The 61,671-nt window shown below is 42.7% G+C and overlaps 1 pseudogene; it reads right to left on the minus strand.

Moving 5' to 3' along the window:
- Nucleotides 1-16,764: 16,764 nt before the first annotated feature.
- On the minus strand, nt 16,765-17,071 carry LOC127491186 (tubulin-specific chaperone A pseudogene; annotated as a pseudogene).
- Between the last annotated feature and the right edge of the window lie 44,600 nt (nt 17,072-61,671).

Raw genomic sequence — 61,671 nt, forward strand, 5'->3', positions numbered from 1 at the left:
ATATTCAAGACCCTCAAGAAAGGGGAAAGAGAAATTACATTTATCAAGCACGTACTGTGTACCAGTAATTATAGTGGGCACTTTATATTTTATTAAATCCAATCCTTAGAGCTGCAATCAGCCACAGAGAAGATGGTTACCACCTATTTTGCTAATGAGGGAAAGTGACTCCCTTGGAGATCGAGTAAGGGGTTCAAGGTCACAGAGACAGTAACTGGCATCTAGAGCCCCTGCCCCTCACAACATGACAGGGCATCCAAGTCTGCAAACCCTCCAGAGAGCACGCGTCCTTTCCTTCATGTGTTCTTCAGCCCAGGAATGTGAGCACTGAGTGTCAGTTATGTACTAGATGCAGTGCTAGGTTCTGGTGGAGATAAATGGAAAAAAAACTGTCCATGATTTCAACTAAATAAGGATGCCAGGCACGACTAACAGCAGCTTCTGGGGCTCAGGAAATGCCACCAAAATTCGGTGCCAGGGGAGCATCTCTGGGCACTTGGAGGATGAAGCAGGTGAGCCAGAGGATGGCTGAAGAGAGTTTATAACCTTGTTGGTAAATAGGGACAATGATCGCCTCTATGTCATATGGTTCTTCTGAGGATTAAACGAGTCAGTGTAGGTGCATTGCATCGTGTACAGCACACAGGAAGCTCCCAGTGTACTCTAGAGACTGATACTATTCATTTCCCTTGGATAAGACCATAGTTTGGTAAAAGCCATCACAGAACCATGCAGAAGAAAGTAGTGATGAGAACAGGGTTCTGGAGCACGTCAGGGCAGAGTCCTGAATGCTGACCTCTGTACTTGACATCTCTCCTACTTGAGCAAGTACTCTAACCCTCCAGCCTCAGGTTTCTCCCCTCTCCATTCACAGGGCTGTTGTAATGGCTGAGATAAAGCAGGTCAAGTGCTTAGATCAGCACTTGGCAAAGAGTAAGCGCCAGATGTTTGCTGGACCGTGGTTGAGCCCTTGGTGCCGTGGAAGCACCTAGAAGGGGAACATGGACCAGACTCTGCTGGAGGAAGCTCCTCCCAGGAGGCAGAGTTCACTCTGTGAAGGAGTCACCCAACACGGGGCAGGAGGACTGCTGATGCTGAGCAAGGGGGTGGCCCAGTGAGACCCGAGAAGTGGAAGGCTGGTGCGTGGCGAGTTCCAGGAGGTCTGGGGAACAATGCAGGAGCTTGGACTCTGCGTTGGTAACTGCCTGGCCCTGCACCTCCAGCTGCTCTCAACTTCGTCCCCATGCAAAACTCACAGATCATTGTCCGTATGCTGTTGTTTGCCAGCGTAGTCCATTGATTCCAAGGTGAACATGAGGTTTTCTCCTCTAGTTCCAAGTCTTTGAGATCTGGGTGCATTTTCTAGTTGAAGTCAGGACAATTCTTGCCCACCTGGACTGAAGGTGGAGTCTTCCAGAGAGGCTTTGGCTTTGCTTCAGTCAATCATCAAGACTCCACCAACACAGAATTCCTTTACATCTCTGGCTAAGGATTTTGGGGCTACAAGGGTGGAGTAAATCCCAATAATAAAGATTCAAGAGCAAGAGCAGCTGGTAGTTCGAATTCTCTGGAGGGGTTTCCCCCACCCCTGTTGGCAATGTTCTGATGTGCACATTTTCTTGCTATCACCTCCTGTAAGGTGTGTTCACTTCTTTTGTTTATATTTGGCCTTGAAATATGTTTCATATCCCAGCTTCTGTTGAGGTTTTGAGAGGTTCCCTATTAAACTACCCACTTGGGGCATTTTTTCTTTCTTAATATTTCCTCTATGATTTATAATCAAGCATCTCAGAGTCATTGGAAAACAGCACTTGATTTCATCTGTGGATGGTCCCCTTAATATCTTTTGATTTCCAAAGGAAAGCAAAGGCTGCAGTGATGTTAAACGTGTGCTCACCTCTCCGTCTTTACCCATGTGACAGAGGGAGTAATCTTGAAAGTACAACACACTCTATGTCTTCTAGAGTTTAATGTTGAATTCAAGGTTTCCACTGAAGTGTTGGGGATGCAGAGATGGAAGAGGGTGCATCTGGAGGTCAAGATTGTTGGCCATGAGGATATCAGTCAGGAGCCCCTAAGTAGGTGGCTCTCGAAATCTTGCCTGGAAACTGCTGCCATCCTCAAGCCTTTTAGAGAAGCTTCATGAACTGCCTGCATCTGCTAAGACAAATCAGGTGTCCTCAAGAGTTTTCTGGAAGCCACTGGGGAGCTCCCTCTGTCCACCCTACCCCACATTTGTCTACAACCACGTCTTCAAGACAATAGTGGCTTCTGCTCCACTGTTGCATTCCAAATCTCCACAAGCTCCTTTCTCAGGCAGAACCTAACCTGGACCCAGGCTGGGAAAGTTCATGGAATGTGGCCACCTGTCTTCAGGTGGTGGTGATGCTGAATTGATAACAGCTCACCCAGCACACAGGGTTATTCTCTTTCTGAGAAAAATTTGGTGCTGCAATCTTAGAAAAGGCTGCTAGTGAAGAGGAATGGGGGACATGTGGCTTTTGAAGACCCTACCATACCCCATAGTTCCCATTTCTATTTTCGGTTTTTCAATTATCAACATTAGTTCATAGAGATCCATTGGGGCTGATTTGATGCTAATTGAACTGTGGATATATCTGCTTCTTGCTATACAAGCAAAATTCTGAAATTCTCCTGCATATACTCAAGGATTTCACTTTGGGCCTGTTTCCCAGCTGGCATGTGAGGAGGTAGGAAAAATGGGCAGGGAAGGGTGCTGGGTGCCAAGGCTCAAAAGGCCCCTGAGTGAACAGCTGGTAGAGGCCAGCATTGCCTTGGGCAGCTCCTTTCAAGCAGCGTTAATAGAGCAGCCTGTATGTAGACAGTTCTCTGTTACTTTCTTAAGGGACAAAGGAAAGAAATCTACAATATGACCTTGACTTTCAAAGACATGAAAATTGTGTTGGGCTGATATGGCCATGGGAGCCCACTCACAGGCCTGTGCACGTGCTGCTGATGCTATGTGGAAACGTTCTGATGCCCAAGGGAGGCTGGTACACCAGCTGGGGACACGCCAGCCAGAGCCCAGTGTGAATTGGCAAGTCTCTCCCGACCCTGGCAGGAAAATCTGCTATTACAAGTGTCACAGCAGCCCCCAAAATGTTAATCAAACTGCATATGTAACAAGAAAGAGGAGGGAAGAGCATGAGTGACAAGAACACCTTTTTGGTTGTTGTTTTTGTTTGTTTTAGACAGATACTATGTCTTCTTGCAAAATCAGCCTGGTCTCTGAAATTTTCAAGTCATTCTAAGACTGCTAAGCCCCATTTATTATTTCTGTCAGTTTGATTTATTTTTAAAAATTACTCTTAATTTGAGTATTCATGAACAGGGGACCAAAGAAGGGAACAATAAATTGCTTAAAATAATTATTTTATTGTTTAGAATTTGTGGTTAACATGTAATACTTACATATTTTATGGGGTACAATGTAAAGTTTCAGTACTTACTCACTATCAGTATCTGTTAGGTAAATTCAAATCAAAAGCCCAATGAGATTACCACATTCTGGCTAGAATGGTTATTATCCAAAAGGTGACCAAAAAAAAAAAAAAAAAAAAACCACTAAAATGCTGGTGAGGCTGTGGAGGAGGGAACCCCCTATACACTGTTGGTGGGAATGTAAATTGGTATAGCTATTGTGGAGAACAGTATGGAGGTTTCTGAAAAGCTAAAAATAGATCCACAGCAAGACTCAGCTATCCCATTCCTGGAGATACACACACACACACACACACACACACTCATGGCTGCAAGAAATGAAAACAATGCTCTTTTCTATCTACTTGTTTTCCTATTTATTTGCAGAAAAAAATAACGGCAGACTGGGGTAGGAGTTCTGCAAGCAAATCCTTTGGCCAAATCTGGCTTTCCACTTGTTGTGCCAGTTAACTGTTGTTAGGACAAGCCATATTTGTTTGTTTACAATATAAATATTTTCACACTGAGCTGACTAGTCGTGAGAGATGCATGTGTGGCCCATAAAGTATTTACTATCTGGCTTTTTACAGCAAAATATGTGGGCCAATTCCTATTGATTAGGAATATGATTTCTTAATAAATAACTTAATTCCAATTAAAATCAAACCTTTCCTTTTATAGGTTACCTTCCTGGCCCCTCACTGGTTTTTGGGGGAAAAATCTTTTACCATTGATTTTTGCCAGACATGGGTTCCAATCTCAATCTTTCACAGAACATCTGACAACAGCTGGATAGAATTAAAAATAAACTATTCTTTATAGATGTCACAGTGTCATTTCCCCAGCATGTGAAGGCTATTGTAAGTTTTTTGTTTTTTTTTTTTTTTTTTTTTTTTGACAGGCAGAGTGGACAGTGAGAGAGAGAGAGACAGAGAGAAAGGTCTTCCTTTTGCCATTGGTTCACCCTCCAATGGCCGCCACGGCTGGCGCGCTGCGGCCTGTGCACCGCGCTGATCCGATGGCAGGAGCCAGGTGCTTCCTCCTGGTCTCCCATGTGGGTGCAGGGCCCAAGCACTTGGGCCATCCTCCACTGCCTTCCTGGGCCACAGCAGAGAGCTGGCCTGGAAGAGGGGCAACTGGGACAGAATCCGGCGCCCCGACCAGGACTAGAACCCGGTGTGCCGGCGCCACAAGGCGGAGGATTAGCCTAGTGAGCCGGGGCGCCGGCCGCTATTGTAAGTTAAACACTGAGCTTTTAACAGGAACCCACAAGGAGCGGAATCAGGTGATTCTAAACCAAAATCTCAAAAACAATACCACATGTAAGTTTCATACACATAACATAGTCAGGACAGCAAGAATTTGTCTCATGAGTTGTAATTAAGCTAATTGATCATTTCAAATGTTTAGTCTTCTCTGCTTGGTAAAAATAATAATGGGAGAGATTATCTAGTAGACATGGACGTTAATCATAAACTTCTGGTTTTCCATTTTCTGAGTATCCTAAGTGGCTTCCTGGTTGAATACAGCAGTGCTGTGTGATTCCAGTCTGCAGTTCAGTTTTGTTGTGTGGATCTGTTCTGAGAAGAGAGTGCCTAGGATGCCTTCCTGGTTGAAAGTAGTCCAAGTTGTCTAATGGATGCTAGCCCCAACAGGTGTTTTGTGTGAGGATGGCAGGTGGATGGCATTCCCACAGGGTCCCTACTGTACAAATATAGCTTAAAGTGTTCTGGGAGGAGTGGGCATTTGGCATGGCAGTTAAGATACCTGTTGGAACACCCCTATTCCATATTAGAGTTTCTGGTTTCGAGTCCAAGCCCCACTCTTGACTGATTCCAGCTTCCTGCTAATGTGCATCCTGGGAGGCAGCAGGTGGTGGCTCAAAATCACCTGATTTGAGTTTCTGGCTCCCAGATTCAGCCTGGCCCAGTCCTGGTCATTGGGAAGTGAAGGGCCAGATTGGAGTTCTCTCTATTTGTTTATCACCATCTTTCTCTGCCTCTTAAATAATAAATAAATAAATAAATAGTAAATATTTTTCAAGTTCATAGAAAGCGGAATTAAAAGAGGTTTGTTTTGGTGTAATTTTTTTAAATCCCTGTATACTTTTCCAGCCCACATATTTTCCATGAACTTTCTGAAGGTCCCTTATTTCATATTTCAAAGTATTTTTGCACCATAATAAACTAATCCTCTAATTCTACTTTCCATGAACATTTTGAAGTGGTTTCTTATCTGTGGCCTCATTTCTCATCTCTGTCTCTGGGCTCAGCCAGGTGTACTGCTCTCCATGGTGGCCCACAAGCATACTCAGTGTGGCCATGTCTTTGCACCTGTGCTTCTACATCTGCTGGACTCTAACCAAACAGGAAGCCTTCCCTAACCACAGCCCATAAAGGAACACCCTGTCTTCTCTCCACTAGTCTCTATCCTCCTTAAATCCTCATAGCATTCATTGCCACCTGGGACCTCATATGGCTGAATTTATTCATTTCTCTTGTACTGCCTGTTCCCTCCCTGAAGGGCAGACACTCACTTTGACACTTAGATTTACACCTTGATAGATCACCAGCTTCTAGAACTCACATAGAGTGGCATATAGTAATCGCTCAGTGAAATTTTTGAATGAATGAATGTGTGTTTGTGTGTTGTGAAACTTACTTTTCCTTTCCAGGCAGGGACTCCCAAGAAGTATCTTGTCTTCTGTTTACTAAGTTTCCAAACATAACTTACATCTTCATTTTATTAACAACAGGCCAATGAAGATATTAAGAACACATATTTGATTCACAAACAAACCTGGGTTCAGATCTCCACTCTGTAATGTAGTAACTGAATATCACTTAACCTCTCCAACCCTTAATTTTGTCTTTTATAAAATGGTATAGCAATAGTACTTATTACCTAGATTTGTTGGGATTAGATGAGATAGTGAATGTAAGGCATTTGTTTTGATATATGAGATATATTTTAAAATACTATCTTTAATATACTGTACATGTTTCAATGACACATTTCTCAGTTCAAGGTGACTGTCACCAGATTTTGCTGTGATTTCAGAAAAAAACAATTGTAATTAATTGATGGATTAAAAATGACATCCTTATAAGGTCAGGATAAAACTGGAAATGAGTTCAGTTGGGGATTTATGTGTTTGCTATTTTTACTCTACAAAGAAATTGAAAAATGTATTTGGTCCAACTAATCAGTCTTTTCCCTTACAGCTTTTGAATCCCCTATCATTCTTGAAAAAATTTTCCCACCTCAAGATCACAAGCTTATTAATATATTATTTTATTTTATATTTCTCATGAAATTTTTAACATTAAAATTGTATATGTCTGAAATTAATTTTTTAATATTTTCTTAAAGATTTTACTTATTTATTTGAGAAGCAGAGTTACAGAGAGAGGGAGAGACAGAGCAAGGTCTTCCATCTGCTGGTTGACTCCCAAATTGGCCATAATGGCCAGAGCTGAGCCTATACTAAGCCAGGAGCCAGGAGCTTCTTCTGAGTCTCCCACGTGGGTGCAGGGGTCCAAGCACCTGGACCATCTTCCACTGCTTTCCCAGGCCATAAGCAGAGAGCTGTGTTGGAAGAAGAGCAGCCAGGACTCAAACTGGCATCCATATTGAATGATGGTGCTGCAGGTGGAGGCTTAGCCTGCTATGCCACAGTGCTGGCCCCTAGAATTAATTTTGACAAATGAATTTTTGGAAATAGTATCTCTGTAACCTTCATTAAATATCCTGTAATCTATTCTTCTAGTACTGCAGTGTTCATAATTTAGAGCATCATTAATACACTCGAATTTGTTATAGCATTAATGTCCGTCTTTGTTTTACTCCTTTTCAGAAATTTCATGACTTTTCTTACGTGTTAATTCCAGTTAGGAATAAGCCTTTTTATGGTTTAATCATTATCACATTAGTTTATATACACAACTTTTACCTTAAAAATATTGAATTTTTCCGCCTGTTGGAGCAAGATATCTAGTTTCCCCGCGCCCTATTTTGGCTACTTTTATGCCCTTGGGTCAAATTTTTTAAATGCCACATTTATGTGTGTCAGTAAGTTTATCCTTACTGATTTTGTCAGTTTTTTTCAGATATTATAATAAATGAGGTGTTATCTTAGACTGTATTTTTCCTATATAGAGAAACTTGATAAATTTACTGTGCTCTTTTATTGACAGTAATGGTTCTTGCCATTTATTCTTTTGGGTTTTCTAGGGTTAGGAAAAATAATTTTTCTACATCTTTTCCATTACTGTACTGGATAATTTTCTGAAAAGGTGAAGAATATTGGCAATATCAGATATCCTACTCATGTCTACCATGTTAGTGAGAGTTGTTTCTACTGTCTCAAAATTGAGTATAAGATTTCTTTTTTTTTTTTTTTTTTTTTTTTTTTTTTTTTTTTTTTTTTTTTTTTTTCTGACAGGCAGAGTGGACAGTGAGAGAGAGAGACAGAGAGAAAGGTCTTCCTTTGCCGTTGGTTCACCCTCCAATGGCCGCCGCTGCAGCCGGCGCACCGCGCTGATCCTATGGCAGGAGCCAGGATCCAGGTGCTTTTCCTGGTCTCCCATGGGGTGCAGGGCCCAAACACCTGGGCCATCCTCCACTGCACTCCCTGGCCATAGCAGAGAGCTGGCCTGGAAGAGGGGCAACCGGGACAGAATCCGGCGCCCCAACCGGGACTAGAACCCGGTGTGCCGGCGCCGCAAGGTGGAGGATTAGCCTATTGAGCCACGGCGCCGGCCCTGAGTATAAGATTTCTTACATCAACTAAGATTTTGTATGTTAAAAAAGTCAGAAGCAAATCTTGAATCTTGTCAAAGGCTTTTTCAGTGTGTAGAGTCTTGAACTTTTTATTACTTTTCTGTGTGATAAATTATATAAACATATATATTAATATTGAGCCACTTTTTGCATTTGGAATCTTTTCCATGTGGTTATGGTACAATGCTCCTTAAGAGACTATCCAGTGATAGTGGCTAAACTTACACTTAATATTTTCATGTTATTATTCTGAGTGACTTTGGTCTTTTCCCTTGCAGGCTGCTTACCAAGGTCTACATGAAATTGGTTTGGATATTTTCTTCCTGGCTTGGTGGAGTGTTGGGAAGCCCATTAGGTCACAATTCTTCCCTGATCATTAATCCCTGTACTAGACGTTTGCTTTGGGCAAAGCAAAGTGAAGCATTTGGTATAAATGAGCCGCAGAGCTGCTACTCCCACCCCACCTCACTTCACACTAAAGCCCATGCCAGGTGAAGACCAGGCACAGGAGTGCAATGGTTAGAAGAATCTTTCAGCGCCAGTTAAAACAGCTCATATTTTCCTGTGTAGATATTCTAAGTATTGTGGATGCAATGAATTTCCCTCCCTATATTTTTTTTCCTCAGTAAGGACTTCAGAGAGTTACGTTATAGCTCTATAGTGTGCAAACCAATCTCCCAAGAATGTTGTTAAATGCAGATTAAGATTCTGTAATTTGGGGGCAGGACCAAAAGATCCGTATGTCAACTAGATTCTATGTGATCCTGCTGCTACTCATCTGACACACAAGTAGTGAGTGTGAGGCATTGTTATCAAGCATGGCTTTGGTAGACCCCAACTTGCTATCTTCTTATCATGTTCTGAACAGATTTAGAGTGAAAGTGGTGACCAGCCAGAGGCTGCCACGCTGGACCCCTGCAGCTCATCCCCCGGGGTTATGGTTCACACAACCTCTACCATGTGCCTATGCCTCCAGTAGGTTCTGCATGGCTAACTCCATAAATTCTGACTGACTTCAGATTTCAGGGACCCAGCCTATCTCCTCACCATGCAAAGATTTAGATTTTATTAATGCAAAGCTGTAAAATGAACTGAGCATTTACTACCCAGTAAACACACTGTCTTCTTGGATAGAGATGCAGCAGCCACTCAATGAACTTATTCCAAATGTAAAAGCTAAGCAGGTACCTGGAATACTCCAAGAGTAATACTTCCTGGAGAAAACAAATAAAAAAAAAGAGCTAAATTGGTATTTTATAATATGCTTTTCCCCATGATCAGCCAAACAGGGATTATGGGCAAAGGAAAGAAAAAGTAAGGAAGATGAGTTGATAAGACAGCAGGAAAAGGGAATTTTCCTTTCCGAAAAAGTGAGGCTGGAGAGGCCAGATGAGCTGTGCATCTAGAAGGGAAAAACACGCACATGCAACTGCTTTTAAATATAGGCTTAGAAAAGGAACGTCACTTGGGGCTTTATTGGATAGAGAGGGAGACTGGCAAGTAGATGGATCCAGATAAGAATTAGAGGTAGCAGTGTCTGGGTACAAAAAACAAAGGTGACCCTCAGATTGTGCTTGCATTACATGAGGTTGGAAAGGAAAGGGACCACTCGAAGAAAGAGCTGAACCACTTTTTTTTTTTTTTTTTTTTACAGGCAGAGTGGACAGTGAGAGAGAGAGACAGAGAGAAAGGTCTTCCTTTGCCGTTGGTTCACCCTCCAATGGCCGCCGCGGCTGGCACGCTGCGGCCAGCACACCGCGCTGATCCGATGGCAGAACCAGGTACTTACCTTGGTCTCCCATGGGGTGCAGGGACCAGGCACTTGGGCCATCCTCCACTGCACTCCCTGGCCACAGCAGAGAGCTGGCCTGGAAGAGGGGCAACCGGGACAGAATCCGGCGCCCCGACTGGCACTCGAACCCGGTGTGCTGGCACCACAAGGCAGAGGATTAGCCTAGTGAGCCGTGGCACCAGCCTAAGCTGAACCACTTTTATTGATTTGCTTATTTAAGATGCAGAAAACCAGAGTTCTTTCATCTGCTGGTTCACTTTCCAAATGCCTGCAACAGCTAGGGCTGGGTCAGGCCAAAGCCAAGAGCTGGAATGCAGTCTGGCTGTCCCCACCCAAAGACGAGAGCTGTTACCTGTTACCTACTGCCTGCAGGGTGTGCATTAGCAGCAAGTAGGATTTGGGAGCGGAGCTCGGACTCGAACACAGGCACCCCCATATGGAATGTGGACATACCAACCTGCATCTTACCCACCAGGCCGAAGGTTAAGCATCTAACACCTTAGTGAAAGCTTGGGGGGTGGGGAATAGGGCTACCCCAGCCAGGGGCGGGGACAGGGCGATGCAGGAAGAGCTGTGGTAGGATGACCCTCACTAGAAACCCAGAAGTTCTATGGTGTTGTGCGCACCAGGCCCACGTGACTGCCCCCCAGGGCAGAGGCTTCATCTGCTTGGACTTGCTGGAAGGGAGCAATGAGGACAGAGAGGAACGGATGCCAGATGTACAGCCCACACGATCCCCTCGCCGGAGACAGCAGCTGCTGCCCCAGCGTCGCTGACAGACCCCAGCGGCGGCTGCCGGGTTGTACTCGAGGCTGGTTCTGGGAACGCCATTTTGTTCGATTAGTTGCACCAGAGGCTGTATACTAACTTGAGCTTTTAAAAATCTGGCAGGTGTGTAGCTGGTGCTGTCGCATTTTGAGATCTTTAACCCTTTAAACAAAGCGAAAACAGCAATACGACACAAGCAATCAGGGTGGAGGGGCAATGCTTTGTAACAAATGTGACAAAAGATTAATTTCCTTAATACACAAAGATCCCAAAATACCATATAAAACTGACCAACACACACAGACAAGTAATTTAAAGAAGAAATAATATGAGAGGCTTTTAAAGTGAGTAAAAATATTCAATGCTACCCACACCTTAAATATGCAAATGAAAACAGTCATTTTTTTTCACCTGCTAGATGGGCAAGAATAAAAAAATGCGAAATGCACTCTGTCGTAGATCTGGGGATGCAGGCATCCATGTATTTGTGGCAGAGTGCAAACTGAATACTCTTCTTTAGGGAGGAAGTCATTGATATTTCTCAAAATGCTGAAAGCTCACAGCTGGAGCCAGAGATCCAACTTGCAGGGAATGTTCCTGAAGACATATCTGCACGTATGCATGAGGATATGGGGAATGGGTGGGGGTGGTTGGGTGTGTGCAGTATTGTTTATAGCCTGAGAACAGTTTCAATACCCATCAGTTAGAAACTGGCTTGATAAATTAAAGTGCATTCTTTTTTTTTTTTTTTTTTTGACAGGCAGAGTGGACAGTGAGAGAGAGAGACAGAGAGAAAGGTCTTCCTTTGCCGTTGGTTCACCCTCCAATGGCCACCACGGCCGGCGCGCTGCAGCCGGCACACTGCGCTGATCCGATGGCAGGAGCCAGATACTTCTCCTGGTCTCCCATGGGGTGCAGGGCCCAAGCACTTGGGCCATCCTCCACTGCACTCCCTGGCCACAGCCGAGAGCTAGCCTGGAAGAGGGGCAACCAGGACAGAATCCGGTGCCCCAACTGGGACTAGAACCCGGTATGCTGGTGCCACAAGGCAGAGGATTAGCCTACTGAGCCGCGGCACCAGCTACAGTGCATTCTTATAATGGAATGCTACGTAGTTATTAAAATGAGTAAGGTGCACGCTGAAATAGCACAGTCTGCAAGATCGGTTGCTAGCAGGTTAGAACAGAGCATGGAGCGCTGTGAGTAGGATGCTATGGAGTGAGGAGAAAAGAAAGGTGGCAAAGTTTTCTACACTCATGCATTTGATAGTTCTCAGACTCCCCTTCAGTACAATCAGCTCTGTCCCCTGCCCCCTAACTTCAGCCGCTGTCCTGTGGTCCATTGTTCTGCACCGGTGCCCCCTGACAGTGCCTCCCCCACAATCTGCATTGTGTACCACTTGCTTCCTGCCTGCCTTCATTAGCTAGAACCACCAGAAGGACCAAGGTTGGGCAGCTAAAGCAACACAAACTTACTTCTGAAAATTCTGGAAGCTGGCAATCCAAGATCAAGGTTCCAGTCACCTGGGTTCCTGGTGAGGACCCTGTGTGGCTGTCAGAAGTCAATCCTCTCCCTGTGTCCTCACGTGGCGAAGAGGACGAACTCCAGACTCTTCCTATAAGGACACTAACCCCCTCATGGGGGCTTCATCCTCATGACTTCATCAAAACTTCATGACTTCCAAAGACTCCACCTCCAAATATCATCACGTGAGGAATTAGGGCATTAACATATGAATTTTAGAGGGACTCAGTCATTCAGTCCATAAGGCTGTCAATGACAGGGCTTCCCTGGCATTGCAGCGACACAGAAATGCACTCAGTACTCACGCACGTGAGCATGGAGGTGCAGGGGAACTGACTGGGATGCCACTCCTCCAGGGGAGGGCAGGAGCCAATAGGTGGGTGCTTCCCATTCCATTCCCGGGAACAAGATCAGAGACACATCTTATAACCATCTTATCAGAAGAGCCTACAGTTGCTCATTCAGTGCTGGATTCCTGTACAACCTTTTTTCCTCCCTGCTTAACTCCCTCTGTTTGCCACTCCTCACTGGGATCACATACTCAAACTGTCTACAGAGAGGCTTTGTCTTAGCTCTGATTGCAGGGAAAGACAACCTAAGGAAATGCACATGAGAAGATACTTCAAAAAGTTTATGGAAAATGGAATTGAAAATATAAGTTTATTTTGGTGCAGAATTTTTTGAAATACATGCATATTTTTTTTGACAGGCAGAGTGGACAGTGAGAGAGAGAGACAGAGAGAAAGGTCTTCCTTTGCCGTTGGTTCACGCTCCAATGGCCGCCGCGGCCCACGCGCTGCGGCCAGCACACCGCACTGATCCGATGGCAGAAGCCAGGTACTTATCCTGGTCTCCCATGGGGTGCAGGGCCCAAGCACTTGGGCCATCCTCCACTGTACTCCCTGGCCACAGCAGAGAGCTGGCCTGGAAGAGGGGCAACTGGGACAGAATCCGGCGCCCCGACCGGGACTAGAACCCGGTGTGCCGGCGCCGCAAGGCAGAGGATTAGCCTAGTGAGCCATGGCGCCGGCCCATGCATTTTTTATAACATGTATTTTCCACATATTACCAAAATAGTTTGCTAATTTGGTAATAATTTCTTTGTATCAAAAAGCTTTTCACCAAAATAAATTCCTATTTTTAAATCCATCTTCCACAGATCTTTTGAAATACTTTCATATGCTAGTCTATGAGTAAAGTATTTCTGAAAATAGCAGTGGTAACCATTAAGCAGTATTTTCCTTTTTGATGAAAGACTGAGGTGTAAGAATAAAAGCTTATTTTTTAACATATATTGTATTTTTAGCCCTCAAAAATGCATACATAAATTCCTTATTAAAGAGTTTTTTAAAAGTGTGACATTTTGGATCATATCTTCCATCACAGCTTTCAGTCATTGCTGCATTATTTTGACATTGGTGATTGCTATGTTAAGATTTGATATCAGTCTTAAATATCCTTTTCCTTACCTTATATTTTGCCTCAATTTTTCAAAAATGTATTCATGGGTGGGAATGTGACCTAGTGGTTAATATGTCGGTTAGGATGCCTGCACCCATGTCAGAGTACCTGGGCTTGATACCTGGCTCTGGCTCCTCACTCCACCTTCCCGCTAATGCAGACCCTGGGAGGCAGTGGTGATGGCTAAATTGTGTTCCTGACAGTTATGTGGGAGACCTACAGCAAGTTTCCAGCTCTCGCATGGTTGTGGGGAGTTAGCCAGCATATGGGAACGCTCTCCCTCTCTCTTTCTCTCTCTCCCCTACTCAAATGAATGACTAAAAATTTTGAAATCCATTCTTGAATATATTTGATGTTCAGCTACTCTACTAGGAAATATTTCATGTCAATATTCTGTGTCCATGCTCCCCTAAACATAAGTAACTTTAGTTTGCACATTTTTCCTCTTTCTTTAAAGAAAATTTTTATTGTATTTTATCTTTGGGTTTATTTTTCCTCTGTTCATGAATCATGTTGCTATCTTTAATGAATCCAATTGTATTTTTTGTAGGAATATCACTGTCTTTCCATTCTACTGTCTTCTTATTTGCTTTACACATTTGCTTTTCCTTTGAATTCATTGTACTTATGTTGAGTTTTTGGTCAAAATTATTCATTTTGTATAATAAATAAATATTATGTATTTAATGAGTACTTAGTGTACTTATGTTTCAAGTGCAGTATTAAGTACAGAGTAATTGGATTGAGACAGCTATATTTCAATTCTATCTCCAAAGCACACCAGCTGAGTGGTCTTAAGTAAATTACACAGCTTCTCTGTGAAGAAGTTTCTATTTTTACAAGCCTTCTTGTCTTGCATAATTAGCCACATCTCTGAGTAAGAGACACTTCCAAAGCTTCTATGCCATAATTGGCAGTGGTGCAAGGTTCAGTCGGCCTCTTGAATTGGTGATGAAATGGTTTCTGGTGATTCACAGTTCTTTCCAAAGGACTGTGCTCATGCAAAGGTGTTTGATTTGGGCTCTTCCTTCAAGCCCAGGTGGGAGGTGGTATATTAGAGTGACTGCAGTGTGTGGACTTGGAACTCAGTCTGCTGAGTACAGACCATAGCTTTGGCTCTTCAGAACTCTGTGGTCTTTGGCAAGGTACTTAACCTTCCTGAACCTCAGGTTAGTCATCTGTAAAATGGGAAAACAATAATCTTTACCTAACAGAGTGTTGTGAGGATTATGTGTGTTAATGTAAAATACAGTGTGTATTACTGCACATACTAGACCCTTTAGAAGTATTCAGTCCTAACAACTTCTATATCCTCAATTTATGAGTTTTGTGAAAGAATCTTGTAAAGTTTTTTTAAGACTTATTTATTTGAAAGGCTGAGTTACAGAGAGGCAGAGGAAGAGAGAGAGAGAGAGAGAGAGAGAGAGAGAGGCCGTCCACCCACTGGTTCACTCCCCAGATGACTGAAATGGCTGGAGCTGTGCTGATCCAAAGCCAGGTGTCTGGAGCTTCTTCTGGGTCTCCCATGCAGGCGCAGGGGCCCAAGGACTTGGGCCGTCCTTTACTGCTTTCCCAGACCATAGCAGAGAGCTAGATCAGAAATGGAGCAGCCAGGACTTGAACCGCGGCTCATATGGGATGTGGGCGCTGCAGGCGGTGGCTTTACCTGTTACGCCACAGCCGTGGCCCCGTAAAGTTCTGATTTGTTAAGTTCTTCAACTGTATTTTCCATATTATAATGTTCTGTCTTTGGGGGGGTGCTATCTTTTTCATTTTTTTCTGTTTCTACTAAGACTGTCTTAGGACTGGCGCCGTGGCACAGTAGGTTAATCCTCCACCTGCAGTGCTGGCATCCCATATGGGCACCGGTTCTAGTCCCAGTTGCTCCTCTTCCAATCCAGCTCTCTGCTATGGCCTGGGAAAGCAGTAGAAGATGACCTAAGTGCTTGGGCCGCTGCACCCGCATGGGAAACCAGGAAGAATCTCCTGGCTCCTGGTTTCGGATCGGTGCAGCTCCAGCCGTAGCAGCCATTTGGGGGGGTGAACCAACGGAAGGAAGACCTTTCTGTTTCTCCCTCTCACTGTCTATAACTCTACCTCTCAAATAAATAAATAAAATCTTTTTTAAAAAAAATAAAAAAAATTGTCTTGATAGAAGATTCATAATGTTGAGTTAGGTTTTTTGTAAGAATGGCTTCTTTGTCTATGGTACATAATCTTTCTTATTTAAGCACTATAATGGTTTTGCCTCTGCTGTGCTGTCCCTTCTTTCTATTTTTCTTGAAGTCAACTTTATGTCTGTCTCTTAGGTCTGGTTTGCCAATGGAGTACATTTTGGTTCAGTTTCCTAAGGGGCAGAAAATGGATAATTTAACAGTTACAGTTGGTGATCCTGGATTCTGTCCCTCTGTCTAATTTTTCTTTGGACTCATCTACTAGGGCTCTTTCTATCTCTGTGGGTCTTGATCTTCTATTTGTGGGTTGTGTCTTTAAACTTCAGATCATTTCCCTAATTCAAGATGAGGCCTTGGAATCTCTGCTTCTGATGGAAGCCATCTGTTCTGGGTGTTCATTTTCTGGCCTCTCCGTCCTCCCTCCAGCTGTCTCTGCCAGTGGAGGGAAAAGCAAAGCAAATCTTGAGCCAGGAAAGCCTGCAGGCTTCCAGGTGTATGTCTTGGGGAACAATGACCATCAGTTGGTAAGCAACGCTCTTCTTCCCCAGTCTCCTGTTCCTAATAAGTTCTTACCTGATGTATCTTTGACTTTCTTTCTACTAAATCCACATGTATAGCCCTATGCACTTTGGATCTTCCTGCTTCTCAATCTCTCTATTTTATCTCTCTATTTGGTCCGTTAAATTAAGCAAATGCAGATATATACAACTGCATAAAAAGAATCATATGCTCAGACTATTTGAACCCATAGCAGTGGTCAAAAATAATGAATTGTAGAATGGACCCCAGGACTCATACAAAAACACTGTGTACAGAAAAGGCTTAGGCCTCCAACTCTGCTGAATCCAGCACTAAATGTGCTTCTTTGTAGGTGCTTTGAAGTCTTTTTTCACTTTCTAGTATCTGTTGAACATTGGTATGCCCAGCTTCCAACCATCGCTGGCAATCAGAGATCATCAGGTGGGAGTCCTGTAACACCTTTACCTGCTTTTTTAATGGCGTTATTTTCACCATTTTTAACTCTCAATGTTTCAATCTTTTCTTCTTGTTATTTTTCTTCTTTTTCATTGATCATCTTTTCTTTGACCAATCACTTGATTTTGATCTTCCAAATAGGAGAGTCAGCCATGGTCCCACAGCTCCAAGAGCAGAGGACCAGGGTTGAGGGGCAGAGTGGTGGGGATCATAGTGGCAGTGAGGACTCTTTTCTTCTAATTAAAAAAATATTTATTTGAGAAGCAGACACACACACACATATACACACACAGGGTGGGGAGAGAGAGACAGAGAGAGAATGAGCCCATCTGCTGGTTCAGTCTCCCCAAATTCCCACAATGGTCTGGACTGAGCCAAAGCCAGGAACCAGGAACTCAACTGGGGTCTCCCATGTGAGCCACAGGAATCTAATTACTTGAGGCATCATGGCTGTGTTCTGAAGGAAGGTGGAAGCAGGAGCCAGAGCCAGGTATTGAACCCAGGCATTCCAATGTGGGACACGAGTGTCTTAACCACTAGGCTAAGCACCTGCTTCCCTGCATCTCTTGGATTTTTTCTGCCCTTGCCCAAATTATAATGCTAAGCTCCAAGAACTGTTCCTGCCTCTGAGGAGGTATTCTGTTTGCATGGTAAGGGCTGTGGGACAGGCTACAGGGGAGAAGGGAGGGGAGTGGAGGCAGTCACCACTTTCATGTGGTTTCCTTTAGAATGAGTATATCCACCCTTCTGTTTACTTTTATCCAAATTAGTGGGTGGAGATAGGAAGGGAAGTTTAGAACCTGTGCTGTTTCCTAAAATACTACTTCCTTTCTTTATTTGGCTCCTTCTGGCTCCCTCCCCCAATATGTTATGCATTTTGCTTTGTGTTATTTGAGGGGAGAAATCGTGATTACAGAAGCTTTCTTGGGAATGCAAGTTGTAAATATGCATGATGCCCAATTTTCTACTTTATGTATATATAGGGTAGATATCCAATTTGTCCTCCGATATTTTCTATGATGACCATTCACAATCTCAGCTACAGTCAGAATATTTAATTTGGGGAAAGCAGCTCTAATTAGTAACGTTTGGATCCTCTTTAGTTTGACCTGCAGTCTGCCTTATTTTATATTTTATGAGTTGGCCTTAAGTCTGTCATGTGGAATTAAACAGAGTCACTTAAATGATGAAAGGGTTGATACACGCACATTTCCGGTTTCTCTCCTCTGAACCACTGGTTCTTTCCAATCTGTCCTCATGTAAAATAACTTCATCATTGCTTATGACTCTCCTAGACACAATCCAAATGGTAAATATCTAGCTGTAATGGCCATAATTTAATAGATCAATTCACAGCTGATCTGGGAAAGGGAAATGGCCCTCCTGGTGCTGAACTGTGTGTGTCACCAGTTGTTAATAGGCAGGACAGAACTCTCTGCTTTTAGGGTGTGTTACCTGAATGGCCAAGGTGAAGAACAGGTTCCAGTTAGGATTTTGAGGTTGAAGGCTTGAGAATCTAACTCTGGCTAATTTAATTAGAAAGAAAATATATTAGAAGCAGATTAGGAAGTTCACTAAGTTGGAAGGAAGAGCAAAGAATCAAGCTGGAAAATAAATCAGAAACCAGGACAAAACTTGCTTAAACAATTGAAGTGGCACTGCTGGAATGAATGAACTTCAGCAGTTTCTTTTGTCTGTTCAACACTGTCCCAAGAGAATGCCTGATCTTAAGACACATACTTGCCCCTGGGATGTACTGAGATAGGAAAAAGGATCTGACAGAAGGAACTTCAGGCACCTCTTTGAGAGAGAAGAGTACCAGGAATTAACCATGTTGCCCAAACCGAATACAATCCTAGAGACAATTTCCAAGGAAGAAAGAGGATTTATAAGAAATGGAAATTGTCCACTGTTAGAAGACAATGGGCATTTATAGAGATTCTGAAATATAGTTTTGTTTAAAATCATTTAATTTTAACCAACATTATTTTTATTTGAAGCAATTTATACCCGTAGAGATGTTATCAGAAAAATTCAGTGATTTGTTTCTCCTAGCTTCTTCAAAATATGAGATTACTGAAATTAGATTCCCGCCCTGCCTCATTCAATCATGCCCTAATTGCAATCTTTTCTTGGAAGAGTAGGTAACCACCAAAGACTCCAAGATAGAAAATTGGATCCATTAAAGGCATTCAGAGGGTAATCAAGGTTTGGCAACAGATAGTGAGATAGTCCACCCAGCTAATGAAATGGAGTTCAGGATTTGGTCTCCAATGCTAGAGTATGTAGGTACCAAGAAGTTATTCAACAATGCTACATTTGGTTAACAAATGCATATTGAATCCTTACCATGTGATACCATAGATTTGGAAGGAGAGGGCTAGTGATGAGATAGGCTTTTGTTTTTTCAATGAATTCAACAAGTACTTGTTGAGTAACTACTATGTGTCATACAATATTCTTGACTTAGTATGGAATCTCAATTGTAATCTTGGAAATTTTCCCAGTATTAACGTTGGTGGTATTATGAACTGAATTGTGTCCCCACCCACCCCCAAATTCATGTGTTAGACCTCTAAATTCCAATATGATGGTATTTGGAGATGGGCTTTGGGAGATAATTAGGGTTAGTTGAGGTCATGAGGATGGGACCCTCGTGATAAGATTTGTGCCCTTATAACAAAAGACACTAGAGAGCTTGCTTGTTCTCCTTGACATGTGAAGATACTACAGGAGGGCATTTTACTGCAGACCAGGAAGAGAGACCTCACTAAAACTCAGCCACACTGGCACCTCTTTTCCCCCTCCTTCTCTTCAGAGCAAACAGTTTCTTTAATGTACTGCATCTTGATCTTAGCTTTCCTGTCTGTTCATACAGATGAGGTCCAGATCTTTGCCTGAAGAAGGTACATCTCTAAAACTAGACATTTTTTTCTCATTGAAACTTATTTAAAATATTTTAAACTTTTGGTGGTAGAAATCTTAGAGAAGGGCCACTAAAGAAATTACCTTCATTCTGAATTGGCAGAGCTGGTCTGACAACTCTGGGATGATTCTTTTGACATAATTTCTCCAACTCAGTTACTTTGAAAAAGAAAATAAACATACTGATAATTAACTTAATGTAATAAACTTCAGTAGTAAATTGAGATGAGGACAAATTAGGGCTATCAGGAAGCTTGGTTATGAAGTGGCACATATAGACATAGTTGCATCAAAACTTGTTAAGACACTGAAAATAGAATATTTATTAAAGAAATGTTATATAATGTAACAGCAGGAAAAGTGAGAATGGAGAAGAATTATAATAAGCAGTTAGAGAGAAGTGTTGGTTTTGCCATAGGGCAGCTGGAAATTCAGGACACACGAAAGATGTTATCTACAGAACAGCAGTTGATTAAAGGATATAACAAGAGGAGTAAACTGCTGGAGGGAAGGTTGGGTTCATTGTCAGAAACTCACTGTCCTTCCCTGCTTGAGAATCACGTCCTATTTTGGATTTAAACTTCCTTGTCTCAGCACACAGAAGAGCCAACTTGTATTTCTTTTCGTGCTTGGTATAATATGTTTGCAGGAGGCTCAGGGCAGCATTGCTATCACCTTAACATTTCCATGATGGGAGTGATGGCCCCACTTTGATTATTTTAATACATTCTAGTCTCTTTTCATATTTTGCATTCACTGTTATTTTGGCAATATGAGGAAAGGTGTTTCTAGTTCCTGTTAGTGACTTTATTGGAAGTACTCTAATATATAATTTCTGGAGCAGTTTTATTAGGTTGTGCACTTGAATCCAGGTCCTAGTGATCACTTCCTTCTCCAATCTCTAACAAACAAGTCTCCTAGTCAGAACAATGCCCCTAGCCTCAAAGATGTACACTTCCTAATCACTAGAACCTGTGAATATGTTACATGATGAAGGGGAATTAAAGTTGCAGATGGAATTAAGGTTGCTAATTAGCTGTTGCTACAATCAGGAGATCTTCCTGGATTATCAGGATGAACCCAATGTAATCCCAAGGATTCTGAGATGTGAAAGAAAATGGCAGAAGAGTTAGTGTCAGAGAAATGGAAATGAGGACGACTGGACCTGAGGCTGCTGGCTTTGAAGATGGAAAAGGACCATGAGACAAGGAATGCGGGTGATCTCTAGAAGACCTAAGAGGCAAGGAAACTGATTTACATCTAGGCCTCCAGAAAGGAACACAACCCTGCTGACACCTTGATTTTAGCTCCAGAAGATACAGATTAGACTTCTGTAAGACAGCCAAATTTTTTGTCATTTTAAGGCTCTAAACTTGCAGCAATTTATTCCAGTAGCCATATGAAACTAGTATACCTGCTATGCATATTCTGTCTTACCCCACATAGGCACAATAGGTATTTGGTAAGAGCAGTCAAGAATTCAAGAACATGGCTAATAGTGTTTCCCAGGCTTTTTGGGGGATAATTGGGGCGATAATCATAATGCAGTACTCCTATTTATTGAACCTTTAGGTGGACCTGGCTGTCCATACAATAGGATACGCAGAACATGCAAAGTCTGCTGCAGAAGCCGCTGTCTAATCTCTGACTTTTCTGGTCTGGCCTGTTGCTGCTCGGGATTCTTTCTCTCCTTTCTCAGCTCCCCATTGGACTTTAAGCCTGAACTTTAATAATTTCCTCTTTTTGCCCACACCCTTGTTTCCCATCCCTATTCCTCATGACATTGATTGATTGATTGGGAAGCACTTCCCTGTTCTCCCTTTAGCACTTCAGAATGGCATTTCAGTATTTGCCCCATCTCTGTTTGCTCAGGTTGCTATAACAAAATGACAAAGATTTGTCATTTGATAGGTATAGCCTATTTTGGTGCCCTAAATAATACAGATTTATTTTTTTGCAGTTCTGGAATCTAGAAGTCCAGGATTAGGGTTGATTCTGGCAAGGGTCCTATTCCTGGCTTTAGATGGCTGCCATTTTACTGTGTGCTCGCATGACTTCTTTGTGCAAGTGTGAGTGTGTACGGGGGTGGGGGGAAGGAGAAAGAGAGAGAGAGAACAAATTCATTATGGGTGCCCCATCCCCAAGACCTTACCTAAATTAAATTTCTCCTCAAAATCTCCATTTCCAAACACTTTCTCAAAAGAAAGTGCTTCAACACATGAATTTGAGGTTGACCACAGTTCAGACCAGAGCAGCCTTTATGTTTGGTTGGAGGTAAAAGACTTCCACTCCATACTAGCCTCCTGCAGCTATGTCTATGCAAAACACTGGCCTTTGTCTTGCTCAAATGGTACCTTTGTCTTTGCCCACCACACTTCTGGGTAATGTGGCAGGCATACTGATGGTAGTAATGGTGTTCCCTTGACTGCAGAAGGTGACACTTTAACTCTTCCTTTTGAGTTTGGCTGTGTTAATGGTGAATGTCAGAAAATCAGGCAACTTTCTAAGGAATGAAGAGGATCTTAGGTAAGGGAGAATTTCATGGGATAGGTATAGCCTAATAGCTGTCATTCTTTGGTCACATAGTACAAAAGGTAGTCAGATCCTTTTATAGTATGACAAGCACCTTACAATAGAGAGAGTGAGCAGATTTGCAGAAGGATAGCAACAATAAAGCAACATTTGCATACCAATTTGTGTTTTATAAAGAGATTTCATTAACATTTATTTATGTGATCTTTATAAAAGCTCTGCAAAGTAGACAGGACAAGAACTTTCCTTTTCTTACAGATGGAGAAATGAGTAGGGATTCACTTGCCCCTCATTACAGAGCTACTGTATGGACAACCCAGATCTTAGGATGCATACCTCATTCCACTGGTGAAAGGGAAAAGCCACCAAATTCTTCACACCCCCACAGTGAAAGAAAACAAACAATTTACTGAAAGAGTGTGTGCATATGTATGTAAGAGTTTGTCAGTAGGCTACTAACAGCATAAAGAGACATGGCCATTAAAAACAATACCTGAATAAATACAGAGGGACCTCCCAGAGCTCCTTATTTGGAAGGAGCATATCATCTAAAAGGATAAATGGTTTCCAAAAAGCATGCTGCAGGTAATGTAATGTGAGTAATAGGGTTTTCCAATATCAATAATAGCTTTCTGGATATGAGTACAAATGACAGAGCCATTATCACAGAAACTCCAAAGCATTTAGTGTAGCACAAGAAGAATTTCTGAGAACAGGGACAGGGGTAGATCTTGAAATCTATACTTTGGTCACTGTATTGCTCTGATTTGCAAAATTTACTAAGACCTATTATTGTTACAGGGCTTTGTTTTGAGTTCCTTTTATGGCTGTACTTGTCAGTTTCTTATTTATAACTAAATATCTGAGGCTGGATAACTTTACAAAGAATAGACATTTATTTAGCTCAGAGTTCTAGAGGGTTAAGGGCAAGTGCTAGGATCAGGTCAGCTCAGTGAGAACCTCATGGTAATGGCACCACAGTGACAAGAGTACACAAGAAATGGAGAGATCATTTCTCAAGACAGGAAGTCAGGGAAAGGGGGAAGAGCCAAGGTTGCCTGTTTCATACAAATCATCTCACGAGAACTAACTAGGGGTCCCATGGGAACTACCTAATTCCTCCCAAATGTATACCCCACAGTGACCTAAGGACCTAACAGGAAAGTCCATCTCTCAACACCACCATGCTGAGAACACATGAACCCCCCACCCCAACTCAAAATTGTATAAAACCACAGCAAAGAAGCTGCCTGTGCAGAGACTATATCCCTCACCAGGTAAGGAAGCTTTCTCTCGACCCCCGAGAGTGGAAGCAAAAAGAGCCCTGTGTGAGTGCTGAGTGCCTGTAAACCTATGAAAATGTTCTGTTTATTGCTCCTTCTGAACATTTATTCAACCAGTTCATAGAGCCTGAGCATGCTTTGGAACTAGGAAGAAAGGCAAATACTTGAGGGGCTCAACTATCATTGTTTGTCAATCCCTGTTTTCTTTCCACTAAACTCAGACACACCAAGCCACTGCCATCAATGAGACCTTCTGAACTGGCATGGCAAATAACACTCTTGGCCAACTTTCTCCTAGATATTTGGTGAGGTTTGCACACCTGTTGGACATCTGTGATAGACTAAAGAATGAAGAGAGAGGACATGAAAACATATAGGAAGGGGCCGGCGCTGTGGCATAGTGGGTTAAAGCCTTTGCCTGAAGCACTTACATCCCATATGGGTGCCGGTTCTAGTCCCGGTTGTTCCTCTTCCAATCCAGCTCTCTGCTATGGCCTGGGAAAGTAGTAGAAGATGGCCCAAGTCCTTGGGCCCCTGCACCCATGTTGGAGACCCGGAAGAATCTCCCGACTCCTGGCTTCAGAATGGCACAACTCTGGCCATTGTGGTCATCTGGGGAGTAAACCAGCGGATGGAAGACCTCTCTCTCTATCTCTACCTCTCTCTGTAACTCTGTCTCTCAAATAAATAAAAAATAAATCTTAAAAGAAAAAAAAAAGAAAACATACAGGGAGTTGGTGAGCTAGGATTTCCAGGTGAATACTTTTCCACACATTACTCTAGTCCAGTGTCATAAAACACTTTAGTCTCTGGACACATGTACAGGGAGAATGAGAAAGGTAAAGTGATACATCACTCCAATATGGAACATCCCAAATGGTACAGGAATATAAGCTCTCTTGAACAAATCTGAATGGATCAGAACCAACTACTCTCAGGACAACGTACTATTACAATAAAAAAGACAGTGAGGGCCGGCGCTGTGGTTCACTAGGCTAATCCTCCGCCTACAGCGCCAGTACCCCGGGTTCTAGGCCCGGTTGAGGTGCCGGTCCTGTCCCCATAGCTCCTCTTCCAATCCGGCTCTCTGTTGTGGCTCAGGAAGGCAGGAGAGGATGGCCCAAGTGCTTGGGCCTTGCACCCGCATGGGAGACCAGGAGGAAGCACCTGGCTCCTGGCTTCGGATCGGCACAGAGCGTCGGTCGTAGAGGCCATTTTGGGGGGTGAACCAATGGAAAGGAAGACCTTTCTCTCTGTCTCTCTCTCTCTCACTAACTCTGCCTGTCAAAAAAAAAAAAAAAAAAAAAGGACAGTGAAAGAAAATAAAGAAGGAAAGGAAAAAAACACAGATCACTAACTTCTTCAAAAAAAATACCTAGTTTATACTATTTTTACGTGTCCCTAGTATATTTCTAAGACCACAAAAGAAGTTGACAATGATTTACTGACTTTAGAATATGATTTATAGCTGCTTTGTATCTCAAACTGAATCTCAATTTAGTTGTGAATTGAATTGAGTGATGGTAAAAATGAAAACTTCGATTTAGCATTGGGCTAGAGCTTAAAGTCAAAACTACCACTTATTTCTCAGTTCAATCAAATAATTGGTCAGTTTGAGGATGAAGGAAACAGTTGTTTGAGTGAATTAGTCAAAAAAAAATTCTGTAGAATCTCAGCGCAGGCCCAGCCACTGAGCCTGTGGCCTTGGCATTATGCTCCCTGCTACCACCCCTACTCCACAGACTGCTCTCTCAATGGCACCAATGTATTGTGATTATCTGATGAGACCACTAGAAACCCTGAATGGCTCAGTTGTCTCCCCGCCAGTCTCCTTTCCTCATAACTAAGGCTTATTATGTGTGAAAGACAAAAAATGCATTAAGTGGAAAAGTGATAGAATTGAAAAGACAAGGAGCAACTGAATTTAAATATTTCTTTTCAATTTAGTGCTTTATTTAAGGGTTTCAACTCAGAGCTTAAAGACATTATGTTTTCATGCGGCATTTCGGAAATCATATCTGTTACAAGAGGGTTGACTCTCTTGAGCCACTTATTTGCATGCCCATTTAGTGGAGAAGATAAAAGACTACATTAGGCTTCTCTACTTTGTCCTCAGTGGGACTCTGTCTCCATTCTCTTTAGTCATTCACACTCTTCTTTCCCCCTAATCCCAAAGACCTATTGACTTCAGAAAGGGTTATTATTCCAAGTGCAATTTGGTTACATGTACAAAAGAAAAATGCCTAAATATCAGAAACCACTATCCAAGCTAATTGTCCTTTAAGTGCAAAGTAACAAAGCAGAGAATCTATGACAAAGTTAGAACTGCTTGCAACATGACAGTTTTAGCCTTGGTTCAAGATAAAATTACTTATACTTACCCATAACTGAACATTTTTTCCCATTTCACAATTTAAACTTATATAATACATTAAACAAATAAATATCCTGAATGTATATTTTATATATTATTAGGATAGAGAATATATAAAAAAGTCCAACCTCTACCTCCAAGAATTATACCCTTCCCCCATAGGCAGCAGGAGCTTTTTTAGATTTGTTTAGTGCTTCCTCCATTGTCTTGATGATATTTATTTATTTTTACTTGGATAGCTCTCCATTCAGATATTGAAACATCTTTAATGATGTAAAGTTCACATTATAATATTCTAATGAAAAATACAGTTTTTAACTGATGCAAAAATTGTGTGTTACTTGAGGTTCCCTGTGATGTTTCTATGATTTCTTTGAGACCTATTAAGAATAGGAACACCCTTGGGAGGCTGACCGGCCCTAAGGTGAAAGTGAATGTTACAGGTTGATTACACTGTCCATGTTGAAGTATTTTAAAGTAGATTGTAGTTAACACACAAACACATTAAAGAGTCAAACTTGAGAAATACAGAAACCAAAGAGCAGAAAGCTGAAAATAGATGTACCATATCACCCAGTAGTCTCATTCCTAGGAATTTACCCAAGGGAAAGGATATCAACATCTGAAAGAGTTACCTGCACCTCCATGTTCATTGCAACTCAATCCACAATAGCTAAGATATGGAATCAACCCCGATTTCCATCAGCTGATGACTGGGTAAAGAAATTATAGTATATATACACTAGGGAGTACTCCTCAGCAGTTAAAAAAAGTGAAATTCTATCTTTTGCAACAAATGGATGCAACTGAAAACCATTATACTTAGTGAAATAAGTCAGAATCCCTTTTGTCAGATTCTTTATCTCTCTTGCTTTAAAAAATTTCCTTATCCCTTTTCATTTTTAAAATGAAGGCATTTGTTGAACATGGTACATTGGTAATGAGTTACTCTATAAAGCAAAGCCCCGGTTTTTGGTGAGCTTACATTTTAGTGGGGTAGATAGTGTATGCCACATACTTCCTTATTTTTCACTATATGCTTTCCATATCTTCTGGTCCCCCACTCCCCCTACCTTTTTCCACCTTTTTTTTTTTTTTTTTTTTTTTGAAGTACAGTATTTTCCAGCACAACAGAAAGGCAGATAACTACCAAGGCAAGCAGGATTGAGTAAGAGTTAAGTTAATATGTGGGGGAAAAAGGAGCTACATAAATTGTATCAAGATCATATATAAGGGTATTTCATTTAAAATGTTCGTAAAAAATAAAATTAGGAAATAATCATTTTGGTGCAAAAGTGTTTTAAAACCACGTGTTGATTTTTCTTCTTTCTTTCTAAAATTTTCATTTGCTTTTGGTTGACATATAATTGTACAGTCACATAATTATACATATGTACTTGCAGAGTACAGGTTGACATTTTGATATTTATATATATATGAAGTTATATATAATGTTTTATATATATACATATATATATATATATATGCCTTCTAGGATACATTAGCGGGAAGCAGGAAGCAAGGTAAGAAGTGGGAGAGCTGGAACTTAAACTGGCCCTCTGATACGGGATGTGAGCATCCCAAGGAGCAGCTTAAAACACTGCACGAAGACATACTATGCAGATGTCTTTCAACAGACTTTCTTTTACTTCAGATGTGTTCCCAGTGGTGAGATGGCTGCACATATTTTAAATTTTTAAAGGCATGCTAAAATATTTTGCATCAGCAATTTTGGCAACCTCTGTGAAATGCCCATATTTCTTCAAAAATACAAATAAAGAAACCTGATATGTAAAGAAAAAAAATTGAGTGTTGTCATGTGTGTTTAAGAAATTAAGTTCATTTTTAAAATATTACCCCAGAGATAACTGAAACTCAAATACTTTTACTGTTGAATTGTACTAAACATTTTAAGAAGAAATGATGGCACAGTAACATGCTGTTTCAGAAAACAGAGATGAATCAAATGCTTTCCATCTGTTTTCAGGATACCGACCTGTGGGTAGGATCTCAGGATGGCTCCATATAGCAGGCGCCTGGGTGGGGAGGATACAACAAGGACTGGTCTCTCTCAGGGGCAATGTAGCAATGTGGTAACCCCACGACCTCCCAGATTAGGCTCAGGGCTTGGGAGGTACTCGGGATTCAGCAGACATAAATGCCTCAGATGTCTGTGGTATCAGTGGGGGCTGCCAGGGTACTCCGGTTTACCTTTTCCCACAGGAGAAGTCCGTCTTGTTCTACAAAAGAAGGCACAGTGGGTGCTGTGTGTTTAGTTCCTTTCTTGTTGAAGTCATCATGTAAATGACAACTATAGTAATTTTAACATTTGTTTCATCTATGATATTGGCAAAACATGGTAACATGAAGATACATGGAGGCAGGTACTCATAAATTATTGACAAGAACATAATTTGGTACATTCTCTACAGATGTCGATTTGTTAATATCTGCTAGAGTTACTATTTCATTTACACTTTGATCCAGAAACTCCTCTTTATTGTTCAGAAACTTAGGTGTATAGAATCAGAAGTAGGAAGATATTCCTTGAAGCATTGTTTATTTCTGCAATCAAAATAAACAATAAGAGGGAGATGGTAAAATACATAAAATATGGCAGTAGAGTGCAATGCTAGATGTAGTTATTTTAACAAATGAGGCAGCTTAATATGTATCAACAGATATGAAACATTCCTTGCATTGGTTGTCAGTTGCCACCATAATGTCATGTAACACATCATCCAAAATTGCCTGGCATATTACAGTAATCATGTGTTTAGCCCATGTATTGTAGGTCAACGATATAGACTGTGCGGTTCTTCTGGTTTCACCTAGGTTTCTTTGAATACATCATGGATCGGCTGCATGTTGACTAAAGCTATCAAATGAATTTCCTCCTCTTCCATCATCAAATGTGCTGTCACACCTGCATTGGTATAATCCATCCTACTTTCCATCTGGTCATACAGGGTATACTGTCCTTGTTCCTGTCTGAGGTTCACTCCTCTATGAGGTTACCTATTAACTGACTTGACCCTGCAATTATTCCCCTCTCTTTAATCACCTATTTTTGCTCTCTGCTGTATAATTCTTTTAAAAGCATGCTGCACTGCTTTGCTTCTAAACAAAATCTCTTATTAACCTACTGACCCACTTCTCTTTCAGCAAAAATCCTCACCTCTTGAACCCATTACACCAAGCCATTGCTATTGGCTTTGCCAATGTCTTCAGTGATTTCATTTTGCCCTGTAAGATGGTTCCCTCTTTGTCTTCATCTTACTCAATATTTTGGTCACATTTGGCACAGCTGATTAGTCCACTATTCCTAAAACCCTTCTTCTCTCGGGTGCCAGGACACCAGTCTCCTTGTTCTCCACCAACTTCACTAACCAGTATGTCTCATTTTCCTTGACTGGATCTTTATGTTCCTGACCCAAAAATGTTAGAACCTTCCAGGGCTCAGTCCTCAACTCTCTTTTTAATCCAAAGCTGTTAGTTCATTCATTCCCATAATTTTAAATAAACTCTATGTTAACAAATCTCAAATATAGTCATCCATTTATCTTATAAAAATATTTGCTTTCTGTGGGAAAAAAACAAATATTCCTAACTATAAATCTTTCAGTAGTACTGATTTTGCTTCTTAGAGATAGTTGGGTGAAACAACTTAAATATTTTTAAATTCTATAGATGACATTAAATTATTCTTCCAGATGGCAACATGTCACATTTCCACATGAACTATAGAAGAGTACACTTTTTCATGCAAATCTTTCAATAAATAGCACTTTCATTTCTTTTTTGTGTGTATGATAGGTAGATAGTAATTGGGAGCAAACAGTGTGTCTTGTGTAATGGACTGGCTAATAGGATGAAAGGGGTGGGAATGTTATAACAAACCTCTTGCATTGTGGACCAAGTTTCCTAATGGATGAAAATAGCAGCCTGGAGATTTTTTGAAATATGATAAATGCCTACTATAGGCAACTATATTCGTTAGTATTAGATGCGATTTAAATTAACAGAGACCAATAATAATTATGGCACAACAATATCTCATGTAGAATCTGGAGGGCTAGTAAGGCTGCACTATAGTGTCAGTCTTTTCCATCCATTGTGATGATGTTTATATGTTCAATTCTCTTGTCACCTCACCTCATAGTCAAGTATGGCTGCTGGGGTTCCAGTAATTACATTTACATCAGGTGGCTGAAAAATAAACGGAAAAGGGCACTTTCCACTCTTTAAGGGTGTTGTTGGAAGCTGTGTACACCAATTTTGCATTAGCTCATTGGCAAGAACAGGAAGTACCTGATTCTGGGGAGAAATTTGAAGTTGCTGCCACAGCTGTCGTGGGGTCTCAAGTAGGAACTGTCTAAGGAAAAGTTTAACTACATAATGATGATAGGTCCCTAGGTTTTGCTTGTAACACAGAACCCAGGTATAGATTGATTTCTTGAAAAAAAAAAAATAGACATGATTGTGTTTTTCTACAAACACCCTAACTTGTGGTTCTTAGCTAAGGATGTTTGTGGCTCTCGAGCTATTTTGCAATTGGAGACGTTTTGTTTGTCTAAATAGGGGGAGAGTGGGTCCACTGGCATCAATGGATATAGTCTAAATATCCTATAATACACTGTACAGTCCTACAACAAACAGTTGTCCAATCCAAAATGTCAGCAGTGATCCACTTTGCTCTAAACAAATCACAAAACTGGTCAAATTTCAGGATCTAGGTAGTGAGCTGTGTGGATTACCAATCCTGAGTTATTAAAATAATTAAATCTCATACTGCTTTGGCTATGAAACGAACCATCATTTGAGCCATGGAATCCTCATTTGATCCACTGAGACAGAAATTAAGAAATGATTCCCTTGGGGCCAGCACTGTGGTGCAGCGGGTTAAAGCTCTGGCCTGAAGCGCCGGCATCCCATATGGGCGCCAGTTCTAGTCCCGGCTGCTCCACTTCTGATCCAGCTCTCTGCTATGGCCTGGGAAAGCAGTGAAAGATAGCCCAAGTGTTTGGGCCCCTGAACTCATGTGGGAGACCTGGAGGAGGCTCCTGGCTCCTGGCTTCAGTTTGGCACAGCTCTGCCCGTTGCGGCCATCTGGGGAGTGAAGCACTGATGGAAGACCTCTTTCTCTGTCTCTACCTCTCTCTGTAACTCTGTCTTTCAAATAAATAAAATAAATCTTTAAAAAAAAAGAAAAGAAATGATTCCCCAGAAACATAGTGGCTTAAAAATAAAAAGATAGGACTTTGTATGTTGGTATGTGATAACAAGATCTTTCATTATGACATTAGCATGACTACTTCAGAATCATTTTTAACTCTAGATTAACCTTTCTTCCTTTACTGCCCTCAGCTAGGTGGAGTTTTCCCCCTTTTCAGGTGGCCTGTGATCTGGTGGAGGATTCAGATCCTTCAACATTTGAGTTCTTAGCACACTGTACAATTATCCTACATTGAAGTGTCCATATCTTCCACTAGACCACAAGCTCCCTCAAGCCAAGGACAGATTTTACCTATCTTTATATTTCTGATACTTAATGCAGGGTATACAACTTGTCAGCTGCCCAAAACTATTTATTGATTAAACTGAGCTCTTATTTATTCTTGATCCTTCGTTCATGCCAGGCCTAGTTGAACATCTTCCAGTCTGGCAGCTACAGAAAAGATTATATCACAATTTACAGTCAGCAAAATATCTCTCATTTGGCTTACTTTGTATAGAATCTAGAGAATGGGAAAACCCAGAGAACAAGACCTGAGGTGTCGATAATTCAGTTTCTACTGTACTTTCCCTGGGTAGGCTGCCTTCACATGATTATCTTGTCCTCCATCATAGCCAGTTTTTCCATATGAATGCATACATAAAAACTCATTGAGGTGGCTTCTGTTATAACCAATAGAGTATATTTCATTTAAAATTTTTCTTGGGATAAGAATGACATAACCTGGCATGAAGATGGCAGGTTGGGTACAAGGAGGTTAAAGCAAAAAGTTGTAAGAGCCAGGAAACCTTGGGGATAAAAATGTTAGCAGGCACAGGGGCGGGGCAAGGACAGTGTGCTGCCAAGTGGCATGAGCTGTCAATTCTAAATTTTGATTTGTTGGGAAGGCTGCTTGTCAGGGGAACACTGGCCTATTTACACATCCTTCAGCAGGTTCCTACTGAAGGGTTCTTCTGCCTGGAGGCTAACGTGCTTTCTCTTTACAGTGAGAACATGCCGCATACAGCAGAATTCAGCTCATTAAGCTTTTCATTTTCTTGAGAATGACTTACATAATCTAACACCAACTGGATCTTCTCATGGCACTATGAGTAGGGCCAGCTCTTTCTGACAACTCATCCACCATCATCCCCCATATCCACCCTTTCACCTGCAACCCTCCCATCTCCCACTCCCTCTCCCATCCCATTCTTCATCAAGATTCATTTTCAATTATCTTTATATACAGAAGATCAACTTGGTATATACTAAGATTTCAACAGTTTGCATCCACACAGATACACAAAGCATAAAGTGCTGTTTGAGTACTATTTTACCATTAATTTGCATAGTACCACACATTAAGGACAGAGATCCTATATGGGGAGTAAATGCACATGACTCCTGTTGTTGATTTAACAATTGACACTCTTATTAATGATGTCAGTCATTACCTGAGGCTCTTGTCATGAGCTGCCAAGGCTAAGGAAGCCTCTTGAGTTCACAAACTCCAACCTTATTTCAGGGTCTATTAAATGAGGTCAATGGCTAGTGAATCTGGTATTTTTACAATAGCTAGTAATACAGTGTCTTCTGTTCTGCAGCGATGAGCTCTGTTGAGACTCACTGAATGGTCATGCATGTAGCCTAATTAATCAAGACCATTCTTTCATTCATGTGTTCACTCATGTATACGTCCATGTATACATGCATTTAATATTTATTCTCTACTAGACTAGCTTCTCATAGAGATTATAAAGATTCTAAAGGCAGAATGAACCCAAGTGATCCTAAACACTGTGATCATGTGGCTCCCACCATTCTGGGCTCTTCTTCCTCCCGTTGGGTGGACTTCCAATTAGACTGTAAGCTCTTTGAAGACGGAGTGCCAATGGCATTCATCTCATATCCTAGTAGGCAATTTGTGCAGAATATTTATTCAATGTATTTGTTAAACGATTCAAGAATGGATCCAAAGTTTGGATACAGTTTGCTTGCTCCCATCCAAGAAAGAGAAGGACTCATGGGCCCACTGGAACTAGGATTTCTTAGAATCAGAGTGAAACCAGAAGAGAACACTTTCTTCACACCTGGAAACCCTCCCTTTTTTTTGTTAATAGTGGGAGGGTTTGGGCTGACACTGTGGCGCAGTGGGTTAACGCCCTGGCCTGAAGCCCCAGCATGCCATATGGGTGCAGGTTCAAGTCCTGGCTGCTCCTCTTCCGATCCAGCTCTCTGCTTTGGCCTGGGAAAGCAGTAGAAGATGGCCCAAATCCTTGGGCCCCTGCACCCATGTGGGAGACCCAGAAGAAGCTCCTGGCTCCTGCTTTGGATCAGCACAACTCTGGCGATTGCGGCCATCTGTGGAGTGAACCAGTGGATGGAAGACCTCTCTCTCTGTCTCTCCCTTTCTCTCTAACTCTGTCTTTCAAATAAATAAAATAAATCTTTAAAAATAATAGTGGAAGGGTTTTGTTACTTTATTTATAATTCATTGTCTCCCTCTGGTGCTGCTCACACCTGATCAGAGAGAGCTCTTTGTTCTGGTTTGACCTGAGGCAGTGTGGACTACATATACATTTAGTTATCTGACCAATCTAGTAAGGCAGATAGGGGCAGACTTCCTACTTGGGAGGTGGCCAGGCAAATGCCAATGATTCCAAATCAGAAGTGCAATCGAGTTGAGATGGCTAAGAAATTCAAGTGTCCGATTTTGTCACTGAAAGTACTGTATAACTATTAGTTTCTTTGATTATGGTATGTGTAGAATTGCTCACATGTGTGAGTATCATACACAAAATGAAGTGTTTGTTCATTTCCCCCTGCCTTGTAAAGACAAATCAGGCCATTTGGAAGAGTTTCTAGAGTAGTGGGAAGGGCATTCAAATCAGATTCTACCTTCTCAGTGCTTTAATAGGCTTTCTTCTTCTCATCAATAGAAGATGCACTTGAGCTCTCAGATTCCTCTATTCACCAGGTTGGCAGAAAGCCATCAAACGTGGACACAGCACCACACAGGTGGCAGAAGCTCCCCCAGACTCCCCTCTGTCTCCCTGGCTTCACTGCCCAAGCCTTCTCTGTGGTGGTCTGATCTGATCTACTGTCACCAGCCTTCACCCACACATTCATCTTATTTCATCAGCCCTCACTCTGCTCCATCCTACAGCACTTAAACCATCTGATTTCCAATGGCTTTTGGTCTGGTTTTCACTAAGAATATATGTTCATTAATTTATTTCATTCCTTCCTCAATCATACATTAAGCACCAAATGTTTCCTTGGTCTTGTGCTAGGCTATGAGTCTACAAAGAAAAATTTGATTCCCCTGCACTATGAGTTCATGGCCTAATGATCATGTCTGTAGTCTGACTTTCTTGGGCCCTGGGCACTTTTGTCTTAAAGGGCGCCTTCTTCCATTAATTCATATTAAAAGTGGTATTTTATAACTGTTGATATAAAATGAATATATTAACATATAGGGATCATTATCTTGATGTGAATGGAAGGGGAGAGGGAGTGGGAAAGGGGAGGGTTGCGGGTGGGAGGGACGTTATGGGGGGGGGGGAAGCCATTGTAATCCATAAGCTGTACTTTGGAAATTTATATTCATTAAATAAAAGTTAAAAAAAAAACATACAGGGATCATCAAAAAATTCATGGAACATATTTATTATGAAAAAACTGCATGAATTTCAAAATGTTTTGCACCAAAATAAGCATATTTTGATTCCATTTTCCCATGAGCTTTCTGAAATACCCTTGTATATTAAAATATTTTCTTTAATCTCAAAGTTTTTTGTTGGTGTTGCTGTTAAGAAGCCAAATGAATAAAGGCTTTGGAGAAATAGGCTACTGTAAACGATTATATAGTAGAATTATAATTATGCATATGTCCTATGAATGACCATTGTGCTTCTAAACTTAGACCAAAGAAAATTTTTTTCTTCTGAGGAGAGAGAAGGATAGTTCATAAATAACCCTTGAAAGCTAGAAGCAGTAGATCAGACTTCGGGGAAATCCTCCTCTATTGTGCTGGTTTTGTATGACTTTGAAAGTCTTCCATTTGCCTAGTACCAGCCCACCTGGCTTATCGGTCATCATTTGGTCATTCACTTGTTGAGCATCTTGTATGTTTCAGGCACTGGTTCGAGATGCTTCAGATATACATGTAAGTAAAACAAGCAAAATTTCCTGTCCTAGCCCACCTGTTATGCAAATCTGTATATTAAGACACGGCTTTTTGAAAATTTTTATTTATTTACCTATCTTAATTATTTGAAAGGCAGAAAGAGATTCCTCATCTGTTGTTTCTCTCCTCTGATAACACACAACAGCTGGGAGTGTGCCATATTGAAACCAGAAACCAGGGATTCAATTTGGCTCTCCCAGGTAAATGGCAGGGACCCAGCTACTGGAGTTATCACCCACTGACTGCTCATAGAGCACATCAGCAGGAAGCTGGAATCAGGAGTGGAGCTGGGACTTGCAGTCAGGCACTCCAGTGCGAGATGAATGCATGCCAAGCAATGTCTTAACTGCAACCCCAAAGACAGCTTTTTGAAGTGCATTATTTCCAGCTTTGTACACTGGGGCAAGGGGCTGATGCATTTCCTGTTGGCTAGGGGGTAAATACACAGTACTCAAAGTCTCCCTGGCAATGCTTGGCAGGATATGCTCTGGGCTACCTAAAAGGTGGTACCTGAGGAGTCACTGGGATAGTCCATGTGGTTACTTTTAAGATCATCTTTGTGATGAGCTTATTTGTGGGGGTGAGGTAGGGTGGGGTGCATGGGGAGGGCCTTGAAGTTGCTCTGTTTCTGTAGGAGTTTCATATTAAATATGACTGTTTTGCCCTGGATTATGATTGCAAGATAAATATTTTTCCTTAAAATAACAATCCTGGTTCCATTTAAGTTTTTATGAAAAAAAAAAAAAAAACTAATGACCCAATTTCAGTTTCAAGGAACAGGTGAAGGCATCCAAATTTTTTACACAGGAGAAAAAAAAAAAAGAACAACAAATATTCTGGGTTTTCAGAGAAAACTCAAAGCACAGTTAATTCAGGCAATACTAATCATCAATTATTTGTCATAAGCAGGAGATACAAACAGCACTTTTGAGCTGAATTAATAATCCCATATTAGATGTGCTCCATGGTACTGATCCTCCCCATGTACCCTACCCCTTCTCACCCCCACAAATAAGATTATCACAAAGATGAATTTTGTTGTTCTTTCAAACTTCATGGTTGCTCAAAAGAATATTCAGTATTGTTTTCATATTAATTTAGACTCTAGACTTCACTGATCTCACTGTTTTTTCAAGATTATTGGCTCTCAGAGGGAAAGCAGGGCTTTGGCTGATGCCTTGATGAAGGAGCTGCACAGTCTTTCTAGATTCTTATGTTCAAAGCAATTGGATGTGGAACAATTTTCTGGGAGGCTAGCAAGGCTGGAGCTGCTGTCAGTCACCAGTCCAAGTCCTCACTATCTCTAAGTTGCCATGTCTACATGCACTGTCCTTTCTGGGTTCATTCTACTGTGTTGAGTAAACTAATCAAATTTGAGAAATAATTAGTCATCACTTTTGGACCCTTACAGGTCATTGACTGTTACAGGATAGAAAGTCATTCATTGACCAGATAAAGTACCACTTAAGCTAATCTATGTACCTCTTCATTATAGTAAGATTTTTGTGAACCAACCAAGCAGACTTTTAAATACAGAAACATCCCATTGAGGTTTGATCTTGAACTGCAGAGAGGAGGGTTTGAGTCTTATCCCATAAAATAAGAGTTTGCATAATTTACTCTAAATTATGAGTTCATTTGATGACTTCCTATTTCTCTCTGGTTTCTTATTTTTACGTAGGGCAATTAATTATAGACTGATAATGAAAGAAATACAGATGTGCAATACTCTGGCTTTTCTTCAGATCGTATAAATCTTTCGCCTTTTACAGATGTGCGAGCTCTGGACTTCAAGAAATCATTCATACGTGTAATAGCGAGCCTAAAACTGAGGGAGGTGCTTCTATTTTGGCCTTTTGTTTTGTTTCAGGTTCATGTTAGCTGGAATCTTGAGGGAAGCTGGCAAGGAAAACAGCATTGGGTTAAAACTTCCTTGGGTCTTCTTTTTCTTTTTTCTTTTCTTTTTCTTTTTTTGACAGGCAGAGTGGACAGTGAGAGAGAGAGAGAGAGAGAGAGAGACAAAGAGTAAAGTCTTCCTTTTGCCGTTGGTTCACCCCCCAAGTGGCCGCTATGGCTGGTGCGCTGTGCTGATCCGAAGCCAGGAGCCAGGTGCTTCTCCTGGTCTCCCATGGGGTGCAGGGCCCAAGCACTTGGGCCATACTCCACTGCACTCCCAGGCCACAGAAGAGAGCTGGCCTGGAAGAGGAGCAACCGGGACAGAATCTGGCGCCCCAACCAGGACTAGAACCTGGGGTGCCGGCGCCGCAGGTGAAGGATTAGCCTATTGAGCCACGGCGCCGGCCCTTTGGGTTTTCTTAATCTATTGAGTTAAGGGACAGAAAAGACAAGAAATTACCTGGACATACAGGTAAAAAGAGTCCTTTATTAAGCAATGGTTAACATGCCTCCTGGGGCACCCATACGCCTTATCAGAGTGCTTGGCTCCAATTCTGGTTATTCTGTTTCCAATCCAGCTTCCTGATAATGCATCCTGGGAGGCAGCAGGTGATGGCCCAAGTACTTGAGTCCCTGCCACCCACATGGGAGACCTGGGTTGAATGTCCAGCTTCTGGCTTCAGCCTGGTGCAGCCTTGGCTGTTGTGGGCCTTTGGAGAGGGGACCAGTGGTTGGAAAAATCAATCTCTCTCTCTCTTTCTCTCTTTCTATCTTTCAAAATAAAATTAAAATAACTGCATAAAAATCTGAAAGTACACTTTGTTGCTTTCATTTAGTTTCTATGATTTCTCCTGTTGTGGGTTTCCAGAGAGCCTTAGATGTGGGTCACGGGTCACAGGGACACACATTCTCCAGGCAAATGCAGGGAGATGGGGGCAACAGAGAACTTTAAGTGCATTTGCCTGGGGTAGGTGGTGGTGTGAAAAGAGTTTTTATGTCTGTGTAAAGGAACGAGGGAGAAAGAAAAATCCCATAGCTGTTCGCAACTCCCCCTCTGAGGAGCTCCCATGAAAGAGGCCAGCGGCTCATTTGCAATCATTAGAGGCACAGTGTCATCTGTACATGAATATTTTAGATTTCAGCCATGAAATAAGTTTGTCGTGAATATCAAGAGTGAAGGAATGGGGATGAACCAGGGCCCTGAGTGCTGACACCAAGGCAAGCTCAAACAGCAGTGCAAACGGATGTGACAAGAAGATTGACAGTGAAGTCTTCTGAAAACCACAGGAAACGAAGGAGAAAAACCTACCCAAAGTGTCATGTTTTACAAACCAGCACAGGTGATCAGAGAGAGTGAGAGACTGCATCTAATGTGGCAAAATACAACAGGAGCCTGCGTGGATGCAGAGGCCAAGCCAGGGCCGCATTCTGCAGGGCTTCATCAAGCAGAAAATGTCTGGGTTAGCCTCTCCCTCCATCGTGGCTTTCCCTGTGTTAAGGAAAAGGTAGGAGTTGTGATTCCTTCTTCTACTTCTTGCTGAGATACAACTGAATTTAACTCAAGACTCTCAATTTTATCTTCAAAGCTCTGCATAAATTAGATCCGGGCTATCTTTGCAGTGAAGAATACTAATGAAACTACTGAAGTTTTAGGGATTGTAAACTTATTTGGTACAGCTTCTCAGGCTCTGGAGAGCTGAGGTTTTGAAGATTTTGTGTCAGGACAGAGAACAACTGTGCTTGCATATAATTAAATGTGCTGGGGCCAGCGTTGTTGTGCTGTGGGTTAAAGTCCTGGCCTGAAGTGCTGGCATCCCACATTGGGCACCAGTTCTAGTCCCAGCTGCTCATCTTTCAATCCAGCTCTCTGCTATGGCCTGGGAAAGCAGTAGAAGATGGCCCAAGTCCTTGAGCCCCTGCACCCACGTGGGAGACCTGGAAGAAGCTCCTGGCTCCTGGCTTTGGATCGGTGCAGTTCTGGCCATTGCAGCCATCTGGGGAGTGAAGCAGCGGATGGAAGACCTTTCTCTCTGTCTCTACCTCTCTCCGTAACTCTGACTTTCAAGTAAATAAAATAAACCTTAGAAAATAAATGTGCTGGCCGGCGCCGCAGCTCAATAGGCTAATCCTCCGCCTGCGGCGCCGGCACCCGGGATTCTAGTCCCGGTCGGGGCGCCGGATTCTGTCCCGGTTACCCCTCTTCCAGGCCAGCTCTCTGCTGTGGCCCAGGAGTGCAGTGGAGGATGGCCCAAGTGCTTGGGCCCTGCACCCCATGGGAAACCAGGATAAGCACCTGGCTCCTGGCTTTGTTTTTTGTTTTTTGTTTTTTTTTTTTTTTTTGACAGGCAGAGTGGAGGCAGAGTGGACAGTGAGAGAGAGAGACAGAGAGAAAGATCTTCCTTGGCCGTTGGTTCACCCTCCAATGGCCGCCGCGGCCCGCGTGCTGCGGCCAGCGCACCACGCTGATCCGATGGCAGGAGCCAGGTGCTTCTCCTGGTCTCCCATGGGGTGCAGGGCCCAAGCACTTGGGCCATCCTCCACTGCACTCCCTGGCCACAGCAGAGAGCTGGCCTGGAAGAGGAGCAACCGGGACAGAATCCGGCGACCCGACTGGGACTAGAACCTGGTGTGCCGGCACTGCAAGCGGAGGATTAGCCTAGTGCGCTGCGGCGCCAGCCGGCTCCTGGCTTTGGATCAGCACGGTTCGCCGGCCGCAGCGCGCCGGCCACGACGGCCACTTTGGGGGTGAACCAATGGCAAAAGGAAGACCTTTCTCTGTCTCTCTCTCTCTTTCTCTCACTGTCCACTCTGCCTGTCAAAAAAAAATTAAATAAAAAAATAAAAAAAATTAAATGTGCTGACAAGAGCAAATGCATCATGGCTATAATTAATTGTTGCTAGCATGTTTTTTAGAGCCCTTGGTGGCACTGTTTGGACAAGTGTCACTCACTCCGCTTCAGCATAGACCTTAAAGAAAACTTTCTGACCAAAGTCCTGTGGTTATCAAACTGGAGAAAAACCTGCATTTCAGCAATAACACTTCATTATTAGGTCAAGTAAAGCTAGCATTTCAATTGATCTTTAGAGAAAGTCATTTTAAGTTGTGATAATTGCACCTTGGTTGTCTGGATAAAAATCAATAATGAGTAAATAGAACATTTGAATGCTGTGTATATCACCTTATATTATCATTTAAATGCATTATTGATTCCAATAGCAAGATCTATAAATTCTATAAGTGAGTTAAGCATCATTACATGTTCATTAATTCTCCAGAATATTCAGCCAATATTGGAAAACATGGGAAGATTTTACCCTTTACTCAATCTTACAATAAATTGAGGACACATATTTATACTTATAAATATTTATTAATACAGCAGCAATTCATTATCCAATTCCAATATCCTAGAATATCTGAAGGGGGAGGGGACTGGGCACAGCAGTTAGGACTCCACTTGGGATCTCTGCATCCTACTGTTTGTGTCCCTTACTCTCATGTGGGGGACCTAAATTGAGTTTAAGGCTCCTGTCTTTGGCCTAACCAAACGCTAGCTGTTGAGGGGCTTGGTGAGAGGACCAGCAGATAGAAATGTCTGTATGTCTAGCTATCTTTCTTTATGTCTCTGCTTTTCAAGTGGAAAAAAAAGTAAAAGGTTTCTGAAAGCTGTTATAATTGACTTGATGGCAACACTAAAATCAACTTACTTGGCAGCACAACTTGGCCTAAGTTAATATAAAAATATTTATGTTTTTAACTTCTTTGGTGGAACATTAATAAATATTTCTTTTTTAAAAGATGTTTTATTTATTTATTTGAGAGGCAGACTTACAGATGAGAGAGGGAGACAGAGAGAGAGGTCTTCCATCCTCTGGTTCACTCCCCAGATGGCTGCAATGGCCAGAACTGCACCGATCCAAAGCCAGGAGCCAGGAGCTTCTTCTGGGTCTCCCACGTGGGTGCAGGGGCTCAAGGACTTGGGCCATCTTCTACTGCTTTCCCAGGCCATAGCAGAGAGCTGGATTGGAAGAGGAGTAGCTGGGACTAGAACCAGCACCCATATGGGATGCTGGCACCCAGGCAGAGGCCTAGCCCACTGTGCTGCAGTGCCAGTCCCAATAAATATTTCTATAAAAATATCAATGTGTCTGATTACAGGGGACTATATTGGAGCTACTGTGAAATATAGAAGTCACATACTCTAAAGTCTTCTAAAATTCCAAAAAGTTCTGAGCCTCAAAGTGCACCTGGCCTTCATGGAGGGACTGTAATCCTCTTTAACCCGTGTCTTCAGCACGACACTCACTGCTCAAGCTATGCTATGCTGAAGCATTACTTTCTTGGCTTCCTTTAAAACATTTGAAACTTAGTTCCTTCAAAGCACTGAGTCATGGTTGGATACCCTCTCCTATTGGGGTAAGCTCTAAATAGAAAAGACATAGATGGCATTCACAGATGAGGAGAAAGACCAAGGAAGGGAATTTTCCTATCATATGATGGGAGTGAAGACGGAAGTAGCTCCGAACACTACTGGCACCCATCCTACACCCCCGGAGGAGCCTGCCTGAGATGAGTTAGACAGGAAGACAGGACTACTGAGGTACTCAGTTAAATCCTGGGCCCCCTGGATCAGCCAATTCTGAAGCTTAGCCTACCTCTGTCTTGCCGCTTCTGTATGTGAAGACTTGGACCTGATTGTTTAAGCCTGGTAGAGTTGGTTTTCTGTGCCTTGCAGTCAAAAGCATCCTAACTGATAGACATCTGTTCCTCTTCCTTGTCTATCTTCCTTTTCCTGATGAAGAATTAGAGACCCAGAGAGATCATGAAATGTACCCAGGTCATGAGAACATTAGTAAATTCTAGTGTATAGACCTCAGATCAGCTGTGGAGGACATTGCAAGCATGGCATCACCATAGGGGCCTAGCATATTTATAACAAGCTTTTGGATGACACTTAGAACAATGGAAAGTTTTAAACTAGAATTTACTCAGAAAGAGAATGTCAGAGAACTTGAAGCACTCAACACTCAGAGTTGAAATTCAGGAGTTCCTTATTCTCCTGCATGGTGCCTGCCACATTCAGGTACCAAGTAATATGGGCTTGGGATCTCTCTCTCTCTCTCTCTCTCTCTCTCTCTGATTGCAGAGTATTTTATTAGATGTACAACCCACAATGTGTGTAACAATTCTACGTATTCTACATAGGGTGACATTTAAGTTGCTTGGCTTTCTGTTATACACAGTGCTGCCATAAATATCCATGGAGTGGTAATGAACAGGTGTTATTATTGTCCATAGTTACTTTTCTCTTTTTTAAATTCACAAATAAAATTGCATCATTCATGGTGTACAGCACTGTGCTTTGAAGTGACAAACTCCTTCCTCTTAAAACAAATCCAGGCCTAGTAAGCCAGTTTCTTGTTGCTTTTCTTCAAGACTGGATTGTGCTTCAAGAATAGCACAGCCAGGGCTGGCACTTGACCTGGCAGCTGAGAGGCCTTTGTTGTGGTACAGTGGATTAAGCTGCACCTGCGAAGCCAACATCCCATATCAGAGCACTCTGCTTCCAATCCAGCTGGCTGGGAAAGCAGTGGAAGATGGCCCGTATACTTGGGCTCCTGCCATCCATGTGGGAGAGCCAGATGGAATTCCAGGCTCTTGGCTTTGACCTGGCTCAGTACCGGCAGTTACAGCCATCTGGAGGGTGAACCAGCAGATGGAAGATCTCCTTCTCCCTCTGTCTGTCTCTCTGTCAATCTGCCTTTAAAACAAATTAAATTAATCTTAAGGGAAAAAAATTAGGTATTGGCTGAGGCTCCTGCATCCCATCTTGGAGTGTCTGGGTTTGAGTCCTGGCTCAGTTCCCAACTCCAGCTTTCTGCTAATGTTCACCCTGGGAGGCAGCAGCTGGTGACTCAAAGAGCTGAGTCCCTGCCACCTATGTGGGAGACTCTGAGCTCCTGTATCCCGGCTTTAGCCTGGCCCAGTCCAGCCCAGTCCTGGCCATTGTGGTCCATTGGTGAGTGAAACAGAAGATGGGAGATTCTCTCTCTCTCTCAACTAACTAAATAAATGAAAATATATGAATCAAGGTGTCCACAAAGCAGAAACTAGCAGCCCAAATTGAGAAAAGTTTGGTTCATCACCACCCCCAACCCCAGAAACCCCACAAACCTCCTTGGGGTCTGTGATTTCCTTCAAAGTGTCTGTCTTCAGACCATAAAGGTCCCAGAAACCTCAAAATGCATCTTGCAGACCTAAAGCCAGTCCCCCTGTCTGGGTCAGACTGGCTCCACCTGGTTCTGCTGATCCGTCCTCCTCCTTCCCCCATGGGTCCCACAGCCTCACCCCCTCCAGCCTGTGTGAGCTGCACTGTGGCCGGGCGGGATGGGGAAAGATAAGTGATGCGCCACCCGCTTCCCAGGTGTCAGCCCCTGGGAAAGTGCTGACTGCTCTAACTCCTAACAGTTCCATTTTTGCTGTGATTCCTGTCTCTAAACTCCTCGTGTCCCCCTCCATACTCGTTATTGCTGGATCTCTCTATGAAAAAAAAAAAATGGAAGAATAGAGGCCAGTGCTGTGGTACAGTGAGCTAACCTGCCATCTGCAACGCTAGCATCTCACAGCAGTGCACCCGTTTGAGTCCCGGCTGCTTTGCTTCCGATCCGGCTCCCTGCTAATGTGCCTGGAAAAGCAACAGTAGGCAGCTCAATACTTGAGCCCCTGCCACGTACCTAAGAGGCCCGGATGGAGTTCCAGGTTCCTGCCTTTTACCTGGACCAGATCTGGTTGTGGCCATTTAGGGAGTGAACCAGTGGATGGAAGATCTCTCTTGCTCTCTTTCAAATGAATAAGTTTTTACAGGCCAGCGCTGTGGCAAAGTGGGTAAGGCCATTACCTACAGTGCCAGCATCCCATGTGGGTGCCGCTTTGTGTCCTGGCTGGTCCACTTCTGATCCAGTTCCTTGCTAATAGCCTGGGAAAGCAGCAAAAGATGGCCCTGGTGCTTGGGCCCCTGAACCCACGTGGGAGACTGGGAAGAAACTGCTGGCTCCTGGCTTCAGATCAACCCAGCTCTGGCTGTTGCAGCCATTTGGGGAATGAACCAGTGATGGAGGATCTCTCTTTCTCTCTCTCTCTCAGCCTCTAACTGTGTATGTCAAATAAATAAATAATCTTTTTTAAAAATTGTATATATTTAAATATATATATATATTTAAAAAGAAAAGGCAAAGCAAAGAAAAAGAAAAATGGGAAAACAAAGCCTATTAGCTCTCCACCCCAAACCAGTGAGCTCAGTGTCACAGTGGAATGAATGTAACATCTGGGTGCTTATGCCTGCCCTGCCACGATGTTGGCCACCCACCCTCGGGAGAAGCAGGCCTTCTTATGGACCCTTCCCCTCCCCCTTCTCGTTTGCATCTTCTTTTAACATTTTTAATGTTACTCCATGGACAATTTTAATTAAACGTAGCTCCGCGCATTCTTTCACAACTTGTGTCTTTTTTCAGTTGGGGGGGATTGTGTTACGGGAATAACTCGCAATGCACGTGCAGGGAGGGAGCATGCTCCTTTCAGGGCCACTGTACGCGCTCTTGGTTGTGCAGGCCAGCATCAAGGCAAGAAGCAGTGACTGCCCTTGTCTGTTCCCCAAGACTTTTCCTGCTAGGCCTCCAAGGAGCCACTGCTCTACGAGGGCTGCTGGCTGAAGCTGAGGCTGCTGCTCTGCTTACTGGGGAAAGCTTAGAGGTTGTTCCCCCAGCATTCACAAAATGATGTCAATGCTACTTCTTGCTTGCCTGCCTGCGTCTCTCCTGCCCTTGGGCCTTTAGCATGAGCATGGTGGAGAACAAGGCGTAGGGGTGTGTCTGGCAGCCATTGCCAGGAAATGCATTTCACTAGAGCTGTCAGTAAGAAAGGTCACCCATTTACTGAGATGGGGCTGTATGCAAGGGTGAAGAATCTGCCATGTGCAGAATAGTGCTATCTTTGGCTTTGTTTTTTTTTAAGTCAGTTATATTTAATAATTTCTCAGCAGTATAAAGAAGAAGCAAATGCCTCACAATTCTAATGTAATGTAGTCTCACTTTTTCCTCCTATGTTTTCTTTTATAAATATAATAAATGTACATGGTAAAAGCCAAATAGAAACGTAAAACAGAAAGCGGAAGTCTGCTAACATGTATTTTTTGCATTTGAAAATGCTTATACACGGGGCTAGTGCTGTGACCCAGCCAGTTAAGTTGCCACTTGTGATGCCTCTTCAAGTCCCAGCTGCTCTGCTTCTGATCCAGCTCCCTGCTAATGCCCCAAGTATTTGGGCCCCTGCCACCCATGTGGGAGCCCCAGATGGAGTTCCAGGCTCCTGGCCTCAGTTGGCCCAGCCCTAGCTGTTGTGGCCATTTGGGAGTGAACCAGCAGATGGAAGACCTCTCTCTCTCTCTCTTTTTTTTCTCTCGCTCTGCCTCTCCTTCTCTCTCTGTAACTTTGCCTTTCAAATAAATAAATAAAACTTAGGAGGAAAATGTGTATACACATATATGGCAATTCATGTATATTCATTATTTGTGTAAAATAGATAATGCAGCTTACATTTTATTCTTCCATCTGGATTTTTCACTCTGTGGAACTCTACATCAATATTTTAATTCTACTCTAAAGTTGTATTATATTTTATTGAACAAATCTCCATTGACATTGTTTGGATAAGCATTATTTCTCAATGAATGACTAAAGGACTTTAACACATTAGAATTCCAAGAATCAAAACTGAGATTACCACAATCATTATTTATTAATTTATTCGTCAATTCAACAAGTGTTTACTGAGCACCTGTTATAGTTGAGACATCTTGCTGGGTGCTAGGAGTATAAGGAGGATATTTGTCCCTAAGCCAAAAGGATCACAACCTAAATAGTGGTAGTTCAGTAAATAAAAAATGGCAATCGCTGTTGAGGTGTGGATAATGAAAGACGCTCTGGCTACAGAGATGGAATGCACAATGTAAACCACAAATTAAGGGACATCTCAGAGATGCCCCATGTGGGAAGTCTTGGAGAAGCAAAGCAGTGCAGCATACTCAGAGAGTCCCGAGTATTGATATGGGCTAGGTGGGCAGCTAGGTAGGTCTGGTGTGCTGAGGGTACCTGCAAGCTCTTGCCCCATGTGTAATTGTATTCTCCTACCTGTCAATCAAAGCACCCTCTTTCCTGGGATGTATCTGCTTCATCTGGGACCTGGAGGTGAGGTGCCATAACAATAAAGATACTGAACTGCACATGGAATTTATGAAGGTACCATAAAACTCCCAGGTGGCTTCGCTCCTGTGTAGGTATCACTCACCAACCTCGTAAAGGAGGCCAACACTGGGAGATGTGCGCTCTCTCTCTCTCTCCCCCCTCCACCTTCCTCTGCAGACCACAGTGAAGGGGAACCAGGCGCTCTCTCTCCTCTTTTCCCCCATTTCTTGCCCTCTGGGGCAAATCTTCTAGCCCACTGTTCACTCATGATATGGGTACTTTGCTGTGTGGGGCAGTCCAGGCTCGTGTGTGTGTGTTTGCTTTCTCATCTTCTGAAGAAATTATATAGGTGTCAGCACCTGTGTCTTTGTGCATGACAACGACCTGGAATAGAAATAATTCCTGCATCCTCCATTCGCTTCAGTGTTACTGACTTGAGTGGTCAGAATGCATATTTCATGAGGGGTTCCCAGAAGAACCTTAAGTCAGAGACAGAGACTGGGGTCAAAGTCATATCACAAAGGTCTTAGTCCGAACTTTATCCCCAGAGTCATGGGGTAGGCACTGAAGGCCTAAGTATTGAAGGGAAAAAGAAATTGAGGAGTGGCGTGATAAATTTTAAGAAATTTAAGAAAACAAAGTAAAAGATAAAAACACAAAAACATCTAGCTACTCTCAAGCGTTTAGCATGGAGGTGAGGGGTGATGAGAGCTAGACAAGAAAGAAAAACAGGCCTCAAACAAAAGCAAGCAGAGCAGGCTTCAGAGAGGGTCACTGAGGTATCAAATTGCCAACTGGAGTTAGGAAGGGTAATGTTGATATAGTATTCTAAGTTAAATCATTTTTAAGCATTTAATTCTTTTTGAATATATCTTCTTAGCATCCATCACGTAAGAGTACCCTTGGCAAAGGAAAACTAGGATTCCTGAGTCAGCAATGGGGCAATGGTTGGGATATTTACACCAAGGCCATGGGCCAACACACAACTCAGGTTTTGTTTTTGCTTTTGTTCCCCACCCCACCCCCCCACCAGAGTGCCTGTTGTTAAACATGTGTGAGCATATCACTGATCCCTCCCTGAGTGAAAGAAGTGGGAATCACTGAAAATGTCCACATTTAATTCCTTCCAGAGACAGCAGACTGTTCCTGTGTTCCCTCTCAGATCCCTCAATTCCTAAGGCTTTTTTTTTCAAGGTCAGGATGATCAGCATTTCAAAAAATGCACTACAAATCACATCATAAAGGAATCACAACATTTAAAAAAGGCATAAACATAAAGGCAGGTGCTGTGACCCTTCTGCCCAGCCCTGGTGCAGAGGAAGAAGCCTATGGCTGGTGCTGGTGGTGGTTCTCTGTGCAGTTCTCCGTGCTAGCAGCCTGCTCCCCTTCAGTGAGAGGGACTGCTGGGATTCTATGACTCACAGGAGAGCAGTCCACCTGGTTGGGCTAGTTCTGGGATTATGTGACTGTTGTTAATAGCTCGGCAGCACTGAGCCTCTCCTAATCATTTCTTTTTTTCCTGGAGATTCAAAGAAAGGTGTTTCTTCCACGACTGCCATTTTGGTATCATTTTCTGTCTTCTCTTTCCATAAGCTACTGTGCTACAGCCAAAGTAATAGGGCTGAATATAACCCTTCTTTCAGTTTTGTCTTTTTTTTTCTAAGTGTCCAGATCATGCTACAGATACATCAGCAGCCAATGAGTCCCAGAGCCAAAAGAAAACAACAGGCCTTTGACTAGGCTGTGTCTCCAGTGGTGCAGGAGGTCCCTGCAGCAGGAGGAGGGGTCTGGCGGCACCACCTCTTTTCATTCTCCTGGGCTGGTGGGTGGGAGGCAGCGCGTGGGTTGGAACTGAGGAATGGAGCTGACCAGCTGGTTGGGAGCCTGCAGTTCAGGGAGAGATAATTGCTTTATTGGCTCTGGTTTTAAAAGGAAAGAAGAGAGTGACCATCTTACATCATCTCAGCAGTGCTGAAGATTTCACATGATTGTGAAAGTGCATGAAATGCTAGGCAGATCTGTGATGTGAGTGAGAAGAGAGAGGAAGCATTGGAGAGCAGAGCTGCCTGGTAGCAGGTTCTAGACTCAGGGAGATCCCCACCGTCTTACCAAGAGTCCAGGAGCTACTGATGGACACTGAGAAGTACAAGAGGCCTGGCTGCACGGGTGGTGCATCCTGAATCCACCCCTGTGCTCAAATCCCTCGTTATCTCATTAACACAGCGCTAAATTCCAGTTATAAAGCCCACTCCACCCCTTCCTCTCTATGACCACTCAGCTAGAGCCCTTTTCAGAGAGCCCGCCTTTGCTTCCGGAGGGGTCACATGAACACAGTCTGGACCAATGGCAGTGCCTTACTGACTTCTTTCCTATGGAGGGGATGGTGAAAGGAGACGTCAGCACCAATCGGCTTTGTTCTAATCGGCATGGGACAGGCAGGCAGCTAGACAGGTCTGTAGAACTGGAAGTACTTGCAAACCATCCCTGCTCTGTGTAATTCTACCCTCCTACTTGTCAATCAAAATGCCCCCTCGCCTGGGATGCACCTGCCTCATCTGGGACCTAAGGAAGATGCCATGAAAATATGGAAATTGAGCTCCATGTGGAACTTGCAGAGGTGCCATTTAATTCCCAGGGGGCTTCATGCCTGGAGACACCACCCCCAACTTCATAAAAGGGACCCAAAGAGGGGCGCTCTCTTTGCCGTGGACCGCATCTGGAGGTGCTGTGTAGGAGCTCTCTCCTTCCTCCACCCCTTCTCTCCCAGCCCACTGCCCCCATGTGTTAGAAATTTCTCTGTAGGAAGCAATCAATGCTCACATACACACGTGTGTGTGTGTGTGTGTGTGTTCACTTTCTCACTTTTAAAACAAATTTTGTCACTTTGTGCACCTTGTATGTGTCAGCACTTAGAACTTGTGCTTGACAAGAACCTCAAGTGAAATGAATACACTCCCTGCCCACATCATTGTCCTCTAGCTTCATTATTACTAGGGCAACTACACGCCGATTTATCCTGGACTGAAGGAGTTCTGAGGTGCAGGACTGTTGTTGGTAACATCTGCAAAGTTCCTGACACACTGGGAAGAGTTGGTCACCCTGATTCTGGGAGTATCTGATTAGCTGCCAAGCAAGAGAGATGATAAAGGCTGCTGAAGGTCAAACCCAGCAGCGTTACAGCCACATGAAGTTTTGCGTAGTGCTCTGTACTTCACAATGACTTTTCATAAGCACTATCTCATTTTTATCTTATAACAAATTAAGGAAGGCAGGGGAGATGTTATTATCAATGCCTGCTCCAGTGTATTGTCCTTTAAAGCAGGAAAACCCCTTTGCTATGGATGATTTAATTATGATATGTAATATAAATGAGATTATCTTTATACTGGTAGAAAAATGTCTAATTTGCAATAGAAGCGGTATTTTGGTGTGTGTGGTAGAGAAAAGAGCTTTGCAATCAGGTTAAGTTCAAACCTCCATTGTGTTGACTGGTGACATCGGTTGTGACATCTCAATTTTTCATTTCTAAAGTGACAATAGTAACACACACACCTCATAGATTTGTTGTACTCCTTAAATGTAATACTGTGTGAGTGTGCCGAGTGCCAACAAAGAGCCTGGTGTGCAGCAGACATTCTTCAATGTCATTGCCAGTCACTTTTCCCTCTCATGGCAGCCATTGCTCCATACGCTGCCCTTGGTCTCCCTCTCCCCCAAGGTCTGGAGAAGGAAAAGCTATCTCCTCAGCTCTACCTGCATTGCTATCCTTGGGGACAGCACAAGCAATGGGGAGCACGCGACAGCGTCAAAGGGTTTAAACCCATGTTTTCCTGGCTACAGTACCTAATACATCTGAGTTGACTGTGGTATCATAATCATTCCACCTCTCCTACCCCAGGCGGGGTTACGCTATAGTATTTGTTTGACAGTTGTAATACTGAAACTCTGAAAGCAATGAAATGCTTAGAGTGTGGGAACACATCTCCAGCTCATCTCAGAGAAAGCTACAAGGACACTTTTTCCTTTATACACGGACACAGCTAGACACACTAAGGGGTCCATGAAAAGGCTGGCATCTCATCTCTCCTGCCTCTTCACACTGGCAGTATCAACTTAACCCACAACTGAGCATCTCCTCACGCACACGGAAGCCAGGAGGGTTTAAATGGCCTAATGGCTACAGAAGCTCCTAGATGGGCCGTGAGCTCAGAAACATGGAGTCTTGGCCAGCGCCGCGGATCGCTAGGTTAATCCTCCGCCTTGCGGCGCTGGCACACGGGGTTCTAGTTGCGGTCGGGGTGCCAGATTCTGTCCCGGTTGCCCCTCTTCCAGGCCAGCTCTCTGCTGTGGCCAGGGAGTGCAGTGGAGAATGGCCCAAGTGCTTGGGCCCTGCACCCCATGGGAGACCAGGATAAGTACCTGGCTCCTGCCATCGGATCAGCGCGGTGCGCCGGCAGCAGCGCGCCGGCCGCAGTGGCCATTGGAGGGTGAACCAACGGCAAAAGGAAGACCTTTCTCTCTGTCTCTCTCTCTCTCACTGTCTACTCTGCCTGTCAAAAAAAGTAAAAAATAAAAAATAAAAAAAAAAGAAACATGGAGTCTTCTTCCTTCAAACATTCTTTTCTGAGTTCTACAGTTATTGGGACATCTCACATTTCATATCATGCTGTTTGTCAGTCAATATGTACAGAAGAATAGATTCTTATGGGTTTAAGAGGGGGTCTTGGAAATGTGTACTATGAAAAAAAACTATGCATGAATTTCAAATTTCTTTACATTCCAATAACCTTACCTTTAATTCTATTTTTGATGAACTTTTTGAAGACCCCCTCATACATGTGTTTACAAAGGAGGCCTACATAAAAAGCTTCAGTTCTAAGTTATTAAATTATCTAAAATTCTCATTACACACGGTGACACCATTATTATTTCAGTTGTTAGGAAATTGCATGAATATTCATATAGATAAGACAAAAGTTGGATTATGTTGCTTCCAGCCATTTCTTATCAATTTTTGTGTACTAACAGTTTTAATATTAATATATTATGTTGTAATCAGTTAGGGATCTTTTCTTTGCTGGAAATGGTCATGTTTCTGTCCTCTTGATAGGCTGTAAAGTAGGAAAAATATGTAAATGAAGTTTCAGTTGCCTTTGTCATGATGAAGAGAACCTCAGAATCCTGAGATAAAATTATTCAGGGCCAGCATTGAGGCGTAGTCAGAAAAGCCATTGCCAGCAACACCATCATCCCATATGGGTGCCAGTTCATGTCCTAGCTGCTCTACTTCCCATCCAGCTCCCTGCTAATGGCCTGGGAGAAGCAGTGGAAGATGGCCCAAGTGCTTGGGCCCTTGCCAGCTGTGTGGGAGACCCAGAAAAACTCCTAGAGCACTGGCAATTGTGGCCATTTGGAGAGTGAACCAGCAGATGCAAGATTTCTCTCTTTGTGTCTCTCTCACTCTCTGTGACTCTGATTTTCAAATAAATAAACAAAAAATTCAGATTTATTTGATAATAGAAATGGCTAAAAATCTCAGAATTCTTAAGATTTTCTCTGTGTGTTCTGTTTCTCATTGCACTAAGATAAGCACTGCACGAATACATGTGTAGTCATGTGTGTATTTACATATTTTTCCACGTTGGGTATTTTTCTGATCTCTCTCAAAAAATCCATATATGATAAGATGCAATAAGTTGAAAAAGAAGCCTAAGAAATTGGGTGGACTTGGATGAAAATATGGACTCTATTTAAGATTTCAAAATAATAATTATCTAGTACAAAGTGAATTTTGTTGTTGATCAATTACACTATCATTGAAATACTGTTTCTCATAAATAAAAGAAATTGTGAGCAAGGAGCCCGTTCCAAACGTCAGCCAAGAAAAGATAAAGGACAGTGAGGCTTAGCCAATGCTAGGGCTGCAAGTTTGTGTCCTCCCAAATTAAGCTGTTGAAGGCCTAATCCCCAGTCTGGTGGCGTTCAGAAAAGGAACCTTTGGAAGGTAGAGTCAGATGAGGTCATCAGAGTAGAGCCTTTGCGTGGTATTGGGGCCCCCAGAATGACAGATGCCAGAGACTTAGCTCTCACTCTCCATCATGTAAGAACACAGAGAGAAAGCGGTCATCTCTTACCCAAGAGTGGAGCCCTCACCAGAAATCAAAGCAGGGTGCACGTGGGTCCTGGACTTCCAGCCTCTAGAGCTGCGAGCAAGTGAGCAAGTGCATTTCAGTTCTGGCGGCCTCCCAGTCTGTAGGCTTTGTTACAAGCACCTGTGCAGACTGATAATTCTACCAAAGGGAGGAGGGACTTGAATGCACACAGCACTGAACGTAAGTGTAGGGGGAAGTTCCCTGTGAAAGCTAACTTGTGCTTTTATTGGCTATTTCTTTTTGTGTTTTTTGTTTTGTTTCATTTTGGTTTTGCTTCTGGGTCAACTTTGGAGGGTAAGTCACTATTTGTAGGAAGATGACTCCATCCCCTCAAAGAGGATAGGAGTGTAGTTTCTCTGGGAACAATCAAGGCCTCGTGTCAGGGAAAGGACAATGCCATGTAAGGAGACTTCTACTGCAAGGGTCTGCAGCCTACAGGGGTGATAAAGGCCTGTTGGGGACGAGGGTTTGAAAATGTGTAGCTTTGGAGGGAGGTAAAAGGGTGGTGGCTGCAGGACCTCATAGTGGGCTGTTAGGCTACTTGTGACACAGCGCTCTTGAGAAAGCTGCTCCTTTGAAAGCTGTTTTAAAACCAAACTGTGAACCTCCAGAGAGAGGACTCCTGGCCTAAGCTTGGATCTGAGGTAGACAATTAGCCTCGTTCAAATAACCGAAACCGTAGAACTGGGCAGGTGTTGGGACTGTGGGTTAAGTTGCTGGTTTAGGATGCCTGCCCACCAAGTCCAAGTGCCTGGGTTTGGGTTCTAGATCCAGCTCCTCATTCAGGCTTCCTGCTAATGCACACCCTAGGAAACTGGTGAATCTCTTGTCACCTGCCTCATAGACCTGGATTGAATTTCTGACTCCCAGCTGTGCCCCCTAATACCCAGTACCCACTTCTTGTGCCTTCGCAGGCATTTGGGAGTGAGCTGGGAGGTGTTACATGCTCTCTCTCTCTCTCACTCTATTTTTAAATAGAATGAATATTTTTAAAAAATTTATGGTCAAACTAGCTTTCACAAAGGCATAGCTCCCTGCTTCCACCCACCCCAAGGACCTGGGTCATAAATATTCTCATTGCCCTTTAGATTTTATGAGACATTTCTTCAGCGATACCACGTGGTAGAGAGAAGCTATGACAACAAATATCTGCTCTCTGGGTATAAGAGTTACACAAATCCTTCCACAAGAATGTGTTTGCCGCTAGGGTTCTTTGCTATTGAAAGGGAAAAGGTAGCCTCAAAGGTAAAAGACTGAACTTCTCAGTAATCTGCAATGTGTGTGCTCAAGCTGATTTTTAAATTTATATCCTAAAAGAAATGCGTGTCTCCTAGAAGCAGACAATTTTGACCACAGTGTGCGACCATAGTGGAGTGTGCACAGCAGGTGTAAGCAGGGCTCTCAGGGAAACTTGAGGCAAAGCAGATGGGGGTTTAGAAAGGAATCGTGGCGTGTGTGTGCCTTGTCAAAGCAGGTGATGAGGAATTCCTTTCCCCAATGGTTACCGTGCTGTTGAATATAAAGCAAGTGAAACTGAAAATGACACACTCTTTTCTATATTTGATCTTTTTGATAACATTTTCTGAATTCCTCTCTCAAATTATCTTTACAAGTAAAATAAATGGGAGAATCATGTAAGAACTAATTCTGCAAAAGAATAGAGTTATAATTCCTTTCTCCATTTGTGACTCCCTGTGAAAATGAAATAGCTGATGCAAGCAAGCAAGTGGTGTCAGGCTTATGCCCTGCTGAACAGGTAGGTGTGAAATGTGGATAAAATGGACCGTATTTCTGTACCCAATTAAGTTGTGTAAGATGAAAATCAATTATGTTTTCTGATATTAAAGGATTTGAACTAAAGTCTCTTCTTTCTCACCTTTGTGAATCTAACAGCTCTTTCAGATTCTACAACAATTGCAAATGAAAAACAGCTTGGGTTTAGTGGTAACTTCTCTTAACCTCATTATCACCCACCTCTCTTCACTTTCTTGCCATTCCCCACCTACACTCCCATTCCACTCCCAAATATTTGTGAGAAAGTTTCTTGGGTGGGATTTTGGCATAGCAGGTAAAACCACCAACTGCAATGCTGGCTTCCCAGCTGTGCCACCTCCTATCCAGCTCCCCACTACTGGCCTGGGAAAAGTAGCAAAAGTGTTTGGGCCCTACTACCTGCATTGGAGACCCAGATGAAGCTCCTGGCTTCTGGCTCTGGCCTGGCCCAGCACTGGCCATTGGGGCTATCTGGGTAGTGAATTAACTAAAGGAAGATCTCTCTCTCTCTCCTCATCTCTCTCTTTGTCTCTCCCTCTCTCTCTCTCTCTCTCTAATAATGACTTTCAAAATAGATAAATCTCTAAAAAAAGAAAAGTTTTTGTAAGAGTCCCACTGCTTGAGCTATCACAGCTGCCTCCTTAGGAAGTGGAGTCAGGAGCTGGGCAGGAATTGAACCCAGGTACTCTGGTGTAAGACGAAGGAATTCTAACTGCTAAGCTAAATGCCATAATAGTATTAGAATATAACATGCTTAGGTAAAGAAAATATTGACTACTGGGTTGATTTTTCTTACTACTTTTTATTTTCTATACTTCAAATAAAGTGTGCAAGAAATACTCATAGCCTGAGTAGTTGGAGCAATCCATTCCACTCTACAATGTGAAAGATATGTGTAAGTTATCTTGCTATGAAAAAATACTTTCAAAAATATGTATTAAAAGTATTGTAGACTTGACTAATCACAGATGTTTAAGGCATCCGCAGGTCAGCAGGTTAATGCTGTAATCCCCAATCTACCATCTCTATTCAAATACAAACTCTAGTTCATCTAGGATTATTAAATTGGCTATTTTGCCTTTTCTTAAAAAAATGGCTTATTTTCACAACACATTGAAAGTTCAGCTCATATCTGTGGTTGGCAAGGAAAACAACACTGAACTGGGTTGTTGGAACGTAGATAACCTATTAAAATTAGGGATAGGCGAAGGAATACAAACAAAGATGAAACTTTCTGCTCGTTCTGAAATCTGTATGTTTTCTTAAAATGATTCGGTCTTGTTTTTGTCACTGAGCAAGTGCTTTTCAGTTACAGATTTGAGCCCAATAATTGTATTTAGTTCAGAAAACCAATTTTTTGTATTAATTGTTGGACTGTTTACATCAGTCTCATTTCTAACTGGAAAGGGGCCTTGGAAAATATTCTCAGCATCCAAAAAGACAAAATTTTCAGTGTAGAACATTGAAAATAAAACAGCATTTTCCAAGGTTGCCATTGTTTTAAAGTGCATCCTATGCTAGAATTTATTCTATGTATCACTGTTAATGTTAAAGTATCCTAATCCTGTTCTTACTGGAAATTTCTAGTGGCCTTCAGTATAGCAATGGGTACCTTTGACAGTGGTTTACTACAGGTACTGCAGGGAACTGACCTACTATGCTGTTACTGACTACTTTCCTGTCTCTCCCGGTGGGTGGTGCATTCCTTGAGACCAATAACTGGCTTTATCTTATATACTTCTACCTAGCACAATCCCATCATTGTAGGTATGCATTTGTTTTTCTTTCAGAGGCATGGTGCCAAAGCCTTTATTTGAGTTACTTCATGTCCTCAGAATAACCTAGAAGCAGGGCAGATTATTGTCCTCATCTTTCAGATAAGGGAATGAAAGCATAGAAAACATAGGCTAATGAGAGAATATGTGGCACAGCCGGGCTTCGAGCCCAAATCCCAGCCTTATTTTAAAGGCTTTGTTCTCCCTTTTGTGATGAGTGCTTTACATGAATGATCTGGGTTTAAGGGAGATGAAAGTGAACAGCGGTGAGGAAGACCCTGGAAAGGACAGTTATGTGGATAATTGAACTCATTTTTCCAAATTCGCAGCTGGATCTTTGGAAGCTGTTGATGGTTCAGCACTGGCTTTCATTCTTCCAACCACTCTGTCAAATTGCCTATAATTTATTTGAAATACCCCTGTATCTACACTCTATATACAGACATGCTCCCAAGAGAGAGTCAGATATGATCCAAAGTGCTCCAAGCAGAGACCCATATTCCAATTTAAATTGGAAGTATCTTAGTAAGGGGCCTACACACTAGTACCAAATGCTTCAATTATTGTTAAGTATGCTCTGAGAGGGTTGATAGGCAAGCATATGAATACTAGAAATTGTTTCTTATCTGTGAAGTTGTAGTTATAATAGATGGTTGCATGGGAAAGATTTGTATAGAAAATTTCCTCCTCTGTTTTTTTAAAGATCTTTATTTTTTTATTTGACAGGTAAGTTACAGACAGTGAGAGAGAGAGAGAGAGAGAAAGGTCTTCCTTCCATTGGTTCACTCCCCAAATGACCATAAAGGCTGGAGCTATGTCGATCAGAAGCCAGGAGCCAGGTGCTTCCTCCTGGTCTCCTATGCGGGTGCAGGGGCCCAAGCACCTGGGCCATCCTCCACTGCCCTCCCGGGCCACAACAGAGAGCTGGACTGGAAGAGGAGCAACCGGGACTAGAACCAGCGCCTATATGGGATGCCAGCACCACAGGCGGAGGATTAACCTAGTGAGCCATGGCATCGGCCCCTGAAAATTCCCTCCTTTGTAAGAAGGTATGAGAATCCAAGTATTTCTGTAGTCACTCACCTTTGATATAGTGTCTAGATCTGGAACTCTAATTGGTTCTATGCCTCCAACTTAATGGAAGATTTTGTTGGCTGATCCTGCCAATGGAAGATGTATTGCATTTGCCTAAGGGAGCTACTTGCATGCAAAGTGATTGTTGGAACACACAGAAAGGCAGAGAACCATGACTTCACCAAGCTTACAAGAACTGGGTGTATATTTTGTATACTTGTCAGAATCTGACCTGAAATTTGCTGGTAGCAAAGTGGAGGAGGGAATATGTAGTTCCCACCCTCTTCTGATTGTCTGGGGCTATACACGGTGGTAAATCATGAGTGACCTAGGAAACTTAAGACATTTCAAGAAGATAACATTCTCCTACCATCTGAGATAATACACCTAGATGTTATTATTTATGACTCTTTCGTTAACTCTCATTAACTCCAAAAACAACCATCACATGATGTCATCTATTTATTGTTAATAGTCTCTTACTTTGCATGAGGTCCACACTTTGTCTATGCATAGGGAAATTTTTATGCGTGCAATCTGCAAGCATGAACAAATGATATCAGCCTTGCCCAGAATGGCCTGTGGGAAGTGTCCTCAGGCTCTGATGTGACTCTACAGCAATCAGAATTGGGCAGCTGTCCATTCAAAGTCCTAAACGGCAAAATACCCAGGAATGTGAGGAGCCTCTTCTGGATCCTCCCTCTTTTCTGAAAATACACATTTGATGATGGATAACACAAAGGGAATGTAAAAAACTAGAGTTTTGACCCCAGTAGGAGAAATTCACACCTAGGGGATGTTAGGAGAAGCATTACAATAGTACTTCCAAATGCATCCCTGCAGATGAGTATCATTAAACCTGTGCTAACTAGGGGAAAAATCTGCCACTCTAAGTATTCCCAGAACAAAGAAGATCAAACCAGAATTCTCTGCTTTTCTACTATTACTATTATAACCACTATTTGGCACAGTGATTTCTGCAACACTATTTATAGTCATATGATTGTTTTTGCTGTTGGCATCAATTCCTAAAATGTGGATTTTAATTGAAAAATTAAAGTAGTTTGTGGCTGGTAGGAAAAAAAATTATAGATTTTCAGGGCAATAATCCTTAATTTAAAAAATCCAGTTTTCTAATTATTGGCTGTTTGAGAAATTCTTTCGAATTTTTTTTCTTCTTTTGATGGTCAAGGCTTTAGGGGATTTATTAGGCTAAATTTATTCAGTTTTCACATATAAGAACCATGGCTAGAGAAGACCCTGACTCTCCCTTCTTTTTCCCTTCATTCTATTTTAAAAGGCAAAACATCTGGGAGAGATTGTCATTGATACTGTCAATTCTGTCCTTAAATATCTATAAAGTGGAAGTCCAACATGATCCTTTCATGCTTGTAGAAAAACCACATTAGATTTCTTTAAGCTTCGCCTTACTCTGTTCAATGTAAATTTTAAAGCAGTGTCTTTATAAGCTTGGACACACTCTCTGACTTAAATTAGGTTGCATTAGGGAAAGTTTGCAAAATATTTAGACAGCTGGAGTACTTAGTAGTTACCAAGTAAACTTAAGCATTCAGTGGAAAAACTAAATAACCACACTTTAGCCAAAGAAATACCAAACACAAGACTTGCTACATGTCTGTATAAATCACAATGCTTTGTCATAATTTTCTTCCTAGGATGAAAAGAAGGGCTAAAAGTATAGAGGTATGTAATTAAGAGAAAATAATATAAAACAGAGAGTACTGTAGTTTGAATATGTCTCCTGGGACTCACATACTGAATTACTCCCAGTGTGGCTGTATTGAGAGGTGGTGGGACCATTAAGTGGTGCCCCACCTGCACTAGTGGATCAGTGTTGCTCCCGTGGACAGGATTAGTTATCTCACAGGTGGATTTTCAGAAAGCAAGCCCGCCCCTCATACCTTCTCTCTTCTCCATGTGTACGCTTCCCTTGCAGGACACCCTCACCAGGAGACAAGCAGACACTAGTGCTGTGATGCTGGACTTCCAGATTCCAAACCCATGAGTGAAAATAATCCTCATGTGTTCATCTAAATTTACACTGAAATTAATTTTTTTAAAAACTTTAATTTTTTTAGGAAAGATTTATTTATTTGAAAGGCAGAGTTACAGAAAGGGGGAGAAAGAGAGAGGGACAGAGAGTGAGATTTCACCTGCTGGTTCACTCCCCAAATGACCTCAATGGCCAAGGCTAGACTAGGCCAAAACCAGGAGCCGGGAACTCTCTTGTATGTTGCAGGGACCCAGGCACTTAGGCCATCTTCTGCTGCCTTCCCCAGCACATTAGCAGGAAGCTGGATCAGAAATGGAGCAGGCTGGCGCCGCGGCTCAATAGGCTAATCCTCCGCCTGTGGCGCCGGCGCACCAGGTTCTAGTCCTGGTCGGGGTGCCGGATTCTGTCCCAGTTGCCCCTCTTCCAGTCCAGCTCTCTGCTGTGGCCAGGGAGTGCAGTGGAGGATGGCCCAAGTGCCAATGGGAGACCAGGAGAAGTGCCTGGCTCCTGCCATCGGATCAGTGCGGTGTGCCGGCCGCAGCACGCCGGCCGCGGCGGCCATTGGAGGGTGAACCAACGGCAAAGGAAGACCTTTCTCTCTGTCTCTCTCTCTCACTGTCCACTCTGCCTGTCAAAAAAAAAGAAAAATGGAGCAGCCAGGACTCAAACCGGCACCCATATGGGGTGCCAGTGTCTCAGACTGAAGCTTAACCTGCTGTGCCACAATGCCTCCCCCACATTTAAATTAATTAAAGTTAAATAAAATTAAATATTTACTTCCTGCCTCGCACTGTTCACATTCCAGTGGGTGCTGCTCCGTAGACCTGTAGGGCTTATGACTACCACTTTGGAGGTATGGAGAGACAACATTTTCATGAAAATATGTCCTGGGAAGAAATTTTCATGGAGGGCTGTGAAAGCATGGGTGTTGATGATGAAGAGTAGGGAAGTAGCCACCAAAGTAGAAAAATTAGGAGAACGTGGGGACCCAAGAGCACACTTCCCCTCCCACACATGATTTCATAGAACTGGGCCCCTAACACTCAGAAAAAGCAGTATGCTCTTGAAAAGCTATTTTCTCTGCCCTATTTTCATCTCCAACAATCACTCCACCAAAACCAGCCCAACATTTCGAGAACTAGCTCACTTGTGGGGCAGTCTGGGCCATACTCAGCATCTGGAATGCAGGTCATCACCCACCAGGATCTGTCAGGACCAGCACCTGGCTGTTGGACACTAGGTCCCCTCTGAGGTAGTGTGGACCTGGAATGCTACAGGCAGGCTCTTCACGTCGGAGTCTCAGGACACACAGCCCAGGGTTTCCGCTGGGACCTTGTGGAAACCCTTGTGGTCAGTTGAGCACATCATCTTGTTGAGATACAAGATTCCTATTTCCTAGCTGTGATATAAGTCTTTTTGCTTCGTGGGCTCATCCCCAAATTGCTTTGTGCTTCTTCTCCCCCATGCAACCTCCCATTGTTCCTTTTTCTCTGTACCATATGGAACCTCCATACCATGGCAAATACACTCCCTTCCTCCAGTTTGGTGTCTGGATTGAATCCTAGCTCCCCGATGCTTCTCTTCCAGGTGCTCATTTGCACACATAGACCTCAAGGAAGTGGGTCAGGGCACCATCCACTATCCCCCTCAATGCCACATCCAGGTCATTGCTCCTATAACACAGAATAAGAAGCCTTGCTCCTGGGAAGGCTTGTGCCATCTGGCTGTTCCTCCAACTATATGCTTGATTGCTCCACAAATGGTAGGAGGAACTAATTTTAGCACTTCTGTCATTTAACAAGCCACAGAATTTGCAGCATGAATTAATCCCATTTAATCTAGACTGGAATCCTTGCTGTGTCTCTTACTAGCTCTGTGACCTTAGAAAAAGTTATTTAACCTTTCTGAGCTTTGATATCTTCAAGAAAGTAGATGACTACGTAAATTGAGTGCCACAATATATATGAAATCATCATAATGGCATAAAATATGAATTTAGTTTGAACAGAAAAATCTTTAGCAATATGGATATAATTTACCCTAAGGTGGTTAGGGATTATTCGTAGCTATTTTCTTAATATAAAAAACCCATTTGGTAAAACTATTCTGGATGATATGGTGATGGTATATATGTGCCATCAAATATTTATTAAAATTCCTAGAATGTGCAAGACAAAAAGTGAGCCCAGATTTGAACTATGGACTTTGGTTAGTAATAGTGCATTACTATGAGCTTATTAATTGTAACCAATGTACTACATTGGGGAAAGACGTTATTAATAGGGGCAACTGAAGGAGAGAGGAAACACTGT

The sequence above is a fragment of the Oryctolagus cuniculus genome, chromosome 11, assembly GCF_051225735.1.
Source record: "Oryctolagus cuniculus isolate XC-2025 breed Fujian yellow rabbit chromosome 11, ASM5122573v1, whole genome shotgun sequence".
Classification (NCBI taxonomy): Eukaryota; Metazoa; Chordata; class Mammalia; order Lagomorpha; family Leporidae; genus Oryctolagus; species Oryctolagus cuniculus.